Here is a 60,948-nt window from a genome sequence, read left to right as displayed (position 1 = left end):
CTGTTGAGTCGACTGCAGGAAAGGTATTACATTTCCGCAATTGACTTAAAAGACGCCTTTTGGCAAATACCTCTCGAATCCAAAAGTAGAGAGAAAACCGCGTTTACAGTGCCCGGCAGGCCAATCCCCAGCCTAGCTCCGCCAAACAGATGCGGAGGTTCCTGGGTATGACAGCCTGGTACAGAAGGTTCATCCAAAACTACGCCCAGACAGCGGCACCGCTTCATGATTGTTTGAAGAAAGACCGCATAAAGAAATTTGAATTGTCAGAAGAGGCAATCAAGGCGATTGAAAAACCAGCATGGCAACAGCACCTGTGCTCGTCACCCCAGATTTTAAAAAACCATTTTTGTTCCAAACCGATGACGAGAGCGGAGAACATAAAATTGCCTATATGTCAGCCAAATTGAACAAAGCACAGCGGAATTACAGCATAACCGAGTTGGAAAGCTATGCCGCTATCCTCAGCATTACCAAATTCCGTGCCTGCGTAGATGATATGCCCTTCAAAGTGATTACTGACCACGCTAGTCTAAAGCAAGGAAGAACGCTATAGTCGAGTACCTCGACTATCAGATACCCGTTACTCAGCTAAAGTAACCAATGGGAAATGGTGAGATTCAAGCAGCAAAGCGAGATTGAAATGCGCCACCTACCGGCGGTAGACAGATTTAAGCGTTATGGCCGTTTGAGCGGGCGTGGCAATTTTTTTTGGATCAATCGACAGGTATTGACGAGACCAATACATTTCAGTTAAAATTTATTATTTAGCATGGAAATTGTGGGCGCCACAGGCTTGGGCGGTTTGTGGGCGTTAGAGTGGGCGTGGCATATTTGCATAAAAAATTTGCGCGGCGTGCAAGGCTACGGAATCTAAATCTGAGACACCAATTCTCTAGCTTTGTTGGTTTCCGAGATATCCACGTTCATATTTACGATTTTTTGAAGTTTGTGGGCGTGGCAAACTTTTTTTCGGGTCAATCGATCGGTATTGACGAGAACAATACATTTCAGTTAAAATTTTTATTCCAGCATCAAAACTGTAGGAGCCACAGTCTTGGGCGGTTTGTGGGCGTTAGAGTGGGCATGGCACTCTGCTGAAACGAACTTGCGCTGCGCAGGAATCTCAGGAATCTGCATGCCTAATCCCAGTATTGTAGCTTATATAGTTTCCGAGATCTCAGCGTTAATACGGACAGACGGACATGGCTAGATCGACTCGGCTAGTTATCCTGATCAGGAATATATATACTTTATGGGGTCGGAAACGCTTACTTCTGCCTGTTACATACTTTTCGACGGCTCTAGTATACCCTTTTACTCTACGAGTAACGGGTATAATGATGATGGGTCAGAAAGACTTATTATGCAGACTTGCGCGATGGAGTCTGAAGCTACAAGCGTTTCACTTCACCATAGAACACAGGAAAGGGTCACTAAATGTAGTCCCAGATGCTCTCTCACGAGTTCATATGAACGAGCTACAGAAGGCTGGTGCAAAAGAACTAGACAGTGTTCCAGTCATAGGATTATATCAACCTATTGCAGGCAGTGGACGAAAATTTAGGTAAAAGTCCAGACCTTCAAACATCAGAAGGCTATGTATATAAACGGATGGGATTCTGATTTAGTCTGGAGAGCACATCATGCCAAAACCGCAGGGCATGGGGGGTTGCACAAATCACTAGCCAAATTAAGACAATTTTACTATTGGCAAGCAGTTTGTGTCTTAAATTTTTGGCGAGTTAATGACCTGCTGCGGTATTCGACACGTAAAGACTGGACTTTACCCCCGCAAGCGAACGCGGCTGAGAGGGTAAACCGGTCGGTACTCCAAATTTTGCGACCGATCAGCGAAATTGGGCTACCCAACTAAGTCGAATAGGCATGGAACCATATTACACCATGTTCGGAACAGCCTATCCGATTCTACGAATGCCGGGGGGAATAAAGGCAGGAGATCCACAGATAAGCCAGACAATATGAAACTTATCCGACAAAAAGTAACCCAAGGATTAAACCGAACTCATGAACGTGCGGAAAAGGTAAATAACACCCGTAGCAAGCTCGTAGAGTTTCCCGTTGGACAAGTTGTCTAAAGGAAAAACTACAGGCAGAGTAACAAAGCTGACGGATATAATGCCAAGCTTGGCCCGAATCGAATTCGCTGTGTTGTGCTCCAGCGTAAGGGCAAAGCGCTATATGAGCTGCGCAATGCAGTAAAGAAAAGTGTCGGGGTATTCCATGCTAAAGACCTGTATGTCGCCTGAACCTTTGAACGTAATCCGACGACTCCAGAAGGCGACAAACTTAGAACTATTGGACTTCACGAGTTGATAGAAGGTCCCGATCACATGTCAAGGTAAACACGTAATCAGAACTACCCTGATTCCGCTATAAAAGCCGCAGCCGGGGACCGAAAATTAATCAGACATAACGAGCACCTTCGCAATTTATAAACAAGCAATCGAAGTTACACGACAGCTTAAAAGGCTCCGAAAGGCGTATGAGGGCAAGGCCTCTTATCTAACGTTCCTCACGGAATGGATGAGTGGGCTCTGCCGGAGGATTAACATTGATGATGAGAGTATTATTTATATTATTTTTTATTTACAGGTATAAATATGTATGTATGTATCTTCCAGTGCGAGGCCGGAAAGTCTTTTCTTTTTCAGCAATAAATATTTTTAATAAAAAAAATATATATAATAATAACATAATAAATAAGTACAATAATAAATAAGCCTGACTAGCTCTTCTGAGACTGGGTTAAAATACTGGGTCGAAGCCACACATAAATGGGCGCCTAAGAAAAAAAAGGAGAAGAAGGAGATCTAAAGATATGGCCGTACGAAGATTTCTTTTGCGAAGTCATTCCATGCGTAGCCGCGTCGATCACTTCGAAGCTGTTACGTACGCCCTCCCCCATACAAAGATTAGCCCCGGAAAAACAACTGTCTTAAGTTGCGGGTAGGGCCGCTAATGACTAACCACACTCAGATTGATAAGGGCAAAACAGAAATACAATTCGGCAACTCACGGGTGTCGCGTGTCCCTGTCAGGACTCGTTCCCACGTAACAGCACTCATAATGAAAACAATTATTGATAGTTATATGTTTGTCAGTTCGCTATCAATAGTTATACCCGTTACTCGAAGTGTGGCGCAGCACCAAAATATTAAAAAGGGCAAAGTTGGTATTTCATATACCAAAGATAGAATAAGATTCATAATTAAATAACGGCTGCAATGCGTTCATCAACATCCCGGGCCGCCCTGAAAAAATGTTTCAGAATTGGGAAGTAGACGTCTTAAGTTTTACAGCGCGTACAAGTCCATCTGGTCCAGGATGAGCTTCCACTACACGGGCTGGTATCCAAGCTGCTGGAGGGAGATTTGAGTCCTTGACGAGGACTACATTGTCTACTGCGATGTTGCGTTCTTTGTTGCTCCACTTTTGACGTTGCTGTAGGGAAGTCAAATGCTCTTGGTGCCAGCGTTTCCAAAACCCTTGATACATCGATTGCAAGTTCTGCCAATAATCCAGACGATTGATCGGTAGATGAGTCAGATCTCCCTCTGGAACAGTTGTGAATGGGCGCCCAATTAAAAAGTGGGCCGGAGACAAGTAGTTGAGGTCAGTGTCAGGTGTGTAGCATAGCGGTCGCGAGTTCACCACTGCACTGATCTGAGCGATCAGAGTTTGCATTTGTTCAAAGGTTAGACCACTTTTTCCCACAATTCGACGCAGATGTAGTTTAACGGAACGTAGTGATGACTCCCACTTCCCTCCCCAATGTGGCGAATGGGGAGGTATAAAACTCCACTTAATTCCATTATTGGCCAGCGATCGTGTTAGATTGCGTTGATGCTCCTGCGAAGATAAAAGTTGCTGCATCTCATCTAGTGCCCGCTTGGCGCCAACAAAATTCGTCCCGTTGTCGCTGAAGATCTGTGAGCATTTTCCTCGAAGGGACATGAAACGCCGAAGACATGCCAGGAATGTGTCTGTACTAAGATCGGTTGCCAGTTCCAAATGTATGGCTGATGTTACAAGGCAAACAAAGAGGCATATGTAGCCCTTAGTTTTTCTTTCCTTCAGTATAAATGGACCAGCGTAGTCACAGCCTGAGTGCTGGAAGGGTAAAGCTTCTGTTATACGGACGCCTGGTAGATCGGCCATGAATTGGTGCGCCGTGAGTTTACGTTGGCGAAAACATTTGATGCAGTTGTGAACCAGATTTCTTATCAGGTTGCGCGCACCAAAGATCCAGTAATTTTGACGAACAATTACAAAAAGTGCAGAAACTACTGGATGAAGATATGTCGTATGCTAGTGTTCCAAACTCATTCTTGTGATGCGGTTCGACTTCGGAAGCAGTATAGGGTGTTTTACATCAGCTGGTAATTGTGAGTTGTCCAGTCGTCCACCAACTCGAAGAAGGCCATCCTTGCAGATAATCGGCGAGAGCTTCACCAACTGGGAGCGGCTGTGAAGTGGCTTGTTTTCCGTCAGTAGTTTGCGGTTTTCCATGAAACATTTCTGAGCCTCTTACAGGCAAAGAATGCGAGCAGCCTGAATCTCCTCAAAGGTGAGCATCTTTCCATTTGCCAGCGTTGCAAATTTAATGGCCTTGGTCTTTTGGATGAAGCGTAAGGCGTAAGCTACAACGCGTACCATCTTTGTCCAGGACGAGACGCGTTGAGTCAAAGCTTCGATTGGTGACAATGAGCAGGTTTCCTGTGCGGTTAATGCGGTGGTCTTCACATCTTCTCCGCCATGGTTTTCTAAAAGGGAAGAACAGAACTTTTTAGAGGTCAACTTTACCGCAAGCATTTCTGGATCTTGCAGCCATGAAGGTCCCATCCACCGTAAGTCGAAATGGAGAAGGTCTGAAGCAAGCATTCCTCGTGTGGCGCAGTCCGCCGGATTCTCCTTTGTGTTTACATGATGCCATGCGTTGCGCGGTAAGGCTTCGAGTATTTCTGAGGTTCTGTTGGCTACAAATATTTTAAGCTTAGATGATGGATGTGAAATCCAGGCGAAGACTATTGTCGAGTCACACCACGCATGTACTTCAATGTCCTTGTATTGTAGTGCAGCCTTGACTGATAAGAACAGTCGGCTTAGTAGCAAAGCGCCACACAGTTCAAGACGCGGTAGAGACTGATGCTTCAGCGGAGCAACTCTGGTTTTTCCTGCTATGAGTGAAACAGATACGGTGCCATCTGCTCGCACCACTCTGCTATAGATGACTGCGGAATATGCCTTGATGGAGGCATTTGAAAATCCATGCAGTTCGATGTGATCTTCATTGTTTTGGACAAACCGTGGCAGGCGTAGATCTCGAAGGATGTGTAGGTCGTTACGACACTTATTCCACCAGTCCGCAATTTTTGGAGGAAGCTCCGTGTCCCAGCTGAAGTCGAGTAGCACTACCACTGGCGACAGAATACCAAGCGGGTCAAAAATGCGTGCCAAATCTGACAGCACTTGGCGTTTGGTGTTGTGCGGATTTGTTGTAAGGCAAACTTTGTACATATCCTCTTCTGGATCCCAATGAATGCCAAGAACTTTTGCTGTAGAATTGGATTCTTTGCCTTGTACTTCAGTTGTAGCGAGAGATCTGTCAGCGACACGTGATGAATTGGAAACCCATTTACCAAGTTCCATGCCTGCACATTTCATCAACTGGATCAGCTCATTTTGATTGCGAATGAGCTCCTCCTCGGTATGTGCTCCGGTCAGTACGTCGTCCACATAAAACTGCTCCTTCAAGATTTTTGCAGCGGTAGGAAAGTCGTGTTGATAGTAGGTAGTTAATACGGGAGCTGGCTCACTAGGTAATAAATCATGTCAAAAAAGGAGGTGGGGGTGACCCTAATTAGTCACGCATGGTTGCACACTGACCCTAATTAGTCACGCATGGTTGCACACAGGTGTTCTAATGACCTACTTAGCATAATTAATTCAAAAAGGGGGGTGTTGCTGACCCTAGTTAGATGAGCATGGTTGCACACAGGTCACTTAATGAGGTTAGAAAGTGGTGTGTAGGAGTGTGAGAGAGTGGTGTTTTGATATGTCTTGTTTTGTCTTGTCTTTTTCTCAAGCTAAAGGTGCGTGTGTGATAGGGGTGTTTTGTCATGCGTGGAATTTTGTGGAGTGCAATGGTTGCACACAGGTCACTATGTTGCTTCTAACTTGTGTTAGAACGCGTTATGCGTGGGCGTTTTGTTGAGTCAATTAGGGTTGTAGGTGACACCTGGCTTGCGTGTGTGATAGGGGTGTTTTGTCATGCGTGGGATTTTGTGGAGTGCAATGGTTGCACACAGATCACTATGTTGCTTCTAACTTGGGTTAGAAGGCGTTATGCGTGGGCGTTTTGTTGAGTCAATTAGGGTTGTAGGTGACACCTGGCTACGGTCTTGTGGTCAAAAGGTGTTGGTTTGAGGGATATTAGACCGCATACTTTTGTGGTGTGAAACAAGCGTGAGTTCGGTAACCTCCCCCTCTTTAGCGAGCATTAGATGGGAAAGTGAGCGTGGGAGTGTAACAAAAACGTTGTTTTGTTATGCGTGGGCGTTTTGTTGATTCAATTAGGGTTGTAGGTGACACCTGTTGGTGTAACCTGCCTACGGTCTTGTGGTCAAAATGGTGACTGTGGTGGTGGTGGTTCCTAACAGAACAAAACCAAATGAGATCGTTTGTTTAGTCAAATACGTTTTTCTTTAATCATATTTGAAAATTTTTTCTCATGCGCTTACATGAGAGAGAAAACGGTTACCTTCTAAGTTTTCAAAAAATGTATGTGTTAAGGAGAAATGTGGAAAGTAGTTCAGTTTTAGAAAACTATTCGTTTTACAAGGGGTGTTTTGTCATGCGTATGAATTTGTAAAACTATATTTAGGCGGAGGAGGAGGAGGAAGGGAAGTTGTTTTTCTATGCGTGGGCGTTTTGTTGATTCAATTAGGGTTGTAGGTGACACCTGTTAGTGTAACCTGGCTACGGTCTTGTGGTCAAAAGGTGTTGGTTTGAGGGATATTAGACCGCATACTTTTGTGGCGTGAAACAAGCGTGAGTTCGGTAACCTCTCCCCTCTTTAGCGAGCATTAGATGGGAAAGTGAGCGTAGGAGTGTAAGAGGGATGGTGGTGGTGGCGGTGCTTGTGGTGGTGGTTCCTAACAGAATATACACATTTATACACAAAAACAAATGAGATCGTTTGTTTAGTCAAATACGTTTTTCTTTAATCATATTTGAAAATTTTTTCTCATGCGCTTATAGAAAGAGAAAACGGTTACCTTCTAAGTTTTCAAAAAATGTATTTGTTAAGGAGAAATGTGGAAAGTAGTTCAGTTTTAGAAAACTATTTGAGTTGAGCGAACCATCTAGAATCGTCGTGTGAACCCTCCGGTAATTCAAAGCTAAAGTAAAGTTGTGTTAACTTACGTTCCATCCGAATTCGATTTGTGCGAGATTATCAAATTGATAAAAATTAAAATACTTTACCAAGTGTAAAGTAAAGTTGTGTGAACTGTGAACTATCCAGATTTGTGTTGTGTAAACTTATCAAATTGATAAAACATAAAATACTTTACAGTAAAAGTAAAGTATAACAAAGTGAAAAGTACAAGTAACAATACAATACTTCCAAAAAAAAGGAAAAAATAAAAACAAAAAAAAAAATGAATAAGTATTGTGGAAAGTGCAACATTACCCTATCGGGTAACATTTCGTGGGCTCATCATCTGCGAACGGAGCAACACAAGAAGAATGTTGTTGAACCAGTGGATTCAAGGATAAAAAAAATCAGTTCTGGATTTCAAGGAAGGATTGTTCACTACTTATATGAAAACACCAACAATGATGTAATTTATCCAACACAATTTATGGAGCAAGCAGGAGAAGCTTTTCTACCTCACTTGTATCCATTGTTGGAAAGTTATGCATCGGTGAAAATAAATTTTGAACTTTTTGGAGAGTACGGACTTTTGAAGGAAGAAAAGGAATGTATTGAAATAAAGTCATTTCAAAGTAAGATGACAATAATTAGTGCCTATTCGAACATTGAAAATGAATATAAGGAGCACATGGAAAAAATTTTGGCGAGGATGGAAGAATTCCAAGAAAGGGATAGTGGATGGACTTTGCTTCATCTCACTCGATTGGAGATGAATATTAATCAATATTCACCCTTAAGAGGATCATCTTATATAAAACTACCCTCTTGTTTAGAAGGAAAAAAAGCAATTATAAATGTAAAAAACACAGATGATGAATATTGTTTTAAATGGAGCTTAATCGCAGCATTAAGTAAACTAAATAAGAATGCGAACAGATGCACAAGCTATAAAGTGAATATAAATGATGAAGTAATTGAAGTCAATGGGATCACACTAAATTTCACTGGATTGCAATTTCCACTAAAGCCTGCGGATATATCGAAATTTATGGAAATAAATAAGGACATAAATATTACACTTTTTGGATTCGACGATGGAGTTATATTCGGGCCCATATTTTACTCTCCTGAAGTGAGGAGAAATCATATAAATATGTTGATACTGGAGGAAGGATGTAAAGCACACTATACTTGGATAAAAAATCTCTCAAAGTAAGTTGTTTTATCATTTTATCATTATTATATCTTTTACCTGTTTTTGTTTTTAAATTTCATAATATTTATTTGCTTTCATACTTAAAAAAAAAATTTTTTTTTTTCTTGTGTTTATCTTTTTTTAGTTTGGTTTCCTCTCAAGTTTCGAGAGACAAATCAAAAAAATGGTTCTGTCAAATTTGCTTAAATTACTCATTGAGTGAAGATGCTGCCAACCGGCATTCAGAAGTCTGTGGGAAAAAAGTCTCGCGTTTACCCAACATGAAGGATGCCACTTTACGGTATACAAATGTTCAAAAGGAAGTGATGGTCCCATTCACAGTTTACGCTGACTTTGAATCCATCCTTCAACCAATTAATAAAAACGAAACATTAAATTTAAGTATTATAAATATACATAGACCTGTTTCATATGCATACTATATAAAGTGTGCACATGATAACAGTTTAGATAAGTTTGTCTTAGAAACTGTATTTAACTCGGGAATGAATTTCCTGTTATCACTAATAGAAAATTTAAGTTTTATATATGAAAACTATATTTCAAAATCTGTTTCTTTAATAATGTCAGATGTTGAAGAAGATGATTTCCAAAAATCTAAAATTTGTCATATATGCAACACTCCTCTTTTATTAGACAGAGTTAGGGATCACTGTCACTTCACAGGAAAATTTAGGGGGGCAGCACATAATGAGTGTAATTTAAAATACACAGTTCCAAAATTTATTCCTGTTTTCTTCCACAATTTCACCAGGTATGATTGCCATCTATTTATTAAAGATTTGGCAGTCATACCTGGTGAAATAAAGGTAATTCCATTAAATAAGGAACAATATATATCAATTTCAAAAATTATAACTTTAAGTAATGGTGATAACTTTGAAATCCGTTTTCTAGACTCGTTTCGATTTATGCCTTCTGCTTTAGATACATTAGCTTCAAATCTAGATAGTGAACAAATGTGTATAACAAGATCATTTTTCCCTAATGAAAATCATTTCAACTTAATGCGACGAAAGGGTGTATTTCCATATGAATATTTAGATTCAGTTGAGAAATTAAAAGAAAGTAAATTACCTCCTAGAGAAGCTTTCTATAGTTCCTTAACCGAAAATGAATGTTCAGTTGAAAATTATACTCACGCACAAAAGGTATGGAATGAGTTTTCTTGTAATAATCTTAAAGATTATTTAGAATTATATTTAAAAACAGATGTTTTATTAATGTCTGATGTCTTTGAAAACTTTCGAAGACTTTGTAGTAAAATTTATTCACTTGATCCAGCACATTTTTTCACTACACCAGGATTATCATGGGAAGCTATGTTAAAATGTACTAAAATTGAATTAGATTTATTAACTGATATAGATCAGTATAAATTTATTCAAAGTGGTATTCGTGGTGGTTTAGTTCAATGTACATGTAGATATGCTAAAGCAAATAATAAATATGTTGAGAATTTTGATAGTACTCAAAAATCATCATATTTGATTTATTTGGATGCAAATAATTTATATGGTTGGGCTATGTCACAATCTTTACCATATGGAGGTTTTGAATGGATTTCAAGGGGGGAACTTGATAGTATTAACATTGCTGAGATTGCAGATGATAGTGAATATGGATACATTTTTGAGGTAGATTTAAAATATCCTTTAAAATTGCATGATAAACATAATGACCTTCCATTTTGTTGTAATAATCAGTTACCAACAAAGTCAGACAAAATAAAAAAATTAATTGCTGATTTAAGGGATAAAGAAAAATATATAATTCATTATAAAAATCTTCAACAGTGTATAGAAAATGGATTAATTCTAACAAAAATTCATAGAGGTCTTCGCTTCTTTCAGAAACCTTGGCTAAAAACATATATTGATTTGAATACATTCCATAGAACTAATGCAAAAAATACATTTGAAAAAGATTTTTTTAAACTTTTAAATAATGCTGTCTACGGTAAAACGATGGAAAATGTAGATAAGCGCGTTAATATTAAATTAATTACTGAATGGGAAAGTGCTTCACCATCCGATTCTTCTGGTCCAAAAAGGCATTGCGGTAGATCTCTTATTTCAAAGTCAAACTTCCATAGTGTCAAACAGTTTTCAGAAAACTTCTTTGCCTTTCAAATGAAAAGATTAAATGTGTTGTACAACAAACCTTTATATTTAGGTTTTGCTGTATTAGATTTATCGAAATGGAAAATGTATGATTTTCATTATAATTATATCAAACCTAAATACAATGAAAATGTTCAATTAAATTATATGGATACAGATTCTTTTATATATACCATTAACACTGAAGATTTTTATAAAGATATTCGGAATGATGTTGAGATGAAGTTTGATACATCAGATTATTCTGATGAATTACTTAATCTCTATAATTTTCCTAAAGCTAATAAAAAAAGGTTGGGTTTTTTTAAAGATGAACTCAATGGAAGACCTATGACTGAATTTGTTGGTTTGAGATCAAAAATGTATGCCTTTAAAACATCTAATAGTAATGACAGCTCTGAAAAAACAGTGAAAAAATCAAAGGGTGTTAAAAGAAGTGCAATAGATCAACTAACTTTTAATAGTTTTAAAAAATGTTTGTTTTCGGAAGAGGAAGTGGTAGGCTCTATGTCAATGATTAGATCTAAAAATCATCTTTTATCAACAATTAAATGTAAAAAAGTAGTTCTCAGTCATAAAGACACAAAGGTTCTTATACAAGACAATAAAATTAATACACTACAATATGGCCATTATAAAATAGATGAAAAAAGATTAGAAAATAAACTTAATGAAATGGATTCAAATATTTATGTTTATGAACAAAGAATAAAAGAAATAGAGAATTGTTCTAATAGAAATAATTATCAAGAGAGTGAAATAGAAAAATTTAAGAAAAATATATATGAATGTGAATTTGAAATGTTTTATACAGAACTAGAATTAAATTTATTAGATTGTAAAAAAAATGAATAAATGTACTCTATAATTGTAAATAAGACAGAACAAACAACGCTTTTTTATTTAAAGGGTAAAATGTAAGGTAATGTATAAACTAAATATTACAATTCACAATATTATTATTATAAAATTTTTATTTAACAGAACAAACATCGCTTTTACTTACAGGGTAATGTTAAAATTTATGAGAATTAACAGATCATGAAAATTTGAATTTAACAGAAGAATTACAATATTTTCTTTGAATTACATTCAATTTGTTTACTTTCTTCTATATTTAGTGGTATAGTTTGTTTATAGTTATCTATACCACCCTGTAATCTATATACTTTATTGTCATCATTACTTAAAGGAATTGATTTAATGTATTTATCATTATCTTCATCTAAATTAAACGGTATAGTTTGAACATAGTTATCTATACCACCCTCAACAAGAATAGTTTCATCCTCACTAGATGATCTTGGAATACATGGTTCCGGATTTTCATCATCATAAAGGATTGTATCATGGTCATCATCATCATCATCATCATCATCGTCATCACCATACAAATTATGAGAAAATTTACCATCCTCTTTTTTATTAATGTTTTGGAGATCTGAAAATATAAATATTTTACTATATATATATATACAAATATTATTTTATATGTATTTAACCAACCTTTTTGAGCTCCATCCGAAATATTATTTTCAACTTTTTTATTTATGTTTTGGAGTTCTGAAAATATATATATATATATATATATATATATTAGTATATAAAATTATATATATATATATATTAAACTCACCTTTTTTTAATTTACTCGAATTATTATTTTCATCTTCTATTTTTATATTCTGTAAAAATAAACATATTTCCCTACTAAATCAGATTATGTTATAATATCACTATTAGTTATTTTGAAATCATTAATATCGTTAATTGATATTTTATCTGTACTAATCTGACTTTCTTTTTTATTTAAATATTCAAGCATCATTTGAGCTGCTAAATTTCTCTTTCTTAAATATATCCCATTAATTCTTTCTGCTTCCTCTATTTCAATTTCTTGGATTTGTGGGCCATCACTAAGATAACCTGTTTCTTCTTCTTCTATCTCTTCTCTTTTACTCTCTTGTTTGGAGAGAAGATCAGCATCCTTTGAAATTTTGTCATAGACAATCCTGTCTTTTCGTCTCTCTGCATTAATTACTGTTTGGGATAAAACTTCTGCAAATTCAAAACAATTTATTCTTAAAGTTGCTAAGGGGGTATTAGTATGGCGTTTAGATTTTTGATGGCGTTGGCGATTAGATAAATATTTTAAATTCATATGCTTAGATTTACTTAGACTTCGTCTAGAATGTGTTCTTCTATAAATATTATTGTAATGACATTTAACTCCTACTGTAGCAGTTTTGTATTGGATGGTAAAGAATCTGTTTAGACCCCTTCTTCCCAAATCCATATGCCCTCCTATTCTCCTTTCATTTTCAACTAATTTTTGCTTAAAATTCTCAATTATAGCTCTCTTTGTGAATTCGATTTGAGAGTTGTGTATGTTTTCAGTGCTTTTTAATTTATGAGTAGTGTTCCTTTTTATTGGAACCCGACTTACACTTTCAAATTCTGTATCACTATCACTGATCCCCAACACTAATTCTTGTGACGTATTACTAAATGTTGGTGCTCGACTTACGTTTTCAAATTCTCTCTCACTATCAATTATACCCATATCAATTTTTTCTGATTTTTCTTCTCCTATGTTCTTATTTTCTATGTGATCAACACTTTCATTTTCGCTATTAAAATCAAAAAGATTGGTTGGGGTTGTAGTTGTTGATGTAGCTGTTTTTGTTGTATCTTCTTCCAGAAGTTCTTTTTTTAATGTAGTTGCTGCTGTTGTAGTTGTTGTTTCTTCCTTCTCCTCCTCCTCCTCCAGAATTCCCCTTCTCATTGTAGGTGTAGTTGCACTTGTTGTAGTTGAGGTAGATGTAGTTGTAGTAGATGTTGATGTAGATATTTCTTCTTCTTCAACTGTACTTGCACTTGTACTTGTTGTTAAGTCTTTTTCATTAATGCTACCATTAATAGCATTAAATATTTTAGTATCGAGTTCACTTTTTAAGTTTGGTATCTCCTTTTCATCACTTGTCTTGTTTATGAGATCCATAAAAATATGACTGTCCTCTAGGATCTCAAATTTTAAGTCAATTTTAATGATTTTTTTTAGTTTTGGAACATTGATAAATAACCCAATCGAATTATTGGAAGTCGATGGGTTTTCAATTAAAGTCATTTCATTGGGGAGTGGTACCATTTTCACCATCGGATTAAAGAGGGAAAGTATCACAAAAAATATTATAAAAACCGTCATTTTAATTTTGATTTTGTTTTTTTTTTTGACAATCGAACAAACGAACTATCGAATGAATAAGCAAACGATCCGAAATTGAGTTGCGTGAACGAATAGATGGAAACTGAACACTTTTTGAAATTCTTCCGCCTTTATACCCTCCAGATTTGTATATATAAATATGTAACGTTCTGTTTAAATTCTTATCTGTACATGCTTTTCTTCACACTTTATAAATAGGAATTGCGTGATTGTGAAGAAACATAATTTATTTCACGCATTGACGTCAATGTCTACATTTTTATTGTTGTTTATAGAATTTCGTTTTTATGAATCCAACTATCTTCTGATTTTGAAAGGCCTACCCAACGCACAAGCACATAATCAAGTTCCACCCAAAATTCTTATCTGTATATACTCTTTTAGTCTAGCCAACGCACAAGCTCATAATCAAGTTCCGTTCCGTTTATAAATAGGAATTGCGTGCTTGTGAAGAGGAAACATAATTTATTTTCACGCATTGACGTCAATGCCTACATTTTAATTGTTCTATGCTTCCACTTGTTCTTTATAGAATTTCGTTTTTATGAATCCAACTATCTTCTGATTTTGAAAAGCCTAGCCAACGCACAAGCACATAATCACCTTTTTGTTTCACAATCTTTTCAACAAGATAAGTATTAGGGAATTTTGTTTTTTTAATTTCTTGTTTATAGAAACCGCCTTGTACTGGATCACCCTTCAAGTCCTCAAGTAAATATGTGGTGGGGGATGTATTTTGTACTTTCCGAATTCGAAAAATTTCCGTTGTCCAGTTTGGGGTATAGCCTTTTTCAAAGACATGTTTATATTTACTTATTCGTACATGATCCCCCTCTTTAAAGTCCCCATTTGTAAATATTTTTAGATGATTGTATGATCTCATCAAAATCTGTTTTTCATTTTTAGCATTGACGTCAATAGGCTTCATTTTAATCGTTCTATGCTTCCTGTTATTATAATTATTAATCAACTCTTTGTATATTTGAAGCCAAGTATATTTTCCATTAAAACTAAACTCACGCCACATAAGTTCTTTTATTGTTCTATTAAAACGTTCCACAATAGATGCTTTAAGAGTACTAAATGTTGAGTAATGATTAATTTCATATCTTTTCATCAATTCTCTAAATTGTTTATTATAGAATTCATTTCCATTATCTGTTTGTAAATTCTTTGGTACTCCACGACCAGATTTCATTATTTTTTCCATTGCTTTTGTAACTTCATCTGCATTTTTTGATTTTATTGCTTCACCCCATCCATATTTAGAAAATGTATCTATTACTGTTAACAAATACCTATACCCCTTATTTGATGATGCATATGCCCCCATTTCAACCAAATCAGCCTGCCATAAATCATTAATACCCTTTACTATAACTCTACGTCTTGGGAAATTCTTGAATGATGGGCGATGTAACTCATTTACAATATCTCGTTTACTCATAGCTTTATTTTATCTGGTATAAATGGTTTCTTCTCTAAAGATTCAGTTTCACCTTTTAAAACTGAGGTTGGTGCAATTATATAATTGAAAATGTTACTTTCTATTTCATTTATATCCTCCACTACCTTATTAAAAGTTTTCATGAGAAATTCCAATTTTTTAGAAATTTCACTCACTTTTCCCTCAATATTATTGATTCGAGGTCTTAATCTAAAGATTTGTTGTTTCTGCGGTTGCTTAGAAATTTCATTAGATGTATTCTGTACTACTTTACTTATTTCATCATCAATATAAATCTTTGTTGCAATATCATTTTCATGAATGGGGGGTAGGGAATTTTTAAATCGTTTCCTCTGAACATTTAAATGTCCATCATAATCATTAAGTATACTTTGAAATTTTTCTAGACCTTTTGTTATATCTCTTGAGTACTCTTTCTCATTTAAAAAACAACCAAACTTATCAACTGACATTTTAATTATAAAATAAATAATGAAAGATTGGTATATTTATGTATGATCCACATTAATTGTTAAAACTTCTTCTTCGTTTACACGATGTGCAAATGGACTTTTCCGAAGTATTATTCCATCTATTTGTGTCTGATCAGAACGAATGATTGGTGGAGGTTTTTTTAAATGTTGGTTTATGAATTTGTTAAAATTTTCCAATTTATCAACAAACTCTTTTATTGAATTATGTATATACTCCATTTGAGTTATCATTTTTATTACTTTACTTTCCAGCTCTGATACTCTTTTATTTCGTAGTTGAAATGATTTAGTTATAGTTTCCATTTGATGTGATTTCGCTTCATTAATTTTATCATCAACATACAATTTAATAGCCAAATCATTTCCGTTTATTGGTTTTGAAGAGTTTTTAATTCTTTTTTTCTGAACATTTATGTGACCATCAGTGTCTATATATATACCTGTAAGACTCTCAACTTCCCTTTTGAAAAGCAAGGAAAAATCTCTATCATTTGAAAAGTGACCAAACTTGTCAATAGACATTTTACTATTAAACAAAATGAGAAAATGTTTTCTATTTTATTAATATATTATTTTTGCTTCCCGCAATTCTTCTATTATTGAAAGAATTTCATTAGTATGGTTATTATTACCAGCATCTCTCGATGCCATTAAGAGTTGCAATCTTTCAACAAGTTCATTAACATTATCCCAATATACATAGTTTGGTGGTATTTTTTGTAGTCTCATATACCCAGAACCAGTATGTTCTTCATTTACTGAAGATGATATTAATGGTTTAATAATTGAAGAATATTTTTTAGAACGATTCCCCTTTACTTGACCATCTGGTTGATAGTTTCTTTTGTGAGCACTTGTTTCAATTAAAATGTTTTTATATGATTCTAAATCGTTCTTAGTATAATCCTTAGGACTATTATGAAAAATTAAAGAGTATAGACCTGGTGATAGAGTCCATAAATTTCCACTTCCTAATTCCATCAAATTTTTTTTAATTTTAAGTGTTGTATTACCCAACATTAAAATATTATTTTCTTCTCTTGGTCCATAACTATTGTCTAAAATCTTTTCTTGCTTTAACTGATTAATGTTGAGATTGTACTTCACCCCGGTTTCTTCATATACACTTTCATTTAAATCATCTGTGTGAGGCTGTTGTGAAACATCGGATTCATCTATAAGAGACTGTTGTGAAACATCAGATTCATCTATAAGAGACTGTCGTGAAAAAGCATCAACATAAGCATCACTCTCACTATCACTTTCGATTACTCTCTCGTGTACCCTTTTTTCTTTTTTACTTTTAGGTACTCTTATTTTCTCTTTCTTGAACTTAGTCTTAATATCATGTGTATCATTAATATATTCCTTTTTATTCAATTTTTTATTTTCAGTGAGTAATTCATGTAAAGGTTCTGTAATAGGTTTAAAAGTTTCCTCCAAATTTGATACGTTCTCATTTTTTATTTGTTTCAATTCATTAAATTTTCTTTTTAATGAATTTCTACTTTTCGTCAACTGTTCTAAAAGTTTACGCTTCATTGTTGTCGTTTTCTCTGATACTCAAGTGCTACTGGGAAAAATGTACTATAATTTAAATATTTATAACAAAGGGTTTGAGTTTGAGTTTTATAAAACTTTATTTTTATTTTTATTTTTATTTATCAAAATAGATACATTAATAATATTGAAAATGAAAACATTTTAAGCTTTATTTAATTCTAAATAGAGATTGTTATCATTCCTTTTAATAATACAAAAAAGATTATCTTTTATATAATCAATTGTTGAATCCTCTAAAGTTGAGTATCGTTCCGGCAAGTACAGCATATACTCTTCAAGTTCAAGAGTGAGGGTCATCCCAAAGCTGGTTTTCTTACGTTGAGCACGTCGAATAGGGTAGCACACCTCCGATTCCATCTTCGCCTTTGTTAAGAGAGGTTTTGGTGCGTTACCATTAAACTCCTTGAGTACTTTCATCATTCCCGGATTGACCATTTGTAGTTGTTTCTTCTTGTAGTTGTTTTCGTTGTTTTTGTTGCTTTTACCTGTTTTTGTTGTTGATTTTAGTTGTTATTTTAGCAGTTGTAGCTGTTTTTTGTTGTTTAATTTACCTGTTTTTAGCAGTTGTAGCTGTTTTTGTTGTTAATTTTAGTTGTTTTTAGCAGTTGTAGCTGTTTTTGTTGTTAATTTTAGTTGTTTTTTAGCGGATGTAGCTGTTTTGTTGTTGTTTTCAGCTGTTTTTAGCAGTTGTATCTGTTTTAATTGTTGTTGTTGTCTTACTGTTTTAACTGTTTTTTATGTTGTTCTTATTGTTGTTGATTTTGATGATTGCAAGATTTTTTAGGTTGAAACTTTAGGCTGAGAACGTTTTAGCTTGAAACTTTTAGGTTGAGACTGTTTGCAGGTGGTTTTTAAATGTGTGTTAGAATAACTTTTGATCGAGTTTTTATACCTTGAGGTAAACTAACCCTCCCTGTTCTCTCTCATTCTTGATTTAGCATCAACCAATCATAGCAGTGAATAGCATGTAAATAGGGTGGGTTTCAAGAATCATAGAGAAATTACTTGATCATAGTGTAAAAGTTAGGGTGGGATAGAGAGAGTAAGAATTGGAGGGACAGGTGTCCACAGTTGGTACTATTAAAGTCTTGTTTTCTCTCATAGTTATAGTTAATGTTATTCCCCAAGTATTTCACAATTTCTTTTGGGGGTTGTAAATTTCCAAAACTATCAAAGTAATGTATACTTTTTTTATTTTTGTTATAAGCTACCCAATGTGTACCATTTGATGAACTATCATCTAGGTTTATAATTCCTGACTCTTCTCTCCAAGGAGATTTGGGGAGTGAGTCTCTCATAAACACACCTCGGAAATGTGGAATGTACTTTTGAGCAAAATTCAAAATTTCGAAATTTGAAAGAGGTTTTTTAGGTAGCTTAGTAATTAGTTTTTTGGATTTCCTCTAAATGGATTAAGATATAATCCATAACCTTTTCTATAAGGTTTAAGAAACATACCTTCACCCACCTTAATACTTTCCATTTTCTTATTATGTCGTTCACTCTCTTCAAATTGTTTTTTCCCCATACTTGCATTATTGATAGTTTTAGGAATGGGTGCACTACCAGAAGCGAGACTACCTAATGCACTAAGTGCAGTCAAAATGGGTGCAATAGATAAAAAAACACCAATTTTCGGTACATTAATAATACGAGAAATCTTAATATTTTTTGTATTTCTACCAATTGATTTATTGACTGCTTTACGTGCAACCTTAATTGCACTCATTAGATCTAGTGGCTTCAGAGTTTTCAATGCCCGTGTTCCTGTTTGGATAACATTTGAAAAACTCTTTACCTTTGATTTCCTTTTCTTATTTTTTCTCTTTGTTCCCTTTTTCACACCCATTCAGAATTTCTTTTTCGTTTTCATAATATTTGTAATCAAGTATGCTGCTGTTTTCTCTGCAATACTACTATCTTTTGAACCATCACGTTCCCACGCTTTATTTATTAGAACTGCGTCAGCCTTATGTCGATCAGCTAGATCCTTATATTGTGAATATGCAATGTCATGTACTCTACAAGCTTCATCCAATTGATTTATCCCACGATCACCGCGCTCCAACCTTTGTTTTAGCTTTGTTCCAGGTCCACTAAAATTATAACCAGGAATATGTGCTTCAAATGGAAGTGTGTTAATTATTTTGTTGATAATACCACTACCTCGTTTCAAGTTTGAACTCTGACTGCAACAATTATAAAAACTTTTACCCATTTTATATAATGTTTAATCAAGGAACATTTCTCATCGAATGAACTACATCACACACGTGAATACTCGTTTAATACGTCAATAACAAGAAATCTGTGTTAGAAATATCGAGGGTGCTGATCACTCATTAACAAATTCAGTTCCACGACATAGTTCTTTATTACCCAATACAATAAGAGCATTGGTTGTCGGTCCCTCAAACTGTGGAAAAACAAATGTTATGCTCAGCCTTATTGAAAGTCCAAACGGGCTAAAATTTGAGAATATATATGTATTCTCAAAGAGTTTATATCAACCAAAGTATGAGTATTTAGAGAAACTAATTAAACCGATAAAGGGAATGGGATATTATATGTTCTCACAAAATGATGAAGTTTTACCACCCGCTAAGGCTAAAAAAAACTCTATTATGATTTTTGACGATTTTTCTTGTTAAAAACAAAACAACATTCGTTCATATTTCTTTTTACCTATGTCAAACATATACTAATATTCCAAAACATTTAATACGTGATAACGCGAATATGATTATAATGTTTAATCAAGATTATTTAAATATGCGTGATCATGTAAATACTGATATGTCCTATGATTCATTTATGAAAATTTGTCAAAACTGTTGGAGTGATAAATTTGGATTCCTCATAATAAGTAAAGATAACGATATGGAAAAAGGAAGATAAAGGAAGGGTTTTAATTAACTTATAATTATTTGAGAATATTAGTTTAATTCTGTAAGCTATATTTTAACAGTACATTTTTAGATTCCAAAATAAGTAGATCATTCACTCTTACATTAAATGGTAATGAACCCATTACAAACATTTCTTATTTCCCACCCATTGAACTGACAAATGGTGAATATGAGTGTGCACTTATTGACTTTCATATGTAGAACTCTATACCCAATATTGATATAAATAATAATCTATTTCATATTGGTGATAAAGTAATTCAACTTCCAATAGGATCATATGAACTCAATGATATTTATGATTTTCTAAAAAATAAACTAAAAGATTATGATCTTGAGAAAACATTTCAAATGGAGAGTAATAATAACACACTTCAAGTTCATATTACAACTACCAAGGAACCTATTTATTTTAATAGAAACAACTCCATTGGACAATTGCTTGGTTTCAATAAAAAAATAATTTATCCCGACTTGAAAAAAACATATATATCTGATCAACCTGTCAACATTTTAAAAATAAACACAATACGCTTAGTATGTAATATTATAAGCGGGTCATATATTGATAGTAGACAAGATCATTCATTATACGAATTTGGAATTAATGTTCCACCAGGCTATAAAATGAATATCACACCACACAATCTTATTTACTTACCAGTCAACACTAGAGAAATAAGTACACTCTCTATTCACATAACTGATCAGAACGGTGAATTAATAAATTTACGCGGTGAAAACTATACAATTCGTTTACACTTAAGATTAATACAATGATTATATACAATAAAAGAGGTGATACCTACCATCATCAGCACACTTTAAAACATAAAGTTATAGGAAGAGGATCGAAACCAAAAAGACACACACTTACATTAAAAAATAAGTTAATTCTTAAATCATTGGGCTTCAAAGTGCGAGTTTAACTAAAGTCATGGGGTTGAATGAAATATTGGCAGTACGGGAAAAACCTTTCTCTGATGAAAGTATATCAAAGAAGGAATATCACAGCTATCAACCCTATCAACAATCATTTAAACCAAATGATGAGATAAGAATTACAATCCAAAATCAAGATTTATATGTACTCCCCCATGAGAGTCTTCTAAATTTTCAAGGAGATATTACCCTAATTAAGGAAGGGGGAGTGGTAGAAACTCAAAATGTTATTGCGAAAATGAGAAATAATTGTATGGCATACTTTTTAGATGAAATACGCTATGAAATCAATGGTGTTGAAATAGATAGAACAAGATTTAGTGGTATTACTTCTACAATAAAAAACTTTGTTTCTTTAAATCAATTTGAAAGCAAGAGACTTTACAATTCTGGATGGAGTGGAGGACCCGTTTTCAATTTAAGCCCCCACTTCAACTTTTCAATACCCCTTAAAAACCTACTTGGATTTGCTGAAGATTTCAAAAAAGTATTATTAAATTGTAAACATGAACTAGTACTATTAATATCAAAAAATTTTAATGATGTACTTGAACAAGATAAATTTGAGAATGCACAATTAGTCGGAAAATATCATCTCAATATGACTAATATTACATGGAAAATTCCTCATATAACACCCAGCGATTCAACGAAAATTAAAATGTATGATATTATAAAAAGTGGAACCAATCTACCGATTGCATTCCGTAGTTGGGATACATACATTAATCCTAAACTAAGTAATGGAACAAATCATGTTTGGAATGTTAAATTAGCTGCTAACCGAGAACGTCCACGATTTGCTTTAATTGGATTTAAAGATAACCACTATCTGATTACAAACAATTTAAGAAATCTAAAGGTCTATTTAAACTCTGAAACTTATCCCTACGATGACTTAAACTTGGACTTTGATAAAGATCGATTTGCTCACCTATATGATATGTACTGCAAGTTTCAATCTAGCTACTATAACCGAAGTGAATCTCCTTTACTATCACCTACAGACTTTAAAACTAAAGCTCCTATTATCGTAATTGACTTATCATATCAAAATGAAATGGTTAAATCGGGGCCCATTGATGTTAGGATTTCAATTGAACTTACCAAGCCCGCTATCGAAAATGTTCAAGTATATTGCGTGCTCATACATGATCGTTTAGTTGAATATAACCCGTTGAATGGTCTAGTTCAGCGGATTGTCTAACAATTAATCAATCAATCATGAGTGAAGATATTGTTGCAATTGATGTTCAAGGATTTCTTGGGAACAACAATAAATTTATTCTAAAGGAAATTGGAGTCGTATTCAAAAACGAGACAATCTTGAATTCTAATTTTATCATACACTCTCCACATGATTTTATTGAATTGAATAAGAAATGTAGAAAAACAGCTACTTGGCTAACAAAAAAACATCACAAAATTTATTGGAATGATGGAGTATACTTTTTCAAAGAAACACAAATGTATCTAAGAGAAATAATTAGAAAACAGGAAATAATTTGTAAGGGATATCAAAAAAGGTTATTCCTACAAAAATTTTTAAAAATTGATAATGTAATTAACATTGATGAAATTGGTTGTCCCTCTCTAAAAATAATGGATGGAAAGCACTTTCCATATTGTTCCTTACATGCTCGGGATGGTGTCTGCTCTCTGAACAATGCTCATAAAATCTTAAACTTTTACACAAACGAAAACTCCTAAACACCTTTTAAACAATTCATTCACATTTTGAGAGTCGGGAAAATAAGTTTACGAAATGACTGATTCTAATAACAATCTTAATATACCGACTTATTCATCTTTAATAAATAAAATTAATTTTTTTATTAATACATTTGGAAATATGATTTCAAAAGAGGACTTGAAATTATTACTGGAGACAAGGAACATGTTCATGGGTACTGACGTAAAGGAGTTTATAAAAACAACATTTGGAGAACATTTAAATTTATGTACATTTTCTAATGATAATATAGAAACTTGTGCTTGTTTTCATTTTGTAATTCAACAATATAGAGTTAGAAAATTAATTTCATCATATATTAAAATTTTTAAATAAAGAGAAAACCAAAAAAAAAAAATTTTCTATTGTTTTGAATTTGTTTTCGAGGGTGGGTCTATCATCAGCTGTTGCATTTTTTAACATCTGTTTTCTAAGTATAATACAACGAGTTATCTCTACCAAACTTTAGTTTAAGATAAACATTCAGACTATTACGTTGAAAGAAAAAATGATTTCCTCAAAAATTGAAGAGTTCTTAAGGGAGCATGGAAGTGAGATCTTCAAGGAACATGCTACGAAATTGAAATCATTTCATACATTTTTTAAAGATGTAGAAGCCACCCCACTAATTCATTCAAAGTATGGAGAACACCTATCATCCTGTGCATGGGCATATGATGATTGTAAAGTTGGACCTGACACTTGCAGGTGTATGCATGTTGAAAAGAGAGAAGAAGACGCCTTAAAATTGATGGAAAGATACATTCATTTATTTAAAAGACTCAATGTAAACTAATTTAAGACGAATATATAGAAATAAAAACGTATTTGACTAAACAAACGATCTCATTTGTTTTTGTGTATAAATGTGTATATTCTGTTAGGAACCACCACCACAAGCACCGCCACCACCACCATCCCTCTTACACTCCTACGCTCACTTTCCCATCTAATGCTCGCTAAAGAGGGGAGAGGTTACCGAACTCACGCTTGTTTCACACCACAAAAGTATGCGGTCTAATATCCCTCAAACCAACACCTTTTGACCACAAGACCGTAGCCAGGTTACACTAACAGGTGTCACCTACAACCCTAATTGAATCAACAAATCGCCCACGCATAGAAAAACAACTTCCCTTCCTCCTCCTCCTCCGCCTAAATATAGTTTTACAAATTCATACGCATGACAAAACACCCCTTGTAAAACGAATAGTTTTCTAAAACTGAACTACTTTCCACATTTCTCCTTAACACATACATTTTTTGAAAACTTAGAAGGTAACCGTTTTCTCTCTCATGTAAGCGCATGAGAAAAAATTTTCAAATATGATTAAAGAAAAACGTATTTGACTAAACAAACGATCTCATTTGGTTTTGTTCTGTTAGGAACCACCACCACCACAGTCACCATTTTGACCACAAGACCGTAGGCAGGTTACACTAACAGGTGTCACCTACAACCCTAATTGAATCAACAAAACGCCCACGCATAACAAAACAACGTTTTTGTTACACTCCCACGCTCACTTTCCCATCTAATGCTCGCTAAAGAGGGGGAGGTTACCGAACTCACGCTTGTTTCACACCACAAAAGTATGCGGTCTAATATCCCTCAAACCAACACCTTTTGACCACAAGACCGTAGCCAGGTGTCACCTACAACCCTAATTGACTCAACAAAACGCCCACGCATAACGCCTTCTAACCCAAGTTAGAAGCAACATAGTGATCTGTGTGCAACCATTGCACTCCACAAAATCCCACGCATGACAAAACACCCCTATCACACACGCAAGCCAGGTGTCACCTACAACCCTAATTGACTCAACAAAACGCCCACGCATAACTCGTTCTAACACAAGTTAGAAGCAACATAGTGACCTGTGTGCAACCATTGCACTCCACAAAATTCCACGCATGACAAAACACCCCTATCACACACGCACCTTTAGCTTGAGAAAAAGACAAGACAAAACAAGACATATCAAAACACCACTCTCTCACACTCCTACACACCACTTTCTAACCTCATTAAGTGACCTGTGTGCAACCATGCTCATCTAACTAGGGTCAGCAACACCCCCCTTTTTGAATTAATTATGCTAAGTAGGTCATTAGAACACCTGTGTGCAACCATGCGTGACTAATTAGGGTCAGTGTGCAACCATGCGTGACTAATTAGGGTCACCCCCACCTCCTTTTTTGACATGATTTATTACCTAGTGAGCCAGCTCCCGTATTAACTACCTACTGTTGATGGTCGTGAGCTAACTGATCCAGGACCCTCACTGCTAAAAATGGTGCGCAGGATGTGCCGTATGTTACCGTGGACAGTTCATAGTGTTTAATAGGAGTCGTTTCATCTTCTCTCCAAACAATTCGCTGATAGCCACAATGGTTGGCAGCCACCCAGATTTGTCGATACATTTTGACAATATCTGCTGGAAATACAAAAGTAGATAGGTAATACGGGAGCTGGCTCACTAGGTAATAAATCATGTCAAAAAAGGGGGTGGGGGTGACCCTAATTAGTCACGCATGGTTGCGCGCAGGTGTTTTAATGACCTAATTAGCATGATTAGAAAAGGGTTGGTGGTGGTGGCCCTAATTAGTCACTTAATGAGGTTAGAAAGGGGTGTGTAGGAGTGTGTGAGAGGGGTGTTTTTATATGCCTTGTTTTGTCTTGTCTTTTTCTCACCCTAAAGGTGTGTGTGATAGGGGTGCAAATGACATGTGTAGGATTTTGTGGTTGTTTAGAGTGATCTTTACCCGAATAGGGTGTGTAGGAGTGAAAGAGGGGTGTTTTGTCATGCGTATGAATTTGTGATTGCTTGTGTGTGAGGGGTGCAATGGTTGCACACAGGTCACTTAAAGTATGTTAACTTGTATTAAGTTAAGGGGAGGGTAATATTAAATGTTTCAATTCTATAGTGGAGGTGGTGGTTCCTAACAGAATATACACAAAAACAAATGAGTTCGTTTGTTTAGTTAAATACGTTTTTATTTAGAGAAGGGTGTTTTGATATGTCTTGTTTTGTCTTGAAGGAGTGTTTTGTCATGCGTATGAATTTGTAAAACTATATTTAGGCGGAGGGGAAGTTGTTTTGTTATGCGTGGGCGTTTTGTTGATTCAATTAGGGTTGTAGTTGACATCTGTTAGTGTAACCTGTCTGCGGTCGTGTGGTCAAAAGGTGTTGGTTTGAGGGATATTAGATCACATACTTTTGTGGTGTGAAACAAGCGTGAGTTCGGTAACCTCCCCCTCTTTAGCGAGCATTAGATGGGAAAGTGAGCGTAGGAGTGTAAGAGGGGTGTTGGTGGTGGTGGTTCCTAACAAAAACGTTCTTTGTTATGCGTGGGCGTTTTGTTTGGTTTGAGGGATATTAGGCCGCATACTTTGTGGTGTAAAACAAGCGTGAGTTCGGTAACCTCCCCCTCTTTAGCGAGCATTAGATGGGAAAGTGAGCGTAGGAGTGTAAGAGGGGTGTTGGTGGTGGTGGTTCCTAACAAAAACGTTGTTTTGTTATGCGTGGGCGTTTTGTTGATTCAATTAGGGATAGTTTTAATAGGGTAGATTCAATTAGGGTTGTAGTTTACATCTGTTAGTGTAACCTGTATAGGGTCTTGTGGTCAAAATGGTGGTGGTTGTTGTGGTTCCTAACAGAATATACACAAAAACAAATGAGATCGTTTGTTTAGTCAAATACGTTTTTATTTAATCATATTCGTGTTAAATTAGTTTACATTGAGTCTTTTAAATAAATGAATGTATCTTTCCATCAATTTTAAGGCGTCTTCTTCTTTATTTTCAACAGGCATACACCTGCAAGTGTCAGGTCCAACTTTACAATCATCATATGCCCATGCACAGGATGATAGGTGTTCTCCATACTTTGAATGAATTACTGGGGTGGCTTCTACATCTTTAAAAAATGTATGAAATGTTTTCAATTTAGTAGCATGTTCCTTGAAGATCTCACTTCCATGCTCCCTTAAGAACTCTTCAATTTTTGAGGAAATCATTTTTTCTTTCAACGTAATAGTCTGAATGTTTATCTTAAACTAAAGTTTGGTAGAGATAAATCGTTGTATTATACTTAGAAAACAGATGTTAAAAAATGCAACAGCTGATGATAGACCCACCCTCGAAAACGAATTCAAAACAATAGAACATTTTTTTTTTTGGTTTTCTCTTTATTTTAGAATTTCAATATATGATGAAATTAATTTTCTAACTCTATATTGTTGAATTCCAAAATGAAAACAAGCACAAGTTTCTATATTATCATTAGAAAATGTACATAAATTTAATTGTTCTCCAAATGTTGTTTTTATAAACTCCTTTACGTCAGTACCCATGAACATGTTCCTTGTCTCCAGTAGTAATTTCAAGTCCTCTTTTGAAATCATATTTCCAAATGTATTAATAAAAAAATTAATTTTATTTATTAAAGAAGAATAAGTCGGTATATTAAGATTGTTATTAGAATCAGTCATTTCGTAAACTTATTTTCCCGACTCTCGAAATGTGAATGAATGGTTAAAAGGTGTTTAGGAGTTTTCGTTTGTGTAAAAGTTTAATATTTTATGAGCATTGTTCAGAGAGCAGACACCATCCCGAGCATGTAATGAACAATATGGAAAGTGATTTCCATCCATTATTTTTAGAGAGGGAAAACCAATTTCATCAATGTTAATTACATTATCAATTTTTAAAAATTTTTGTAGGAATAACCTTTTTTGATATCCCTTACAAATTATTTCCTGTTTTCTACAATAATTATTTTTCTTAAATACATTTGTGTTTCTTTGAAAAAGTATACTCCATCATTCCAATAAATTTTGTGATGTTTTTTTGTTAGCCAAGTAGCTGTTTTTCTACATTTCTTATTCAATTCAATAAAATCATGTGGAGAGTGTATGATAAAACAAGGAAGAACGCTATAGTCGAGTACCTCGACTATCAGATACCCGTTACTCAGCTAAATAGGGATATGCAAGTAGCAAAGCGAGATTAAAATGCGCCACCTACCGGCGGTATACAGATTTAAGCGTTATGGGCGTTAGAGTGGGCGTGGCAAATTTTTTTTTGGACCAATCGATAGGTATTGACAAGACCAATACATTTCAGTTAAATTTGTTTATCTAGCATGAAAATTGTGGGCGTCACAGGTTTTCGCGGTTTGTGGGCGGTAAAGTGGGCCTGGAAAACTTTTTTTTGGACCAATCGATAGGTATTGATGAGAACAATACATTTCAGTTAAAATTTTTTATCTAGCATGAAAATTGTGGGCGACACAGGTTTTCGCGGTTTGTGGGCGTTAAAGTGGGCGTGGCAAACTTTTTTTTGGGTCAATCGATAAGTATTGATGAGAACAATACATTTCAGTTAAAATTTTCTATCTAGCATCAAAACTGTATGAGCCACAGTTTTGGGCGGTTTGTGGGCGTTAGAGTGGGCGTGGCACTCTACTGAAACAAACTTGCGCTGCGCAGGAATGTCAGGAATCTGCGTGCCTAATCCCAGTATTGTAACTCTCATACTTTCCGAGATCTCAGCGTTCATACGGTCAGACGGACAGACGGACAGACGGACAGACGGACATGGCTAGATCGACTCGGCTAGTGATCCTGATCAAGAACATATATACTTTATGGGGTCGGAAACGCTTCCTTCTGCCTGTTACATACTTTCCGACGAATCTAGTATACCCTTTTACTCTACGAGTAACGGGTATAATTAGAATACAAGATTGTCTCGTTTTTGAATACCACACTAATTTCTTTTAGAATAAATTTATTATTATTCCCAAGAGTAGGTAGTTAATACGGGAGCTGGCTCACTAGGTAATAAATCATGTCAAAAAAGGAGGTGGGGGTGACCCTAATTAGTCACGCATGGTTGCACACAGGTGTTCTAATGACCTAATTAGCATAATTAAGTCAAAAAGGGGGGTGTTGCTGACCCTAATTAGTCACGCATGGTTGCACACAGGTGTTCTAATGACCTAATTAGCATAATTAATTCAAAAAGGGGGGTGTTGCTGACCCTAGTTAGATGAGCATGGTTGCACACAGGTCACTTAATGAGCTTAGAAAGTGGTGTGTAGGAGTGTGAGAGAGTGGTGCTTTGATATGTCTTGTTTTGTCTTGTCTTTTTCTCAAGCTAAAGGTGCGTGTGTGATAGGGGTGTTTTGTCATGCGTGGGATTTTGTGGAGTGCAATGGTTGCACACAGCTCACTATGTTGCTTCTAACTTGGGTTAGAAGGCGTTATGCGTGGGCGTTTTGTTGAGTCAATTAGGGTTGTAGGTGACACCTGGCTTGCGTGTGTGATAGGAGGTGTCTTGTCATGCGTAGGATTTTGTGGAGTGCAATGGTTGCACACAGGTCACTATGTTACTTCTAACTTGCGTTAGAACCCGTTATGCGTGGGCGTTTTGTTGATTCAATTAGGGTTGTAGTGACACCTGTCTACGGTCTTGTGGTCAAAAGGTGTTGGTTTGAGGGATATTAGACCGCATACATTTGTGGTGTTGGTTTGAGGGATATTAGACCGCATACTTTTGCGGTGTGAAACAAGCGTGAGTTCGGTAACCTTCTCCTCTTTAGCGAGCATTAGATGGGAAAGTGAGCGTAGGAGTGTAAGAGGGGTGTTGTTGGTGGTGGTTCCTAACAAAAACGTTGTTTTGTTATGCGTAGGCGTTTTGTTGATTCAATTAGGGACAGTTTTAATAGGTTAGATTCAATTAGGGTTGTAGTTGACATCTGTTAGTGTAACCTGTCTACGGTCTTGTGGTAAAAATGGTGATTGTGGTGGTGGTTCCTAACAAAACAAAAACAAATGAGATCGTTTATTTAGTCAAATACGTTTTTCTTTAATCAAATTTGAAAATTTTTTCTCATGCGCTTACATGAGAGGAAAAACGGTTACCTTCTAAGTTTTCAAAAATGTATGTGTTAAGGAAAAATGTGGATAGTAGTTCAGTTTTAGAAAACTATTCGTTTTACAAGGGGTGTTTTGTCATGCGTATGAATTTGTAAAATTATATTTAGGCGGAGGAGGAGGAGGAAGGGAAGTTGTTTTGTTATGCGTGGGCGTTTTGTTGATTCAATTAGGGTTGTAGGTGACATCTGTCTACGGTCTTGTGGTCAAAAGGTGTTGGTTTGAGGGATATTAGACCGCATACTTTTGTGGTGTGAAACAAGCGTGAGTTCGATAACCTCCCCCTCTTTAGCGAGCATTAGATGGGAAAGTGAGCGTAGGAGTGTAAGAGGGGTGTTGGTGGTGGTGGTGGTTCCTAACAGATTATACACAAAAACGTTGTTTTGTTATGCGTGGGCGTTTTTTTTTTTTGTTTCAATTAGGGTTTTAGATGAAATCTATTAGTGTAACCTGTCTACGGTCTTGTGGTCAAAATGGTGGTGGTGGTTGTGGTTCCTAACAGAATACACATAAAAACAAATGAGATCGTTTATTTAGTCAAATACGTTTTTATTTAATCATATTTGAAAATTTTTTCTCACGCGCTTATAGAAAGAGAAAACGGTTTCCTTTTAAGTTTTCAAAAAATGTATGTGTTAAGGAGAAATGTGGTTCTACGTTCTGACTTTTCCTGGTTGATGAGTTTACAAAACCTAAAACAGTACAAAATTTAAATCGAAAGACAAAAGATGACTGAAATCAACAGCCAAATCAACCACTCTGACTTTAAAATAAATGAAGATTTGTTGATTGAAATAAAAATCTTTAAGGATATTTTAAAGGTTTCCAAGGAGTTGCGACGGGAATTCGGTAGTATCTATTACGATACTATAGAAGAGTTGGAAATCCTGAAATGGCGCTTGGTGGATTTGCAGAGCGAAAACAATATCGATTCCCATCTCTTTGATATTGAAAACGTGGAAAATCGAATCACCGAGCTTATGATGGAGACAACCAAATTACAACACCAAATTGATCTTCACGATGCGGAAATCGAAAATAATCCGCTGTCACGACTGCTACTGGAAGTTAAGGAGATGATTTTTCGTATAAGGGATTCAATATCAGACTTAGAATGTCTTAAACTTAATGGTGAGGCAGACCAATGTGAGTTGGTCAGCGCTATGTCTCGCGAGGACGACCCTATCTTAATATTTAATCTTAAAAATAGATATGATGCAATATCATGTAATATTAATAATTGGGAAACTCTATTGATAAATCTAAAAAATTGTAAGATATATTATGAATATTATTTGAATGCGATTAATGAATAATTTTCTGAAATAAATAGTTTTGAAAATATACAAAGAAGAATTATGTGTTATTCATGGGATATTATCACAAAAACATTATTATCTCTGTTGGCTTAATAATTTTTAATATTTTAATTCTAAGAATAAAATGAACCCCAAAACCAGTTTTTGAAATTTTTTAATATTGATTAGAAGAAGAGAGACGGAAATATATTGTGCATTACAGATACCTTGAGAGTCAGTTCTATGAGGTTGTAAACCAGTGTCTGAATGGTATGGAGTTGGCAGCCATTTGTTAAAAATTGGTATTTACCAGCGGGAATCTGTGAAATCAATAGATTAGAAAATTAAACTGCAAATACTAAACTTTTCTCCAGGGATTGTAGATGGTAAATTGAATAGTAGGTAAATCTTGTCTTTTTAGAGTCTGATATCTTTGACTATATTCTGCTAGTTACATGTTATGAGTTATTATCTGGGATTTCGGGTGCTCAATAATCCCATAAAATTATAAAAGTTTAACAACCTACTGTTAGGAAAAGATCAGAAATATAACGAAAATAAAGTAGAGGATGCCATAAAAGAGGGAGGTCAGAACCAGTTTACAAATTGTGTACATTGCTTAGAAAGAAAAAGAGAAAATCAAAAGAAATGTACAGTTTAGGTAGCTGGGGCAGCCATTGGAAAAGTGAAATCTGTTACAGTGGTGGTTGTGGCTAGGGGTTGAAGCATGCAATACAATTCTAAACCTGTTTACATGATGGATAAAAGGATGTTAGTTAGAGAAGGATGGAAATATCTTAAATATGAATTACAAGTATCCATCTATGTTGCGGAGGTTGGTCGGGGTTGACAAACCATCATTATTAAATATGAGGAACATACATTTCACCGGTGGGGAATAAGAGGGATCCAAAAGATCAATTTTATGAGAGAAGACTAATACTGTTTTCGGTAAATTAAATAGACACATGAAAACTTATTACTTCATTAGTTAGTTGAGAATAGTTAGAGAGTTAGTTAGTTAGAGAATATCATACAACTAGATTTATCAAGCATTTTGATGGAAAATCAAAGCATTGAATTAATATATATTTTTTATTATCCAAATAGAAGAAATTTCGTATTTGGTCAAGGGATAATATTCCATAAATTTTTCCATTACCTTGACCTTTGCGCCTGCATCAAGGCATTTTAGCAATCCTTTGTAACAACTATTTGTGTTGTTGGTAACAGTTATAAATTGTTCGCAAATAAAAAATAATTTCCTAATTATATATTTTATGACCTCTTTTATGAAGGGATAATATTCCATGAATTTTTTCCAATACCTTGACCTTTGCGCCTGCGTCGAGGCATTTAAGCAAATCCTTTGGAACAAGTATTAGTGTTGTTGGTAACAGTTATAAATTGTTCGCAAATAAAAAATACTTTCCTAATTATATATTTTATGACCTTTTTTTATGACCTTTGCGCCTGCGTCGAGGCATTTTAGCAATCCTTTACACCACCATCGGTGTTTATTGTAGGTAACCAACTTGACTCTGGGGTTATGGTACGGTTAGCAATGGGTGGTTTGCTTAATGGGATTTAAATTATCGGTGACATTTTTGGAGAAAGGATACAATTGGTCATTTAGGTGTGGGTATACACATTTGTTATGGTGATAGAAAATGGGATAATCACAGTGTTTATTGTTTTTTACTGTATTACGTCGGAGCGATTTCAATTACTTTCACAATTATAGATAGTTTTAAATCGTTTTTGACATTCATATATTTTGTTCTTTCTAGACATTTTATTGTAGCTAATAACTATAGTTATGGGATGTAAGGCTAGCTATCGTAGTTAAGATTTAATTTATTATACCTACATAAGATGAAAGAACATTAAAAATGGAAATGTTTTATTTTAACAATATACTAGTTAAAGTGGATGATATTAATATATATTCTTAGTATCTGTCATTATGAATCAAAATTGTTTATCAAAACAGCTTCTAAACAGCTTTTAGACAGCTTCTGAACAATTTATTTCTTAATTAGTTTTACAATCACAGGATACATCTTCCCCCAACATAATCGGATATGTTCCTCTAAGTTTTATATATAAATCTTGAGATATTTTGGCTTTGCGTTCTTTCTCACGTACATAGCAAACACATTGAAAATCAGAGTGTAAGTTTTTACTTCACATCGAAAGTCGTCTAGTGATCAGGAATTTTTGATCGTTCTTAACAAAAGACTACAAAAGCTCGTAGACGTTAATAACAACTTGTAACCAGCTAATAATAATAAGTAAACATCAAGTAAACAGATACTAAACATATAGAAACCAGATACTAAACAGCTAGTAAACAACTTGTATACATCTACTAAACATATAGAAACCAGATACTAAATAGCTAGTAAGCAACTTGGATACATCTGGTAAACAACTTGTATACATCTACTAAACATATAGAAACCAGATACTAAACATCTTGTATACATCTACTAAACATATAGTAACCAGCTAATATAAACTAGTAAGCAACTAATAGACATCTACCAAGCAGATAGTAACCATCTAAGAATAGCTCATAACAGTTAATAACAGCTAGTAATCAAAGTCCAAGCAGCTCATCATGAATCACGAAAACCAGATGAGTATTGTAATTAAAAAGTTTATTAAACTTATTCAGAATCTTAGACAACGATGTCATACTCATACAAATAGTATACAAATAGAATAGAACTAGAAAACTAGAACTAGAAAAATAGTTGACATCTGAGAAAGATTACATTGTGAGAACTATTTTACATCTATCTATGGGAACCAAGCGAAAATCTGCGTTTGGAACGAAGATTAATAACCGACATGTTTCTTACAGAGGGATGGAGTAAGAAAATTAATTATATACAAATATATATTAAATATAATTAATTATGAATTTAATGAAACATGTTTACAATAATAAAATATATAAAAAAATATTGAGTGATCCTAAAAATTTTGTTGCTGACTGTAATTAAAACTACAGGTACAAATGAAGGGGAAGTATTTTATTCAATGTCCTTGGGTCTTGGACATGTGACTTTGCTGACGGTAAGGTAATGATAGTTCACTGCAAGTGTGATTGGCTAACACATCTTAGAAACTTTAACTTGTGTACTTTGATAATTCTTAATAAGAGACTATAGCAACTATAATACTTGTTAACATTTAGTTACCATCTAAAACCAAGTACTTTACAGATACTGTACAGATAGTAACCATCCAAAACCAAGTACTGTACAGGTACTATACAAAAGTAACCATCCAAAAACAAGACTAAACAGAAAGTAACCATCAAAATACTGCTAGGTAACAACTAAATACAACGTGTTCAACGTGTCAAGTCGATGTCAATATGAGTACTACCCTAAAAAATTATATATCTCTGGATAATCTTCAAAGTCAAAATCTATTAAATTCCGAATGGAGCAGTGGAAATGAAATTTTGTACGGGACCCACCTTTAACTTTTCTGTACCATTAAAAAATTTGTTGGGATTTGCTGAGGATTATAAAAAAGTTTTGTTAAATTGTAAACACGAACTAGTGTTGATGCTAACTAAGAATCTCGGTAAATCTTGAACAAACCAGAAATGAACAAACTTTTAAACTGGAAATTACGAATAAAACCTGGAAAATTCCCCATGTAACTCTGAGCGATTTTACAAAAATTAAGACGTACGATATTATTAAAAGTGGTCTAAACCTACCAATCGCATTCCAGAGTTGGGATTTACATGTTAACCCCAAATTGGGTATGGGAGTCAACAGAGCTGGAATGTGAAATTGTCGGCTAACCGCGAAAACCAAGATTTTCCATACTTGGATTTACACTAAATGGAGAACTTATCACAAATAACTTATCAAACTTGAAAGTTCACTTGAATTCTGAGTAATATCCATATGATAATCTGAATGTTGATTTTAGTAAGAATCAGTATGCTCAGCTGTATGAGATGTATACAAGATTTTAATCTAGTTACTATAATCGTGAATCACAACCATTTTTGACCCCAAATGAATTTAAATTGAAGAACCCTATTATTGTGGTTGATCTTTCATATCAAAACGAATCAGTAAAAATTGGTCTTATTGATGTGAGAATTTCAATAGAACTAAAGACACCAAGTCATGAAAATACCCAAATAGTACAACGAGTTGTTTAACATTAGAAAAATGTTGAAAGATACTGTTTCGATTGATGTTCAAGGTTTCTTTGATAAGAATAATAATTTAATTCTAAAGGAAATTGGAATTGTATTCAAAAAGATCCAAGCTTGAATAATAGTTTTTTAATAGAACCACCATATGATTTTACTTTGCTAAATACAAAATCTCGAAAGACTGCAATTTGGTTAAACAATACACATCACAAAATTTTTTGGAACGATGGAGAAAATATTTTCCACAAACTCGAAAGTATCTAAGGACAATTACAAGCGGAAAACAAATTATTTGTAAAGGTGTGGAAAAGAAACGATTTCTACAGACGTTTTTTAGGAGTCGTCAGCTCATTAATATCGAGGAAATGGGCTGTCCGTCATTAAACAGGTTTAAAGGAAACCGGTTTCCCTATTGTGAAACACACCTTAAGGGCGGAGTTTGTGCTCTTAGCAATGCATACATTATTTAGACATTTCTTAAAAGTAGCCCCAAAACAATAAAAAATTTTTTTTCATACGTCATTTTGAAGTGGAGACTAGATGTGTAAGGCCCTGTAAGAAAATAAAATTAATTTAATGAAATTTCATGAGGAAATTGACCAATTTATTATACAATTTAAAGGGTAGATAATTGGTCAGCACTTTCAATACCTTCTAAACACAAAAACTATGTTCATGAATCGAGGTGACATGATTTCAAGACTACGAATTATGGTGAACACTACGTTATGTAATCCAGAATTGATTTCAGAAACGTGAGACTATATCATATAGCTGCGATCGGAAAATTTGTGGGAAAGTAATATGAAACAAATTATAGCTTCGGTATTTTTGACATACTTGGGGAATATCATTTTTTGTATTTTTCAGAATTTCGAATTAAATTTAATAATTATAACTGCAAGGGTATACAAACTTCGGCTAGCCGAAGTTAACTTCCGTTCTTGTTTTATATTATTATTGATCACCCCAAATCCTAGATACTAACTCATAATATGTAGTTAGCAGAATATAATCAAAGATATCAGACAATTAAAGAAAAGAACCGTTTAATATTTGCAGTTATATTTTCTAATTTATTGATTTCACAGATTCCCACCGATGAATACCAATTTATATCAAGGATGGTTGCCAACTCCATCCCATTTAGACACATTTACTCCTAAATTGAATCATGATTTACAGCGTCATAGAACAAAATATTTCCGTCTCTTTTCTATCAATGTTAAAAAATGTCTAAAACTGGTTTTGGAGATAATTTCATTCTTATAATTAAATTAGGAAAAATCATTAAACCAATAGAGAGAGAGAAATATATTATCATTTTGTTTTGTGTTAATATCCTAAGTGTTCAAACCAAAAGGGTGTTTAATTTCTGGGGGCAGTGACGAGCGGCAGATTTATCCAGATGTCTACAACTCGCGTGCTCGCACTGCCCTCTGCTCTCCGTCACCATCTCTCCCCTAAGCTATGCTCCGCTCTGGAGCGCTTTAATTATGTAAGGCTTTACTAGTTCAATTTTCAAAGTGACAATAAGAACCCCAACGTACTCCCGTGTGTTTCGTACCTGCGTTCTTGGGACTCCGTTGTTCTAATTTAAGCAATTAAGCCACCCCACCCGAACACCAAGAATAATACATAAATTATTTTTTCAAAATGATTTATTTCAGAAAATTATTCAATTATCGCATTCAAATAATTACCAGATTAAAAGGAACTACTATTTCGATAGTAGTGAACTTATACTAATATGCATTTATTTATTTATATTTTATATGATATTTGTTCAAAATGGTGATTACATATAATGATGATAATAAATATTATGAAATATGAATATCAACTCAAACCGAAAACAGATTCAGGGTTTAAGTACAGGTAAAACTTCATAACTACCTGTAAAACCTTAGACTATCTACATAACAACCCTTTTTTCTTTTTAACTTTTAGGTACTCTTATTTTATTTTTTTATTTTTTTTATTTTCAGTGAGTAATTCATGTAAAGGTTCTGTAATAGGTTTAAAAGTTTCCTCCAAATTTGATACGTTCTAATTTTTTATTTGTTTCAATTCATCAAATTTTCTTTTTAATGAATTTCTACTTTTCGTCAACTGTTCTAAAAGTTTACTCTTCATTGTTGTCGTTTTTTTTTTATACTCATGTGCTACTGGGAAATATGTAGTATAATTTAAATATTTATAACAAAAGGTTGGAGTTTGAGTTTTATGAAATTTTATTTTTATTTTTATTTACCAAAAAAGATACATTAATAATATTAAAAATGAATACATTTTAAGCTTTATTTAATTCTAAATAGAGATTGTTATCAATTCTTTAAATAATACAAAAAAGATTATCCTTTATATATTCAATTGTTGAATCCTCTAAAGTTGAGTATCGTTCCGGTAAGTGGTTTTCTTACGTTGAGCTCGTCGAATAGGGTAGTACACCTCCGATTCCATCCTCGTCTTTGTTAAAATAGGTTTTGGTGCGTTACCATTAAAATCCTTGAGTACTTTCATCATTCCCGGATTGACCATTTGTAGTTGTTTCTTCTTTTAGTTGTTTTCGTTGTTTTTGTTGCTTTTACCTGTTTTTAGTAGTTGTAGCTGTTTTTGTTGTTGATTTTACTTGTTTTTTTAGCAGATGTAGCTGTTTTATTGTTGTTTTCAGCTGTTTTTAGCAGTTGTAGCTGTTTTTGTTGTTGCTTTTACCTGTTTTTTTAGCAGTTGTAGCTGTTTTTGTTGTTGCTTTTACTTGTTTTTTTTGTAGTTGTAGCTGTTTTTGTTGTTGATTTTACTTGTTTTTTTTAGCAGATGTAGCTCTTTTTGTTGTTGCTTTTACCTGTTTTTTTAGTAGTTGTAGCTGTTGAGGAACGTTTTAGCTTGAAACTTTTAGGTTGAGACTGTTTGCAGGTGGTTTTTAAATGTGAGTTAGAATAACTTTTGATCGAGTTTTTCTACCTTGAGGTAAACTAACCCTCCCCTTTCTATCTCATTCTTGATTTAGAATCGACCAATCTGCCCTTTAAATTAAATTTGGAATACTGTTCTTTCGTTTGGAGTCTTCAGTATCAAGTGCACATTGACCGTATATAGTCCGTACAGAAACAATTTCTTCTTTTTGCCTTACGTGGTTTGAACTGGGATCAAAACGTCAGGTTGCCTTCTTACTCGAGTAGATTGCTTTTAATTAATTTGCCTAGTCTAGTAAGCCGTAGAACTATGCTTGGTACTATTTTTATGAATAATCTTATCAGAGGCGATATTGATTCTGTAGATTTGGTAAGCCGCCTTACTTTCAATGTTCCTGTTAGACTAATGCGAAACTACTATCCTATAAACTTGCCACGATGTTCATCTAATTTTAGTCAGCATGAGCATTTTCGCGTTCTTTGTAATAATTATAACAACCTATATCATTTAATTTGTTCCTCAACCTCTATCCCTGTATTAAAACTAAAATCTTAGCTCATTTGCTTTAGTCTTGTTGATCTATGTTTTGTCCTGTCCTTGTTTGATCTATGTACCTTCCTCGCGAACCGTATTTGCCCGAAATAAAAATGGGCCCGCGCGTAACAAGCACGTGCTTGGTGTCGTTTGGGCCACTTGTTTGTACTGCTCTTAGTGCATCAACGTTCAACAAATATCAAATTGTATAATAAATTGGTCAATTTCCTCATGAAATTTCATTAAATTAATTTTATTTTCTTACAGGGCCTTACACATCTAGTCTCCACTTCAAAATGACGTATGAAAAAAATTTTTTTATTGTTTTGGGGCTACTTTTAAGAAATGTCAAAATAATGTATGCATTGCTAAGAGCACAAACTCCGCCCTTAAGGTGTGTTTCACAATAGGGAAACCGGTTTCCTTTAAACCTGTTTAATGACGGACAGCCCATTTCCTCGATATTAATGAGCTGACGACTCCTAAAAAACGTCTGTAGAAATCGTTTCTTTTCCACACCTTTACAAATAATTTGTTTTCCGCTTGTAATTGTCCTTAGATACTTTCGAGTTTGTGGAAAATATTTTCTCCATCGTTCCAAAACATTTTGTGATGTGTATTGGTTAACCAAATTGCAGTCTTTCGAGATTTTGTATTTAGCAAAGTAAAATCATATGGTGGTTCTATTAAAAAACTATTATTCAAGCTTGGATCTTTTTGACTACAATTCCAATTTCCTTTAGAATTAAATTATTATTATTATCAAAGAAACCTTGAACATCAATCGAAACAGTATCTTTCAACATATTTTTAATGTTAAACAACTCGTTGTACTATTTGGGTATTTTCATGACTTGGTGTCTTTAGTTCTATTGAAATTCTCACATCAATAAGACCAATTTTTACTGATTCGTTTTGATATGAAAGATCAACCACAATAATAGGGTTCTTCAATTTAAATTCATTTGGGGTCAAAAATGGTTGTGATTCACGATTATAGTAACTAGATTAAAATCTTGTATACATCTCATACAGCTGAGCATACTGATTCTTACTAAAATCAACATTCAGATTATCATATGGATATTACTCAGAATTCAAGTGAACTTTCAAGTTTGATAAGTTATTTGTGATAAGTTCTCCATTTAGTGTAAATCCAAGTATGGAAAATCTTGGTTTTCGCGGTTAGCCGACAATTTCACATTCCAGCTCTGTTGACTCCCATACCCAATTTGGGGTTAACATGTAAATCCCAACTCTGGAATGCGATTGGTAGGTTTAGACCACTTTTAATAATATCGTAGATCTTAATTTTTGTAAAATCGCTCAGAGTTACATGGGGAATTTTCCAGGTTTTATTCGTAATTTCCAGTTTAAAAGTTTGTTCATTTCTGGTTTGTTCAAGATTTACCGAGATTCTTAGTTAGCATCAACACTAGTTCGTGTTTACAATTTAACAAAACTTTTTTATAATCCTCAGCAAATCCCAACAAATTTTTTAATGGTACAGAAAAGTTAAAGGTGGGTCCCGTACAAAATTTCATTTCCACTGCTCCATTCGGAATTTAATAGATTTTGACTTTGAAGATTATCCAGAGATATATAATTTTTTAGGGTAGTACTCATATTGACATCGACTTGACACGTTGAACACGTTGTATTTAGTTGTTACCTAGCAGTATTTTGATGGTTACTTTCTGTTTAGTCTTGTTTTTGGATGGTTACTTTTGTATAGTACCTGTACAGTACTTGGTTTTGGATGGTTACTATCTGTACAGTATCTGTAAAGTACTTGGTTTTAGATGGTAACTAAATGTTAACAAGTATTATAGTTGCTATAGTCTCTTATTAAGAATTATCAAAGTACACAAGTTAAAGTTTCTAAGATGTGTTAGCCAATCACACTTGCAGTGAACTATCATTACCTTACCGTCAGCAAAGTCACATGTCCAAGACCCAAGGACATTGAATAAAATACTTCCCCTTCATTTGTACCTGTAGTTTTAATTACAGTCAGCAACAAAATTTTTAGGATCACTCAATATTTTTTTTATATATTTTATTATTGTAAACATATTTCATTAAATTCATAATTAATTATATTTAATATATATTTGTATATAATTAATTTTCTTACTCCATCCCTCTGTAAGAAACATGTCGGTTATTAATCTTCGTTCCAAACGCAGATTTTCGCTTGGTTCCCATAGATAGATGTAAAATAGTTCTCACAATGTAATCTTTCTCAGATGTCAACTATTTTTCTAGTTCTAGTTTTCTAGTTCTATTCTATTTGTATACTATTTGTATGAGTATGACATCGTTGTCTAAGATTCTGAATAAGTTTAATAAACTCTTTAATTACAATACTCATCTGGTTTTCGTGATTCATGATGAGCTGCTTGGACTTTGATTACTAGCTGTTATTAACTGTTATGAGCTATTCTTAGATGGTTACTATCTGCTTGGTAGATGTCTATTAGTTGCTTACTAGTTTATATTAGCTGGTTACTATATGTTTAGTAGATGTATACAAGATGTTTAGTATCTGGTTTCTATATGTTTAGTAGATGTATACAAGTTGTTTACCAGATGTATCCAAGTTGCTTACTAGCTATTTAGTATCTGGTTTCTATATGTTTAGTAGATGTATACAAGTTGTTTACTAGCTGTTTAGTATCTGGTTTCTATATGTTTAGTATCTGTTTACTTGATGTTTACTTATTATTATTAGCTGGTTACAAGTTGTTATTAACGTCTACGAGCTTTTGTAGTCTTTTGTTAAGAACGATCAAAAATTCCTGATCACGACGACTTTCGATGTGAAGTAAAAACTTACACTCTGATTTTCAATGTGTTTGCTATGTACGTGAGAAAGAACGCAAAGCCAAAATATCTCAAGATTTATATATAAAACTTAGAGGAACATATCCGATTATGTTGGGGGAAGATGTATCCTGTGATTGTAAAACTAATTAAGAAATAAATTGTTCACAAGCTGTCTAAAAGCTGTTTAGAAGCTGTTTTGATAAACAATTTTGATTCATAATGACAGATACTAAGAATATATATTAATATCATCCACTTTAACTAGTATATTGTTAAAATAAAACATTTCCATTTTTAATGTTCTATCATCTTATGTAGGTATAATAAATTAAATCTTAACAACGATAGCTAGCCTTACATCCCATAACTATAGTTATTAGCTACAATAAAATGTCTAGAAAGAACAAAATATATGAATGTCAAAAACGATTTAAAACTAACTATAATTGTGAAAGTAATTGAAATCGCTCCGACGTAATACAGTAAAAAACAAAAAACACTGTGATTATCCCATTTTCTATCACCATAACAAATGTGTATACCCACACCTAAATGACCAATTGTATCCTTTCTCCAAAAATGTCACCGATAATTTAAATCCCATTAAGCAAACCACCCATTGCTAACCGTACCATAACCCCAGAGTCAAGTTGGTTACCTACAATAAACACCGATGGTGGTGTAAAGGATTGCTAAAATGCCTCGACGCAGGCGCAAAGGTCATAAAAAAAGGTCATAAAATATATAATTAGGAAAGTATTTTTTATTTGCGAACAATTTATAACTGTTACCAACAACACTAATACTTGTTTTAAAGGATTTGCTTAAATGCCTCGACGCAGGCGCAAAGGTCAAGGTATTGAAAAAAATTCATGGAATATTATCCCTTCATAAAAGAGGTCATAAAATATATAATTAGGAAAGTATTTTTTATTTGCGAACAATTTATAACTGTTACCAACAACACAAATAGTTGTTACAAAGGATTGCTAAAATGCCTTGATGCAGGCGCAAAGGTCAAGGTAATGGAAAAATTCATGGAATATTATCCCTTGACCAAATACGAAATTTCTTCTATTTGGATAATAAAAAAATATATATTAATTCAATGCTTTGATTTTTCCATCAAAATGCTTGATAAATCTAGTTGTATGATATTCTCTAACTAACTAACTCTCTAACTATTCTCAACTAACTAATGAAGTAATAAGTTTTCATGTGTCTATTTAATTTACCAAAAACAGTATTAGTCTTCTCTCATAAAATTGATCTTTTGGATCCCTCTTATTCCCCACCGGTGAAATGTATGTTCCTCATATTTAATAATGATGGTTTGTCAAACCCGACCAACCTCCGCAACATAGATGGATACTTGTAATTCATATTTAAGATATTTCCATCCTTCTCTAACTAACATCCTTTTATCCATCATGTAAACAGGTTTAGAATTGTATTGCATGCTTCAACCCCTAGCCACAACCACCACTGTAACAGATTTCACTTTTCCAATGGCTGCCCCAGCTACCTAAACTGTACATTTCTTTAGATTTTCTCTTTTTCTTTCTAAGCAATGTACACAATTTGTAAACTGGTTCTGACCTCCCTCTTTTATGGCATCCTCTACTTTATTTTCGTTATATTTCTGATCTTTTCCTAACAGTAGGTTGTTAAACTTTTATAATTTTATGGGATTATTGAGCACCCGAAATCCCAGATAATAACTCATAACATGTAACTAGCAGAATATAGTCAAAGATATCAGACTCTAAAAAGACAAGATTTACCTACTATTCAATTTATCATCTACAATCCCTGGAGAATAGTTTAGTATTTGCAGTTTAATTTTCTAATCTATTGATTTCACAGATTCCCGCTGGTAAATACCAATTTTTAACAAATGGCTGCCAACTCCATACCATTCAGACACTGGTTTACAACCTCATAGAACTGACTCTCAAGGTATCTGTAATGCACAATATATTTCCGTCTCTCTTCTTCTAATCAATATTAAAAAATTTCAAAAACTGGTTTTGGGGTTCATTTTATTCTTAGAATTAAATTATTAAAAATTATTAAGCCAACAGAGATAATAATGTTTTTGTGATAATATCCCATGAATAATACATAATTCTTCTTTGTATATTTTCAAAATTATTTATTTCAGAAAATTATTCATTAATCGCATTCAAATAATATTCATAATATATCTTACAATTTTTTAGATTTATCAATAGAGTTTTCCAATTATTAATATTACATGATATTGCATCATATCTATTTTTAAGATTAAATATTAAGATAGGGTCGTCCTCGCGAGACATAGCGCTGACCAACTCACATTGGTCTGCCTCACCATTAAGTTTAAGACATTCTAAGTCTGATATTGAATCCCTTATACGAAAAATCATCTCCTTAACTTCCAGTAGCACTCGTGACAGCGGATTATTTTCGATTTCCGCATCGTGAAGATCAATTTGGTGTTGTAATTTGGTTGTCTCCATCATAAGCTCGGTGATTCGATGTTCCACGTTTTCAATATCAAAGAGATGGGAATCGATATTGTTTTCGCTCTGCAAATCCACCAAGCGCCATTTCAGGATTTCCAACTCTTCTATAGTATCGTAATAGATACTACCGAATTCCCGTCGCAACTCCTTGGAAACCTTTAAAATTTCCTTAAAGATTTTTATTTCAATCAACAAATCTTCATTTATTTTAAAGTCAGAGTGGTTGATTTGGCTGTTGATTTCAGTCATCTTTTGTCTTTCGATTTAAATTTTGTACTGTTTTAGGTTTTGTAAACTCATCAACCAGGAAAAGTCAGAACGTAGAACAACATTTCTCCTTAACACATACATTTTTTGAAAACTTAAAAGGAAACCGTTTTCTCTTTCTATAAGCGCGTGAGAAAAAATTTTCAAATATGATTAAATAAAAACGTATTTGACTAAATAAACGATCTCATTTGTTTTTATGTATATTCTGTTAGGAACCACAACCACCACCACCATTTTGACCACAAGACCGTAGACAGGTTACACTAATAGATTTCATCTAAAACCCTAATTGAAACAAAAAAAAAAACGCCCACGCATAACAAAACAACGTTTTTGTGTATATTCTGTTAGGAACCACCACCACCACCAACACCCCTCTTACACTCCTACGCTCACTTTCCCATCTAATGCTCGCTAAAGAGGGGGAGGTTATCGAACTCACGCTTGTTTCACACCACAAAAGTATGCGGTCTAATATCCCTCAAACCAACACCTTTTGACCACAAGACCGTAGACAGATGTCACCTACAACCCTAATTGAATCAACAAAACGCCCACGCATAACAAAACAACTTCCCTTCCTCCTCCTCCTCCGCCTAAATATAATTTTACAAATTCATACGCATGACAAAACACCCCTTGTAAAACGAATAGTTTTCTAGAACTGAACTACTATCCACATTTTTCCTTAACACATACATTTTTGAAAACTTAGAAGGTAACCGTTTTCTCTTTCTATAAGCGCGTGAGAAAAAATTTTCAAATTTGATTAAAGAAAAACGTATTTGACTAAATAAACGATCTCATTTGTTTTTGTTTTGTTAGGAACCACCACCACAATCACCATTTTTACCACAAGACCGTAGACAGGTTACACTAACAGATGTCAACTACAACCCTAATTGAATCTTACCTATTAAAACTATCCCTAATTGAATCAACAAAACGCTTACGCATAACAAAACAACGTTTTTGTTAGGAACCACCACCAACAACACCCCTCTTACACTCCTACGCTCACTTTCCCATCTAATGCTCGCTAAAGAGGAGAAGGTTACCGAACTCACGCTTGTTTCACACCACAAAAGTATGCGGTCTAATATCCCTCAAACCAACACCACAAATGTATGCGGTCTAATATCCCTCAAACCAACACCTTTTGACTACAAGACCGTAGACAGGTGTCACTACAACCCTAATTGAATCAACAAAACGCCCACGCATAACGGGTTCTAACGCAAGTTAGAAGTAACATAGTGACCTGTGTGCAACCATTGCACTCCACAAAATCCTACGCATGACAAGACACCTCCTATCACACACGCAAGCCAGGTGTCACCTACAACCCTAATTGACTCAACAAAACGCCCACGCATAACGCGTTCTAACCCAAGTTAGAAGCAACATAGTGACCTGTGTGCAACCATTGCACTCCACAAAATCCCACGCATGACAAAACACCCCTATCACACACGCACCTTTAGCGTGAGAAAAAGACAAGACAAAACAAGACATATCAAAACACCACTCTCTCACACTCCTACACACCACTTTCTAACCTCATTAAGTGACCTGTGTGCAACCATGCTCATCTAACTAGGGTCAGCAACACCCCCCTTTTTGACTTAATTATGCTAATTAGGTCATTAGAACACCTGTGTGCAACCATGCGTGACTAATTAGGGTCAGCAACACCCCCCTTTTTGACTTAATTATGCTAATTAGGTCATTAGAACACCTGTGTGCATCCATGCGTGACTAATTAGGGTCACCCCCACCTCCTTTTTTGACATGATTTATTACCTAGTGAGCCAGCTCCCGTATTAACTACCTACTCCCAAGAAATCCTTGAACATCAATTGCAACAATATCTTCACTCATAATTGATTGATTAATTGTTAGACAATCCGCTGAACTAGACCATTAAACGGGTTATATTCAACTAAACGATCATGTATGAGCACGCAATATACTTAAACATTTTCGATAGCGGGCTTGGAAAGTTCAATTGAAATCCTAACATCAATGGGTCCCGATTTAACCATTTCATTTTGATATGACAAGTCAATTACGATAATAGGAGCTTTAGTTTTAAAGTCTGTAGGTGATAGTAAAGGAGATTCACTTCGGTTATAGTAGCTAGATTGAAACTTGCAATACATATCATATAGGTGAGCAAATCGATCTTTATCAAAGTCCAAGTTTAAGTCATCGTAGTGATAAGTTTCAGAGTTTAAGTAGACCTTTAGATTTCTTAAATTGTTTGTAATCAGATGGTGGTTATCTTTAAATCCAATTAAAGCAAATCGTGGACGTTCTCGGTTAGCAGCTAATTTAACATTCGAAAAATGATTTGTTCCATTACTTAGTTTAGGATTAATGTATGTATCCCAACTACGGAATGCAATCGGTAGATTGGTTCCACTTTTTATAATATCATACATTTTAATTTTCGTTGAATCGCTGGGTGTTATATGAGGAATTTTCCATGTAATATTAGTCATATTGAGATGATATTTTCCGACTAATTGTGCACTCTCAAATTTATCTTGCTCAAGTACATCATTAAAATTTTTTGATATTAATAGTACTAGTACATGTTTACAATTTAATAATACTTTTTTGAAATCTTCAGCAAATCCAAGTAGATTTTTAAGGGGTATTGAAAAGTTGAAGTGGGGGGTTAAATTGAATTCGGGTCCTCCACTCCATCCAGAATTGTAAAGTCTCTTGCATTCAAATTGATTTAAAGAAACAAAGTTTTTTATTGTAGAAGTAATACCACTAAATCTTGTTCTATCTATCTCAACACCTTTGTTTTCATAGCGTATTTCATCTAAAAAGTATGCCATACAATTATTTTTCATTCTCGCAATAACATTTTGAGTTTCTACCGCTCCCCCTTCCTTAATTAGGGTAATATCTCCTTGAAAATTTAGAAGACTCTCATGGGGGAGTACATATAAATCTTGATTTTGGATTGTAATTCTTATTTCATCATTTGGTTTAAATGATTGTTGATAGGGTTGATAGCTGTGATATTCCTGCTTTGATATACTTTCATCAGAGAAAGGTTTTTCCCGTACTGCCAATATTTCATTCAAACCCATGACTTTAGTTAAACTCGCACTTTGAAGCCCAATGATTTGAGAACTAACTTATTTTTTAATGTAAGTGTGTGTCTTTTTGGTTTCGATCCTCTTCCTCTAACTTTATGTTTTAAAGTGTGCTGATGATGGTAAGTAGCACCTCTTTTATTGTATACAATCATTGTATTAATCTTAAGTGTAAACGAATTGTATAGTTTTCACCGCGTAAATTTATTAATTCAGCGTTCTGATCAGTTATGTGTATAGAGAGTGTACTTATTTCTCTAGTGTTGACTGGTAAGTAAATAAGATTGTGTGGTGTGATATTCATTTTATAGCCTGTTGGAACATTAATTCCAAATTCGTATAATGAATGATCTTGTCTACTATCAATATATGATCCGCTTACAATATTACATACTAAGCGTATTGTGTTTATTTTTAAAATGTTGACAGGTTGATCAGATATATATGTTTTTTTCAAGTCGGGGTAAATTATTTTTTTATTGAAACCAAGCAATTGTCCAATGGAGTTGTTTCTATTAAAATAAATAGGTTCCTTGGTAGTTGTAATATGAACTTAAAGTGTGTTATTATTACTCTCCATTTGAAATGTTTTCTCAAGATCATAATCTTTTAGTTTATTTTTTAGAAAATCATAAATATCATTGAGTTCATATGACCCGATTGGAAGTTGAATTACTTTATCACCAATATGAAATAGATTATTATTTATATCAACATTGGGTATAGAGTTGTACATATGAAAGTCAATGAGTGCACACTCATATTCACCATTTGTCAGTTCAATGGGTGGGAAATAAGAAATGTTTGTAATGGGTTCATTGCCATTTCTGATTCTTGAAACCCACCCTATTTACATGCTATTCACTGCTATGATTGGTCGATTCTAAATCAAGAATGAGAAAGAACAGGGAGGGTTAGTTTACCTCAAGGTATAAAAACTCGATCAAAAGTTATTCTAACTCACATTTAAAAACCACCTGCAAACAGTCTCAACCTAAAAGTTTCAAGCTAAAACGTTCTCAGCCTAAAGTTTCAACCTAAAAAATTTTGCAATCATCAAAATCAGCAAGAAGAAGAACAACATAAAAAACAGTTAAAACAGTAAAACAACAACAACAATTAAAACAGATACAACTGCTAAAAACAGCTGAAAACAACAACAAAACAGCTACATCTGCTAAAAACAGGTAAGTTAAACAACAAAAACAATTACAACTGTTAAAAAAACAACTAAAATCAACAACAAAAACAGGTAAAAGCAACAAAAACAACGAAAACAACTACAAGAAGAAACAACTACAAATGGTCAATCCGGGAATGATGAAAGTACTCAAGGATTTTAATGGTAACGCACCAAAACCTATTTTAACAAAGACGAGGATGGAATCGGAGGTGTACTACCCTATTCGACGAGCTCAACGTAAGAAAACCACCTTTGGGATGGCCCTCACTCTTGAACTTGAAGAGTATTTGCTGTACTTGTCGGAACGATACTCAGATAAATTAGATGATTCAGCAAAGGAATGACAACAATCTCTATTTAGAATTAAATAAAAGTCGCGATCAAACACTCCCCGAGTTAAGACGTGCCTAAAATTTACGCGGAAGCTGCGCTAGCGCTAAAGCCATTATTAACAGAACACAAAACAAAAGAAAACGAAGCAAATCAGTGGTTGATGACAAGCACCATCAAAGTGTTGTTGTTAACATGAACGACGACGAAGAAGAAACAACGGTTTGGAGCTGGCAGAGAGTAAAACCGAAGCCAAAGTCAATCAAGAGACCAAACCAAGTCTCTCCGATTCTACTAAAGAAAAAAATCGCTCTGGACTCTGCACCTAGCACCAGCTACAATCTATTTGCCATCCTAAGCGAAAGCACACCAAACAACGGAAATGAAGACGAAACCGAAGAACTGGACATGATAACTGAAGACACCTTAGATGAATCTGCCAAGCCGCCACCTATATTCTTATCTGAAGTTAGTGATATAAAGAGAATGTTAGCTTATCTCGAGACTAAAATCAAAAAATAGCTTTTCTTTTATAAAGTTCAACGCGATGGCCATGTGAGAGTTATGGTAAAGACTATTGAGGAATACAGGAAACTTGTTAAAACTCTTAATACAGATTTTGTTAAATTTCACACATACCAGCTTAAACATGAGAGGGCTTTCAGAGTTGTTATTAAGAATTTACACTTCTCAACGGACATAGACTTAATTAAACAAGATGTGGAGTCCAAAGGTCACGCTGTTAGAAACATTAGTAATATTAAAAGTCGTGTAACCAAAGAGCCAATGAATTTGTTCTACTTAGACATTGAGCCCAACAATAAGAATTTAGATATTTACAAAGTTAAACACATTGGTAACGCAGTTGTCAATATAGAACCACCCCGTAAAACCAAAGAAATCGTTCAGTGCTATCGTTGCCAGGAATTTGGACACACAAAGTCATATTGTGCCAAATCACACAGATGTGTGAAATGCTCTTTTAACCATCCCACCAACATTTGTCCAAAAGATAAAGAGCAACCAGCAAAATGTGCCAACTGCAACGAAGATCATGCTGCTAGTTACAAAGGGTGTAAAGTCTATCAGGAACTTATAACAAAAAAATTAGTAAGCGGACGCAACCACCTGAAAAACACCAAAGATGACAACAATAAAAATGACCCTCTTACCTCTCAATCATTTGCTCCGTTTAATAATTTTAGCCAAGAACCCAAAGATTATCAATCATACGCTTAAGTTGCTGCAGGAAATAGTATCTCGAACACGTCTTTAGAAAGAATAGAACAGCTCTTAGAAAAACAATTTCAGCTCACAAATAATTTACTTAACATGATAATGTTACTTGTAAATAAGCTATGCAAATAAATCTTAACTTAGGAATATGGAATGCCAATGGGCTTTCCAACCATGTCAATGAAATATCCTTATTTTTAAAAACAAATGCCATTGATGTCATGCTTGTTTCAGAAACACACTTCACTAGCAAATCTTTTTTTAGAGTTATTGGGTACGACACAGTAAGGGCTGATCATCCGTCAGATCGAGCTCATGGAGGTGCTGCAATCATTGTCAAGCAAGGCCTTAAATTTCAAATAATGGACAGTACTAGGGAAAATGCTATGCAGGCTGCCACAATTAAAATAAAATGTATGCACGCAGATGTATCAATAACAGCGATATGTCTCCCACCTAGATTCACAATAAAAGAACTCGAACTCGGGAGGCGACTTCAATGCCAAACATCCATGGTGGGGATCCAGATTGACTAACCCGAAGGGATCGGAGCTATACAAATGCATACGAAACAATAACATAACAAGTTTGTCAACTGGTAAGCCCACATACTGGCCAACTGATAGTCAAAAAATTCCAGATTTGATTGATTTTGTATTATTCTCTGGAATTCCTTTATCACACATGCGAGTAATGGAGAGCTTTGACCTTAACTCAGATCATTCTCCAATAATAGCAACATATAGCACAATAGCCCATATGCTGGAAAAGCCCTATAAAGTCATAACAGCCTCTACTGACATCAACGCACTTAAAAGCTATTTAGAATCAGCTATAAGCCTGGACATTTCGTTAAAAACAGGAGAGGAAATAGACTATGCTGTGGAGCACTTTACAAATACAATTCATACAGCAAGCTATAGAAACACGAATCATGCTCTTAATCATCAACAACCAAATCAATTGTACCTTTCAATCGAACTTCGACAAAAAATACAAAATAAAAGGAATCTGCGAAAACGCTGGCAAGAAACTCGCTACCCTGCTGACAAAAGATTGTACAACAAGGCTGCTTCAGAGCTAAGGCAACTGTTGTCAAACTTACGCAATGAATCTCTAGCTGCGTATCTGAGAAATTTAGACCCTAATTCCTGCAACAACGAATACAACCTGTGGAGGGCGACTAAATACCTAAAGAGACCAGCTAAAAGAAACATAAATATTCGTAAAAGCAATGGAACTTGGTGTAGGTCTAATACTGAACAAGCTGAAGCATTTGCACAACATCTTCACTCTGTATTTCAGCCAAACGAAATAAATAATTCTACAACCGAGACTGAAGTAGAACAATTTCTTGAGTCATCCTGCCAAATGAGCTTACCTATTAAAAGCATCAAATATGAAGAAGTTGTGGCAGAAATCAAATGCTTGAACAATAAAAAAGCACCAGGCCCTGATAAAATAGACGGCATCACCCTAAAAAGTTTACCAGCAAAATGCATTCGGCTTCTTACTCTTGTATTTAACGCGATCCTCAGACTAGACCACTTTCCAAGTCAATGGAAATGCGCAGAAATCATTATGATCCTAAAGCCAAACAAAACAGAAACTGAATTAACATCATACCGTCCCATTAGTCTGTTGACAATATTCTCGAAAGTGTTTGAAAAAATACTATTGAAGAGAATGTTGCCAATTTTGGACGAACTTTCCATCATTCCCGAATACCAATTCGGATTCAGGAGAGGTCATGGGACCCCTGAGCAATGTCACAGGGTCATTAATGATGTAGTATCTGCATTTGAAAACAAAAAATACTGCACAGCTGCATTCCTTGATGTTCAATAAGCGTTCGATCGAGTCTGGCACAATGGCTTATTGTACAAGATAAAGAAATGGCTACCTGCTCCGTACTTCTTATTGATCAAGTCGTATCTGACTAAAAGATGCTTTTACGTGCAACAGAAAAACGACACATCAACACTTTTCCTCATCAACGCAGGCGTCCCACAAGGAAGCGTTTTGGGACCAATTCTCTACACCCTATATACGGCCGACATGCCAGTTACAAATAACTGCACTGTTGCAACATATGCTGATGATACAGCCGTTCTGGCCACAAGCAGATCCAGAATTGAAGCTTCTGAACTCCTGCAGTGTGAGCTAAGCCTAATTGAAGACTGGTTTCTTAGATGGAAAATTAGAATCAACTCCCTCAAATCCGTCCAAATAACTTTTTCGTTAAGACAAGGTAGCTGCCCAAATGTTACACTTAACGGCTCACCAATTCCACAAAGTAACTGTGTGAAGTATCTCGGCTTGCATCTCGACCGCAGATTAACATGGAAAAACCACATTAAAGCAAAATGCCAGCAGCTCAGACTTAAAACACTAAAAATGTCCTGGTTGATAAGTCGAAAATCGGAAACCACTTTGGAAAACAAAATTCGCCTCTACAAATCCATACTGAAGCCTGTTTGGACCTACGCTATACAGCTCTGGGGAACTGCTAGCAACTCAAATATTGAGATACTTCAGCGTTACCAATCAAAAACTTTGCGACAAATTGTCAATGCTCCATTTTACGTATCCAATGCAAATATTCATAAAGATCTTAATATTCCAACCATAAAAGAAGAAATAAATAAAACTAGTAAGAAATATATCGACAGACTTCACAACCACGAAAATAATTTAGCCTTAAGTCTAGTAGACAACAGTTTAACAGTAAGAAGACTGAAAAGATATCATATTCTCGATCTCCCTCATAGATAAATTCAACAAACAGGAAAGATGTTATATATAATAGCAGGGCTCACTGGAAAACTGCTATTTCTGTTAATTTAATATAAATTATACAATTTACTTATTGTTTAAACAAACAGATTGTAAATAAAAATAAAGATAAAAAAAAAAAACAGAATTAAATAAAGCTTAAAATGTATTTATTTTTAATATTATTAATGTATCTATTTTGATAAATAAAAATAAAAATAAAAATAAAATTTAATAAAACTCATACTCAAACCCTTTGTTATAAATATTTAAATTATACTACATTTTTCCCAGTAGCACATGAGTATCAGAGAAAACGACAACAATGAAGCGTTAACTTTTAGAACAGTTGACGAAAAGTAGAAATTCATTAAAAAGAAAATTTGATGAATTGAAACAAATAAAAAATGAGAACGTATCAAATTTGGAGGAAACTTTTAAGCCTATTACAGAACCTTTACATGAATTACTCACTGAAAATAAAAAATTGAATAAAAAGGAATATATTAATGATACACATGATATTAAGACTAAGTTTAAGAAAGAGAAAATAAGAGTACCTAAAAGTAAAAAGGGAACACGAGAGAGTAATCGAAAGTGATAGTGAGAGTGATGCTTATGTTGATGCTTTTTCACGACAGTCTCTTATAGATGAATCTGATGTTTCACAACAGTCTCTTATAGATGAATCCGATGTTTCACAACAGCCTCACACAGATGATTTAAATGAAAGTGTATATGAAGATACCGGAGTGAAGTACAATCTCAACATTAATCAGTTAAAGCAAGAAAAGATCTTAGACAATAGTTATGGACCAAGAGAAGAAAATAATATTTTAATGTTGGGTAATACAACACTTAAAATTAAAAAAAATTTGATGGAATTAGGAAGTGGAAATTTATGGACTCTATCACCAGGTCTATACTCTTTAATTTTTCATAATAGTCCTAAGGATTATACTAAGAATGATTTAGAATCATATAAAAACATTTTAGTTGAAACAAGTGCTCACAAAAGAAACTATCAACAAGATGGTCAAGTAAAGGGGAATCGTTCTAAAAAATATTCTTCAATTATTAAACCATTAATATCATCTTCAGTAAATGAAGAACATACTGGTTCTGGGTATATGAGACTACAAAAAATACCACCAAACTATGTATATTGGGATAATGTTAATGAACTTGTTGAAAGATTGCAACTCTTAATGGCATCGAGAGCTGCTGGTAATAATAACCATACCAATGAAATTCTTTCAATAATAGAAGAATTGCGGGAAGCAAAAATAATATATTAATAAAATAGAAAACATTTTCTCATTTTGTTTAATAGTAAAATGTCTATTGACAAGTTTGGTCACTTTTCAAATGATAGAGATTTTTCCTTGCTTTTCAAAAGGGAAGTTGAGAGTCTTACAGGTATATATCTAGACACTGATGGTCACATAAATGTTCAGAAAAAAAGAATTAAAAACTCTTCAAAACCAATAAATGGAAATGATTTGGCTATTAAATTTTATGTTGATGATAAAATTAATGAAGCGAAATCACATCAAATGGAAACTATAACTAAATCATTTCAACTACGAAATAAAAGAGTATCAGAGCTGAAAAGAAAAGTAATAAAAATGATAACTCAAATGGAGTATATACGTAACTCAATAAAAGAGTTTGTTGATAAATTGGAAAATTTTAACAAATTCATACACCAACATTTAAAAAAACCTCCACCAATCATTCGATCTGATCAGACACAAATAGATGGAATAATACTTCGGAAAAGTCCACTTGCACATCGTGAAAACGAATGTGGATCATACATAAATATACCACTCTTTCATTATTTATTTTATAATTAAAATGTCAGTTGATAAGTTTGGTTGTTTTTTAAATGAGAAAGAGTACTGAAGAGATATAACAAAAGGTCTAGAAAAATTTCAAAGTATACTTAATGATTATGATGGACATTTAAATGCTCAGAGGAAACGATTTAAAAATTCCCTACCCCCCATTCATGAAAATGATATCGCAACAAAGATTTATATTGATGATGAAATAAGTAAACTAGTACAGAACACATCTAATGAAATATCTAAGCAACCGCAGAAACAACAAAACTTTAGATTGCAGGGTACAATGCACGCACGCACGCATAAGGGTTAAAGTTTGGCTGTAAGTTGTTCCTCGCTCGCATGTACAAAACGTAAATAGCGGCATAATTCCCGAATTTGCTGGACCGCCTCTCTGTACTGTACGTCTGCCATCTCGCTCGCACGATCTGCGCCGCGGCGATTGAACATCTGGCGAAAATCAGTGTGAGCGACGAGACGACGGAAAATATCACGCCATAACGCCGTTATTCTCCGTCTCTGCGCTCCCTACTTAGATTCCTGGAAGCGTAATCAGCCACGTAGGCCAACTTCTGTGCACAGCTCGATCACTTGAGTTTCTCTCGCTAAGGCCAGCAGACGTGCGCCCAAAACCAATAGTCAAATCAAACAAGTCTACGGGAAAACTGACCGACAAACGGTACCATAGTGCGGCAAGGGGCAACCTGTACAATAATAGCTAAAGTGAATAGTGCAAAACCATAGTCTGAGGTGAATATCAGTTATAATTTTTCTCGAGGACCGGACATATAATATCGGAAGTGTTTCTGTTTCAGAACCCACTCCCCCGCAATCGATCTCTTAACAGGCGCTAAGTCCCTGCCGCTCAGTGTATGCTGGCGCTGATATCGTCGAACGATTGCAGAGTGGGGGGTGGCTTTTAGGACCCTGGTCGGTTGCCGGCAATTTTTGCGAGCGCATTTATATACAATCAGAAAGGAATTTTCCTCAACTTGGTCAGGTGGTCGGATCAGCCATCCAGCGCCCGCTTCTCGGCTTACGTACCGGCAGCGGAGGCGCCTTCATGAACAGTTAAGCGACGCAGACCAAGCCAACACTCACACGTCAGAGACTATATGTGTAGTCGGGTAGATACCCCGCTACCTTAACCCCACCCGGACATGAGGCCCAGATAACGGGAGACATCGGCCGCACGGCGTTGCCAGATGCGATTCGGCTGCTGTATGCTCAGCGGCGGTAACTTTGCGTAGTTTTTAGTTCCTCCTTTTTCTATTTGCTGTATTTGAGTAGTTTTTTTTTGCATAAATGTGCTTATACGAAATTTCTAACGATAGTTTTAAATACGCCCATTAGGTAAAAAGCTTCTTATGTAAGCGGGAAGTGCATCGAAGTTAATGTTGTAAACATCACAAATATACATATACATCATGTTCTAATCTACCCTCAAGGAATCAACGAGAGCTTCATTGGGCCCAACGAACGCTTCGATGGATTTTCCTATTAAGTACCGATAGTGAGTAACCCTTAATGAATATTGTATGAATATGTTTGAGCCTTAATTATTGTCGATGCGGATCCCGCGGTAGCTGAAACCCCTGCCGTAAATATATAAGTAAGAATTTATCTATTTAACCTTACTTACGTACCGCCCACTTTAACTTGCAATGATTTGCTATATATATGTATATAATTTATTAGGGATATAAATCTTGAAGTATAGCCAATAAGTAAACGGCACCAGCTGTGCATAGATTATCTAAAACGACCTTTGAAGGGTTTGTTAGAACGTACCGCGCGTTAAGTTATGAAATAAATGAAAACTATGAATTCTTTGTATAACGCTACGAAATGATCGTGTAAATTCTTTTTTTTTATGGATCGTCACCGGAGCTACATAATGTTTGAGGGGTATTAGAATATAATCTGAGGACAGATAAGGGGTAATCTAATAGATGTCCAGGTTACCACGGAAGGGTGGGTAAAGAATAGGGGGGCAAACAACGTCCAAGTCTCCCTAACCCTTGATCGATTGGAGATCTGTTCCTGTTGGCGTAACTAAGCAGTGGGTACCGCCGATTACAACAATTTAGATACATCTTAATAGTTTCAGATAGTGCACTTATTTTCTTGTTTTATGTCGTGGTATAGCGGAAGTAGAAAGAACCCACGCCAGTCCGACGAGCATAGCGCAGAGCATCGCTAGAAGTGCACGACCTCTACGACCAGCATACCGAGTGGCGACTTGAGATCCGGTAGGATTCAAGTTGAACGCTACAAGATTAAGACCTCGAATCAATAATATGGAGGGAAAAGTGAGTGAAATTTCTAAAAAACTGGAATTTCTCATGAAAACTTTTAATAAGGTAGTGGAGGATATAAATGAAACAGAAAGTAACATTTTCAATTATATAATTGTACCAACCTCAGTTTTAAAAGGTGAAACTGAATCTTTAGAGAAGAAACCATTTATACCCGATAAAATAAAGCTATGAGTAAACGAGATATTGTAAATGAGTTACATCGCCCATCATTCAAGAATTTCCCAAGACGTAGAGTTGTAGTAAAGGGTATTAATGATTTATGGCAGGTTGATTTGGTTGAAATGGGGGCATATGCATCATCAAATAAAGGCTATAGGTATTTGTTAACAGTAATAGATACATTTTCTAAATATGGATGGGGTGAAGCAATAAAATCAAAAAATGCAGAAGAAGTTACAAAAGCAATGGAAAAAATAATAAAATCTGGTCGTGGAGTACCAAAGAATTTACAAACAGATAATGGAAATGAATTCTATAATAAACAATTTAGAGAATTGATGAAAAGATATGAAATTAATCATTACTCAACATTTAGTACTCTTAAAGCATCTATTGTGGAACGTTTTAATAGAACATTAAAAGAACTTATGTGGCGTGAGTTTAGTTTTAATGGAAAATATACTTGGCTTCAAATATACAAAGAGTTGATTAATAATTATATTAACAGGAAGCATAGAACGATTAAAATGAAGCCTATTGACGTCAATGCTAAAAATGAAAAACAGATTTTGATGAGATCATACAATCATCTAAAAATATTTACAAATGGGGACTTTAAAGAGGGGGATCATGTACGAATAAGTAAATATAAACATGTCTTTGAAAAAGGCTATACCCCAAACTGGACAACGGAAATTTTTCGAATTCGGAAAGTACAAAATACATCCCACACCACATATTTACTTGAGGACTTGAAGGGTGATCCAGTTCAAGGTGGTTTCTATAAACAAGAAATTAAAAAAACAAAATTCCCTAATACTTATCTTGTTGATAAGATTGTGAAACAAAAAGATGATTATGTGCTTGTGCGTTGGTTGGGCTTTTCGAAATCAGAAGATAGTTGGATTCATAAAAACGAAATTCTATAAAGAATAAGTGGAAGCATAGAACAATTAAAATGTAGACATTGACGTCAATGCGTGAAAATAAATTATGTTTCTTCACAATCACGCAATTCCTATTTATAAAGTGTGAAGAAAAGCATGTACAGATAAGAATTTGAACGGAACTTGATTATGAGCTTGTGCGTTGGCTAGACTAAAAGAGTATATAGAGATAAGAATTTTGGGTGGAACTTGATTATGTGCTTGTGCGTTGGGTAGGCTTTTCAAAATCAGAAGATAGTTGGATTCATAAAAACGAAATTCTATAAAGAACAATTAAAATGTAGACATTGACGTTAATGCGTGAAAATAAATTATGTTTCTTCACAATCACGCAATTCCTATTTATAAAGTGTGAAGAAAAGCATGTACAGATAAGAATTTGAACAGAACGTTATATATTTATATATACAAAACTGGAGGGTATAAAGGCGGAAGAGTTTCGAAAAGTATTCAGTCTCCATCTATTCGTTCACGCAACTCAATTTCGGATCGTTTGCTTATTCATTCGATAGTTCGTTTGATCGATTATCAAAAAAAAAACAAAATCAAAAAAAAATTAAAATGACGGCTTTTATAATATTTTTTGTAATACTTTCCCTCTTTAATCCGATGGTGAAAATGGTACCACTCCCCAATGAAATGACTTTAATTGAAAACCCATCGACTTCCAATAATTCGATTGGGTATTTATCAATGTTCCAAAACTAAAAAAAATCATTAAAATTGACTTAAAATTTGAGATCCTAGAGGACAGTCATATTTTTATGGATCTCATAAACAAGACAAGTGATGAAAGTGAGAAACCAAACTTAAAAAGTGAACTCGATACTAAGATATTTAATGCTTTTTATGGTAGCATTAATGAAAAAGACTTAACAACAAGTACAAGTGCAAGCACAGTTGAAGAAGAAACAACTAGATCAACATCTACTACAACTACATTTACCTCAACTACATACACCTAGAATGAGAAGGGGAATTCTGGAGGAGGAGGGGGAGAAGGAAGAAACAACAACTACAACAGCAGCAACTACATTAAAAGAGAACTTCTGAAAGAAGATACAACAACAAAAAAAAAACAGCTACAAACACTACATCTGAAACAACTACAATTCCACCCAGTTTTTTTGATTTTAATAGCGAAAATGAAAGTGTTGATCACATAGAAAATAAAAACATAGGAGATGAAAAATCAGAAAAAATTGATATGGGTATAAATGATAGTGAGAGAGAATTTGAAAACGTAAGCCGAGCACCAACATTTAGTAATACGTCACAAGAATTAGTGTTGGGGATCAGTGATAGTGATACAGAATTTGAAAGTGTAAGTCGGGTTCCAATAAAAAGAAACACTACTCATAAATTAAAAAGCACTGAAAACATACACAACTCACAAATCGAATTCACAAAAAGAGGTATAATAGAGAATTTTAAGCAAAAATTAGTTGAAAATGAAATGAGAATAGGAGGGCATATGGATTTAGGAAGAAGGGGTCTAAACAGATTCTTTACCGTCCAATACAAAACTGTTACAGTAGGAGTTAAATGTCATTACAATAATATTTATAGAAGAACACATTCTAGGCGAAGTCTAGTGATGGTCCACAAATCCATGAAATTGAAATCGAGGAAGCAGAAAGAATTAATGGGATATATTTAAGAAAGAGAAATTTAGCAGCTCAAATGATGGTCGAATATTTAAATAAAAAAGAAATACAGATATAATACCAATTAACGATATTATCGACTTCAAAATAACTAATAGTGATAATATATCATAATCTGATTGAGTAGGGAAATATGTTTGTTTGCAGAATATAAAAATAGAAGATGAAAAAAATAATTGGAGTAAATTAAAAAAAGGTGAGTTTAATATAATATATATATATATATTTTCAGAACTCCAAAACATTAATAAAAAAGTTGAAAATAATATTTTGGATGGAGCTCAAAAAGGTTGGTTGAATACATATAAAATAATATTTGTATATATATATACATAGTAAAATATTTATATTTTCAGAACTCCAAAACAATAATAAAAAAGAGGTTGGCAAATTTTCTCTTCATTTGTATGGTGGTGATGATGATGATGATGGTGATGACCATGATACAATCCTTTATGATGATGAAAATCCGGAACCATGTATTCCAAGATCATCTAGTGAGGATGAAACTATTCTTGTTGAGGGTGGTATAGATAACTATGTTCAAACTATACCGTTTAATTAAGATGAAGATAATGATAAATACATTAAATCAATTCCTTTAAGTAATGATGACAATAAAGTGTATAGATTAGAGGGTGGTATAGATAACTATAAACAAACTATACCACTAAATATAGAAGAAAGTAAGCAAATTGAATGTAATTCAAAGAAAATATTGTAATTCTTCTGTTAAATTCAAATTTTCATGTTCTGTTAATTCTCATAAATTTTAACATTACCCTGTAAGTAAAAGCGATGTTTGTTCTGTTAAAT

At 34.3% G+C, this 60,948-nt stretch overlaps 2 protein-coding genes and 1 long non-coding RNA gene across 3 annotated transcripts; all 3 read right to left on the bottom strand.

Moving 5' to 3' along the window:
* Positions 1-3,288: 3,288 nt before the first annotated feature.
* Positions 3,289-4,182, bottom strand: LOC139354390 (uncharacterized). The gene has a single exon (XM_070998618.1). It carries the CDS (start codon positions 4,180-4,182, stop codon positions 3,289-3,291), a length of 894 nt encoding a protein of 297 aa, XP_070854719.1.
* Positions 4,183-4,551: 369 nt separating this feature from the next.
* On the bottom strand, positions 4,552-5,541 carry LOC139354389 (uncharacterized). Its single transcript, XM_070998617.1, has one exon. The coding sequence runs from the start codon at positions 5,539-5,541 to the stop codon at positions 4,552-4,554; it is 990 nt and encodes a 329-aa protein (XP_070854718.1).
* A 6,179-nt stretch (positions 5,542-11,720) lies between these two features.
* Positions 11,721-17,492, bottom strand: LOC139354079 (uncharacterized). Its single transcript, XR_011605187.1, has 3 exons — positions 12,378-17,492; positions 12,248-12,304; positions 11,721-12,182 (listed from the first exon to the last, which is right to left on the bottom strand). It is a non-coding gene; the product is annotated as an uncharacterized lncRNA (long non-coding RNA).
* Positions 17,493-60,948: the final 43,456 nt, after the last annotated feature.

Source organism: Drosophila suzukii (assembly GCF_043229965.1).
Source record: "Drosophila suzukii chromosome 2 unlocalized genomic scaffold, CBGP_Dsuzu_IsoJpt1.0 scf_2c, whole genome shotgun sequence".
In the NCBI taxonomy this organism is placed as follows: Eukaryota; Metazoa; Arthropoda; class Insecta; order Diptera; family Drosophilidae; genus Drosophila; species Drosophila suzukii.
This window is presented reverse-complemented; position numbering and strand designations above follow the sequence as displayed.

Coding starts and splice junctions, on each gene's coding strand:
- LOC139354390 (XM_070998618.1), bottom strand. CDS start 4,182: ATGGCCGATCTACCAGGCGTCCGTATAACAGAAGCTTTACCCTTCCAG.
- LOC139354389 (XM_070998617.1), bottom strand. CDS start 5,541: ATGTACAAAGTTTGCCTTACAACAAATCCGCACAACACCAAACGCCAA.